This window comes from Lagopus leucura, unplaced genomic scaffold (genome assembly GCF_019238085.1).
Source record: "Lagopus leucura isolate 7727_CA_CO unplaced genomic scaffold, USGS_WTPT01 Super-Scaffold_100157, whole genome shotgun sequence".
NCBI lineage: Eukaryota > Metazoa > Chordata > Aves > Galliformes > Phasianidae > Lagopus > Lagopus leucura.
In genome coordinates this window covers 31,779,435-31,841,375 of record NW_024962334.1, presented here as the reverse complement: position 1 = coordinate 31,841,375, position 61,941 = coordinate 31,779,435, and the positions used below count along the sequence as shown (strand labels likewise).

The window sequence follows — 61,941 nt, the reverse complement described above, 5'->3', positions numbered from 1 at the left end:
CTTCCCTTCCCTTCCCTTCCCTTCCCTTCCCTTCCCTTCCCTTTTTATCTTGGAGCAGATTAATTATGGAAGAAGTATCTGCACCAGCATATCTGTTACCAGAAAGCCATAACAGAAGGCAGTCAGAACCACACTGTTAAACTTATTGTAAGGATATTATAAGATCACATTAAATTCAACAAATTGAGTTTGCTTCTATTTTGTAAAAATCAGCTCCAGAATAGATTAGCTAAAGAAATGTCATTGTATTGACTGAAGGATGTAAACCAGATATAGGTTTGTTGAGTGTGTTCATAGGAGAGATGTTTATATCTTACATTTTAAGCAGACATAAGAGATAAATGAACATGCAATGTGTTTTTCATCAAGCATACTGCATAGAAACATCGGTACTTGAGAAACCATGCTGGCTGTCAGCTATATTTCAGATGATCTCCTTATCATGTAGATCACAGCAATAGAGGCCCTGTGCAGACTTATGGGATTTTTATGTTGTTATAAAGGCATGAAAAAGCTTGTATTTGTTTTATTTTTAATACAGTATGAATCAGAAATTATCCCTTTGAATAACATTTTATCAGAAAAAACTCTCCCAAGAATTCAGAAGTGGTTTACGTACTATAATTAGTAATTTTAACTGATTAAAAGAATTAGAGAGCAAAGACTGAATCTGAGGCTAATTTATAAACACATACACAGTGAACACGAATATCTCTTCTGCCAATACTTCCTTCTTCTTAGCATGTGAGCCACTAATTCAGACTGCTGGGGAACAGGCTTAAAAATTCTCTGACAAATCTGGTCTTTAGTGACATAATCAGGGCATAGATAAGTGCAGAAGATGGAGAAGGGACTTTTCCCTATCCAAATAGCCATCTTAAATGCACATAAAAGTAAATCTTAAGTAAGATAGAGACCTGTAGGTTTGTTCTTACTCTCTTGTATCCGGCATATGTTTCATGTTGTGAATTCTGGAGAAAGAGGGAGAGATGAAATATTTTGAATATGAGACTCTCAAAACACTCATGTTAAAGCTACGGTTTACATTCATACTTGAACTGTAAGCTTCAAGAGTGTATTTTTGGTTCATTAGTATTTAGTTGAGATCATCAACAACTTGCAGTTTATATTCCCCAAATCAGATGACTATCCATTATTAGTAACTGTTTTTCTCTGTCTTCATATGTAGTACTAGTATAGTGAAAAAGTGAAAGTGGTTAGCAATTGTTATGCTGAAGAATAACCAAAGATTAGGCACATGCCCAGTGTTAGCTAAAATGTGCTAGCTGGGAAGCAATGGCTTTAAAAAAGTGTGATTAAAGAAGTGCAGGAGATCTGATCACTTACATTCTGTTGTAGACTGAGTGCTGAATATCAGTGCTGTTATTTGCGAAGTCATTTACATCTTTTTTATTTTTCTTCTGTGTTTTCATATGCTTTCTATGCACAGAAAGCTTGAGTATGTTTTCTGATACAAAAAAAAAAATGGTTATGAACTGCTCTTGCTCTAGTTTTTCTTCTCCATAATGAAGCTCATGGTCTTACATACACTATAATTATGAAATATCTTGAAAAAGATCTTCTAAAAAATTAGGTTTTGTCCACAAATACTGAGATTCAGCACATAGTAGAGCTTATGTTTTGGAATGGGAGGCAAGGAGAGAAAAGGAAAAAAACAAAAAAACACCGCTCTTCAGCGAAGTACATTGGAATTATTTCTTTAAAAAAAGTGTCTCCATAAAGGAGAATCAATGTTGAAGATGGAGGGTTAATTGTCATCCAACCTAAGAACTTTTATGGCATATTAAAATATTATGTGCTAGAAAAGACTGCAACAGTCTTGTTTTCTTAGTACTCCACAGTAATGCCACAATACAATATGCCAGACAGTCAGCTGTTCTGTTGTCTAGAAAAATGGCATATTCTTGCTAATTGCAAGTGCTTCAAGCCAAATTAAAAAGTAGGTTTTCTGGTAGTGGGAAATGTTAGAATATGGTCTCATAAGCTTTGTTTCTTTCTTATTACTTGAGTTGGAATTGAAATTCTGCAGATAAAATTATACTGGTTTCATCAACTATGAATATGTATTTTCCAAAATATATGGCTATGAACATATGGATCATATTTTTAATGCATATCTCAAATTTAAGAGTTATTAAAAGTCATCTGTTTTGTAATATTTAAAATATTTCCAGTGTTGAAACTCTACTTCTTAGACATGACATTTTCCACTAACATGCAAAATGAATTGCGTGGGTCTTATGGTTGCCAAAGAGAATGGTCTACAATGAGGACGAGCTGATTGGCTTTGCACATTTATTGTTTCTACTGGCATTTGCCCTGTCACCTATAAGAACTTCTTCCTTGGACATTTCCTTGTTCTGACTTTCCTGGTATGTATCTATTTTGCCATGTTTGTCTCCAAGTGGAAAAGGAGATGCTTTGCATTTGTGCAGGATGATGAATCATTATGCAGTTTAAAGTGTATCACCACTTGTATTCATTTCTTAACTAAATAAAAGAAGCCTTATTTTCCACTGCATCTTTCCTTCTAAAGCCTTGTCTAAGTTCCATTAGAAATGGTCACAAATGTGCTCCAAGAAAATGACAAAGTTGTTCTAATACTCACTGGACTCATGTGTACAGGACCTGAGGAATAAATTGCATTGCATGGCTTTAGCTCATCTGTGGATGTCAAGTTTTCTAAGTGCCGCTATACTGACCTGGGTACATTAGATGACCAGATGCATACTGTCCAGTTCTGCTTTTCTAAATGTTCTGGTCATTACAACTATTTACTGCTGAACTGCTGTACCATATATATAGATTATTTCTGAGTGCATATTTAACAAATGAAATTCTCATCACTTTTTGGATCGAAGCAGCAGCTGGAAAGTAGGTTTGCTCTTGTTCCAGAGCTAAGACTAAACATTTACACAGAAATATGTAGATGACTTTTGAAGTACTGAAAGCAGAACAGAGTACCAGATGGTAGGAATAAAACCACCCAAGACCACCAGATCTATACCAAAACAATTCAATGTGGATAAGAAATGACTTGTGTTTGTGCCTGGTACTCATAGCAGTGTCTCTCAAATGAGAAGAATCAAATTGCTGATACTATGGTGTAGGTAATAATCTCTACTTCCGTAGTTCTTAGTGAAATTGCCAATGCTGTGTTGCCTTTTCTGAACTTCAGAAGTCACAATAGTTGCAATATATTGCTCCAGTGTTGAACAAACATTCATCAGTGTGGATGATGAAGAATAAGTCCTTTTATAGGACTGATTTATGGGTTATGATATTTGGACAGCGCAAACAAGCAGGTGATAGGGCAAATACTAGAAAGCCCTTTCCTGACAAACCAACAAGTTTTTGTGACAGTGGATGCCATGTCTGACATGCAAGGGCAGAGACACTGAAACCATTGCTAGGCCTGGGATATGGGCATTACTCACACATCATGTACCCAGCAGAGCAGCACAGACTTTGCCCTGGTGCCTTCATCACAACATTAGCAGACACGGAAGGAGTGCAGAAATTGTTGTGGCCTTAAATTAAGACTGGAATATACTACAGTAAGTGATTAGTCCAACTCCTTATACCTACCTTTCTCTGTCATGTGATAGTCCAGGCAAGATTCTGCTCAACTTTAGGAGAAGGATGAGGGAGATTTGCCAAGTCAGCTTCAATAGGACAAAAATTTTTGACACGTGTCTTACAGAATGACTGCTGGTCAGTGCTATATTGGCCCAACATGTAGATGATTGCTAGGCAGATTTGTTTTGCTAGGTAGTCCCATGTTTAGCACTCTATGCATCAGCCCTGAGACTCTGGCAAGGAGGGACTGCCACACCATTCCTCATTTGTGTGCTATAAAGGTGGGGCAAGATGTGCACACCAGCTCTGACTTGAGGCCTTCTCTTTTGTTAATGAAAGCATCATTGGAGATTCCTCTGCAGAGAAGTGATGTTCCTGTGGGTCATTCTATCTGCTGGGATGCTGCGGGATGCACAGCAGGAGCTTGCACTCATGGAGTTATCAGCCAGATTACTTTTATGATATCTCCAAAACCAAGACAACACAAAATATCTGGGAATTTGCACTGAAAGAAGTTTATACAGGACGTTGCAGCTATAAAACCTTTCATCCTTGCACTGCAGCCATTAAAGTCTGCTGGTCTGAAGTACGTGGGAGCAGGACACAGGCCTCTCAGGGAGAGCTCCTTAGCAACCTGGCCCTCACTGCGTCCTGTAATCTATTTCCAACAGGAAGCAGCCAGCCCTCTGTGTCCTATCCCCAGACTAGGGTGTTTTGTACAGCCCTCTGTGCTCCTACCCCCACACTAGGGAGCTTATCACTGACTTTGGGCTGCTATGCCATGACTTTGCAGGCCCTCTTATCAAAGACATAAAAGGATGAAGGCTCGTACTGCATGACTCTCAGCAGTGGCTCTGCACATGGGTTTTTTGCTCCTTTGAGGGAAGGAAACGAAGGTGGCTCTAGTAAAACACATTCCATGACTTTCTGCTTTGGTTAAAGCCATTGTGTAACTGCTTGTACTTTCTGTAGTCACATTCCTAAGGCTGCAAACAAAATAGAAGGCAAATAATTTTTAAGATGAAAGGAAGACTTGACAACAGGTTACAGTAAAGCAAGAGAAGTTAAAAACACTGACAAATAACTCTTCTGTTACAAATTATCAGTGTTAATCTTGGCTTGACATAAACCTGTTTTTGGTTTTTAAATGCAGGCTAATAAAGTGTTACAATAATAATACGCTTTCTTCAGTGCAAGGTGAAAGAAAAACAAGTATGTTTTCTAAGGATATATTGTTATACCAAACTAACCATGTTTTCTTTTATTAAAAAAGACCTTTTTTTCTTCACTGGCGAGTTGCCACCTTCATGTTTAAAGCATAAAATACAGGGATGGAATAGATGGCAGTATTTAAAACATGCAGATGAGCTCCAGAAACTTTCTAAGGGCATTAGGATAGCTGGCTGCAAAGAAGGTACTATTTATCTTAAAAGTCACTGGGTAATGTGTAACATATACAAAACAAAAGGTACAAAGTCAACACTTTTACCCTTGTAGTTTGGAATTAGAATTATTTTTTATGAGGTTTTCTACTACTTAACTTCCTGGAAAAAACGCTGTAACAAACAAATTCTTTAAACCTTCTCTTTTATCTCCCATTTTCTGTCTATGTAAAAAAGCAAGTTACGTAGAAAAGCAAGATATTTTCTTGTTTGTTTGTTTTAATCATAAGAGTGCAAGAAAACTAAGAGTAGATGAATGACAGAAATGCTAACCCTCTTCTTTCAGAAAAAAATCCTGTTTCTACAGATTGATATATTTTAGGGTTTTATAGGAACACTATGATTATCTAGTCAGAACTGCCCAACAGGCTGTAAAACTTCACCAAGTAATCTCTCCATCAAACACATAACAACTGTTTGAGCAATCACATACATCTTAGAAAGATACCCAGCCATGATTTAGCGGCTGCAAGCGATGAAGTTCTGCAGCCCTTACTCAGGATTTGACTCAATGAAAACATTGGCATAATATGTTCTGGCTGTTAGGTTTGGAGGAACAGAAAGAAATATCTGGCTTTAAATAGAGCCTTGTTTGAAATCTCTATGAATAAACTCTACAGAATTTAAAACAAACAAAAGAGAATGCATCGTAGGAATACTTTTGCACCACCTTCTCTCTTGTGAGGACATAAACCTATGTTCTTCAATTGCTTTTCTTGGGCTTTGGCAAAAAGGTGAATCCTGCAGGAGGATCTCTTTGATTTGAACTGATTTAGTTTTCCAGTTCAGTGATATATAGAAATAGTTTCCAGTACCCTGTAAGAAATATAGCTCAGACTTGCTTTACATCTGATATTTCTCCATCCTCAGTATCCAATTGTAGAGCTGCTGAATTAGAGCAGAGGCATCAGTTCTGGTCTCTTGTAGGTGCCACAAGAATTCAAACTTCTGTATTCTAGTGAGCTGTCAGGTATTCAGAGTTAATAGCACCACAAAATGTAACTGAATGGTTCTCATACAGATGCACACTGTCTCTGTGGCAGAAACAAGGTACAGGCATTCTGTTCAGTGTGTTTGCACACACAGTGGAAGTTGTACGAATATACTTGTTAAATGTGATCAAGAAATCTGACATCTATCCATAGTTAAAAGATGGTATGTTCCAAAGAGACGTTAACACTGTGTCCACAGATTTTTTCAGTGTGAACCTCTGCTTGTATGCAGCTTCAAAGAACACACTGCCAGAAATTAAGTGCCCTTTTTCAGACACGTTAATGATAGAAAACAATTCCAGAATATCATAATATTGCCAAAACATGTTTATGTTTGTAACTTTTTTTCCTGTTGTAGTAAACATTAACCATGTGTAAGCATTCAAATTACAGTAGCTCTGCATTTTGAAATAACAAGTTTCCAATGATCATTTACACCAACTGATACAGGAATAGATTTTGCTTACGTCCAGTGGTGTCCTGCTATTGCTTGAATTGACTGTCACAGCTGAAGGTCATTGAATCAGTGCCAATACAATCAGATGAAATACTGGAAAACTGCTTTTAAAAAAATCTTACCTTCATAAAAACAAGCACAAACTCCTGAAAAATGTAAACTTTGAAAAGAGAAGCTAAGGCTTGTCAGCTGACTAGGCAGCCTTCAAAGTTAAACCAACAGAAAAAGCAGTCATAACATTTGCACACCTACATAAAACAGGTTAGTATTTTACTTTGAGACTTTAAACAAATTGGTTCATTTCCTCAGTCAGTTAGAAACTTCCTGTGTGACTTTGGATAAATTGTTTAGGACAAGGTTTTTAAGGTATGTAAATATACACTTAGATGTGCATTGGAGTATTTGCTACAGATTCTCTTAACTAACAGGCACAGAAAATGGGTGCATAACAACCTTCATAATTATCTTCAGTATTTTTCCAAAGGTAGCCTGTTGATGAGTAGGGATCCACAGCTGTATGAATCAAGGCTATTGCATAACATTTACAATATTTTTCATTTTAGATTTTGATGATAAAGTAGCATATCTCTCTGAGAACTGACCGTGCTCCATAATAACACATGATCTTCTCTGTAATATAGAAATAATTGTACCTCCAGTAGGAGCTGTCAAGTAAACATATTGTAAGACAGACATACAGTATCACAATGGAGCCTTTTTTCAAGGCAGATTAAGACAAGGAAGAAAAAGATGCATTTACTCGCATAAAGAAAATATGTTTGTTCTGTAACTTGCTGTCCCTATTTTCACAGTTCATCAGAGCAGGAAGAAGGAATTCGTTTCAATTCTCACATAAAAACAAATTAGATAGGGGAGGGCTTCTTATGCCAGTAATTCATAGTGTGTAAGTAACAGACATCACAATGATGAATGTTGCTCAGTACTTCCTGGAAGCTGCTCAGCACCTCAGAATTAGAACAGAATTTTTATATTAGTTTCAGGGTTGATTCTGCAATGTGAAATTAAATGAGTCATCTGTAACTTAGGCAGAATTCCCTTGAAACCAAGAGGTCTAATTACACCAAAAAAAAACCCTCAGGTTAGAAGGAGTTGAAGTCAGTCTCTAAGAGGGCACAGCTGGAAGGCACTACTGGTTTTTATTAATGATGGCTTAAAAGCAACATCTGGCTTGAAGATTCTCCTGATTTGAGAAAGCTGGAAGGGATGTTGAGGGAAAGAAGCCATATTTCTAGATCAAGAACTTTTCATTTTTACCTGCTACACTGGACCAGCAACACAACCAAGGTTCATTATGCTGGCAAAGTGAACAAGACAGATACTATAAACAGATTGCTGCATGCAATTTAACAGTTTAGTTTTGTTATACTTTTTAGTTTTGTATGAATACATTTATTTCTTACACTAAGAGACAATAAAGTTTCCTGCTTCAAATTATTCAACTATGGTTAGTCCACTTTATTGCATTTAAATGTGCTTTATTCTTTTCTTCTATCAGACTGGCAGTGATCACTGAGAGCATTCAACCAGAACAGTCTCAATAAAAACTAATCAGAAGCTCCTGTGAGTTTGAGCATGGGAATCTGGGAAACTCAGTAACAAATAAAACATATTTCTAAACATTTACGTTTACAAGAAAAAATCCAAGGTCTGAACAGTAAGTTAATAAATTGGCATAGTTATCTACTGTTCAGATATAAAAATCCTGAAAACTTAATTTATATATTGCTATGGCAGACATTACAAAACTGAACAACTATCCACTGTCATAAGTGGTACTTCAAGATTTCCAAAAGAAAACTTATATTTTAATTTTCTGTTCATATATAGCCAAGAGTAAGAGGCAAAGCCAGCCTAATAGTAATCCAAGGTTCTGTAGAAGAAACATCAACCAGGGTCGCCGTGTCTGAATATGAGTCATTTCAGGAAGCTAAAAAAAGAATAAGACACCAGAATGAGAGCCAGATATATTCATCTCTGGGAAAAAGTCTTATGGGAAAACAAGACAAACTTCATTTAAAAAGGCTTTCATAACACTGGGTTTCTGGATGCAACTACTAATCTGTAGCAAGTTCTGTACGTTGTAGCTACACGGATCTTGACAGTGAAAAGATTAACAAAATTCTGTCCGTTTTTGTTCTTCCACTAGCACCAGCAAGAACGGATGAGATTCCAAAATTTGTCAATAGTAATTTTGTGCAGCTGTTTGTAAGGAAATTCTTATTTAGTAAAATTAGTTATTCCCTTTTGTGGGAATAAACTAGTTTGAGTTATTTTGTTTTTGTACTATATATAGGGTCAATCCTGCTCCTACTGAAATAACTGGCAACTCTCCTACTTACTTGGGGTCTAGTAAGCACATAAGTGGAAAACAATCTATTTAATATTCTTGGGGGGGGGGGGGGGGGGGGGGAACCTTTAATAATTATCTCTGAAAGTTTTAAATCAAGTAAAGCAGCAGCAGCTGTTTATAATCATATTAAAAGTTACTTACACACTGACCTTCCACCCTACATGATCTCTTTTATCAAAGTTTTAAACAAAATATTCATCTTGATAGATTCTGTGGAAATAATGCCTCAGGCTCAGGATCTCAATTTTGTTTTACTGACACCAGGAGTGATACTAATGACTGCCAATATTTTCATGTCCACCTCTGGAAATAGAGGCATGGCCTGGTACAACACTTTTTAATATTTTGTCTATTTCATGTGAACTTCAAAACAAAATAAAATCTGAAGGAAAAAAAAAAAAAAGTAGTGATCTGTCCAGACACCTTCCCATCGTATTGCTTTCCTTCCCCACTCATAGCCTGTGTTGGAATGAATTCATTCATTTCCCTTGCGCCCTCTCAGACTCCTCCCATGGGCAGCATCTCCTCTGGAAGCTGATATGGGCCCAAATGAAGCCTTTATAGTGAAAAGTCTGCCTCTGCTTTAAAGGTTTGCATTAAAGTAACAGGCAAACTCAGAAGTCCTAAATCGTTGCAACAGCCAGGAAAATGGTTTAGATTACAATACAAACTCACATCTTAAAAACTCGTATTATTATATTTAATATATATCTAACAATCATCATAGATATTTAAGCTGGAGGAAATGCAAACACTTCTGATGTAAATCGAAATCTGAACTGACAGCACATCAGTGTTCAGAATATGCTTTTTGTTTGGTATATAAATAAAAACCAGGCAGAGGTCAGGCACAAAAAAATCTCTCTATATTGCTCATAAAAAGCTGCTTTTCAGGGGATTTAATTTTGGTTAAACAACATCTAAAGCCATGATGTTACAGGTTTTGACTTACATGTATATCTTGAAGCCATCAATTTACAATGTAATATTTCACTGGAGCATACAGTCACAAGACAAAATGCTCCTCCCTTCTGCCCTCCCTGATGTCTACGAAGATAAAATTTTGCAAAATTCCTTGGGTAAAATGATGAAAGCTATAAATCATTTTATCCCTTGCCCTACACCCCAGGTTTTTAATTAATTCGTTTACCATGCTTGTAAATGGGCCAGAATACCATTTTTAGATATAGAAGAACAGAAATAATTTTGCACATTCTACTGGTGCAGCAGTCTCACAGGGCTGTCCTGTCAGTGAGCCTCCATCTCCTATCCCTCAGTGTTCCCCCAAAGCAAAAATCAGTGACTGTTCCATCATGTCCCATATTTAACCAATACGATGTGTATGTGAAAGCTCAGAAAACAGATTCTTAAAATTATAGCTTTGCACACTATTAGGTACTTGTACACCTTTGTCAGGAACACTGATAATTGCTGTTTTTTAATGAGAAACACAACAGTGAATAGAAGTTACTCCTGTGAAGAAAACTGAAAAACTTGAAATTGAAATTGAAAATTGAAAAAATATAAATCACTGCAGATTTTCTTTTGAGATGGCCTATGCAAACACCTGAAACTTTTCAGATCTATAGATTCCCTGTGATATTCAGTGCTTGCACTTCCAGAAAACCCAATGTCAGTTCTTTTGGCAAAAGCGGAGAAAAGCTGGCTGGAATACCTCGTTCATAAGAGGGAGATGAGAAAAATATAAGATTCTTCTCTTTCTCTCTTCTTCAACTCACATCGTGGTTATGGAGTCAAGAACAAGTAAAAAACATGGTGTTGCTAGAGGAGTTTGATCACTGATCGATTCTGATCCTGCGCTATAGGAAAAATACGACTAAGCCCTTAGCCACGTTACTGAAACCATGCCTACTGAATAGGAAGGCAGCATAACTTCCAAATTTCTCTGTCAGAACAAGACGCAACTATGCAGCTTGGTACACAGTGTTCTTGTCTGCTATTCACCACCTCGATCCAGACAGCTGATACATCCACAGTCCTTCGTTAGCTCCCTCATAAGCTCTTGGGAGCATTTTATGTTCATATTACTTCTATTATAGTAGGAAAAAAATGGACTGAAATACACCCAAGGTCTAAGGCCAAGGACTACAAGCAGATTTTTAAATAGGTAATAATAACGACATGGCATATCAGGTTTCGGATATTACTCTTGAACCTGGCAAATTATATCATAGGCACCAGGTGGGGAGTGGTAGTTAACAGAACAGAGACAGTCAAGCTTAAGAAAAGCACAGTAAAAATTCATAATAATAGAGAGAAAACTCCTTTTTTCCCCCTCTGGATCTAATGACATAGTAAGGTCAGTCTTTGCTCAGAAGCTTGCAAACAACTTTATATTAATATACATTATCTAAAAAGCATGACACTGTGAATTATAGTAAGCTGGAAAGGTAATTAAGTTCTGTGTTGTTATGAGTGTACATTTAGCCACCTCTTCAATAAATGATGCATCTTGAGGCACCTTCATGAGTTATGACTCCATAACATTCTTCCGCAGTCCTTAGACCTCTCTCTCCCTCTCTAATGTGTTTTCACATTTTTTTCCTATAGTTAGGTCATTGCTATTGAAATAAGAGTATGAAAACTGATGGGAATTATGAGACAATCTAATGGGTTTTGAATTGCTTAGGAACTCATGCAAACCTCTCTGAGATAGAAAGGCAGGCCAGAGAGGGCAGAGGATAAACATCTCACATTTTAGCTCAGAAACTGCAAATTCATGTTGAAATAATGGATTAAGAATATACAGAGAAAAAGGAGCAAAAAGAAAAATGTTATCAAGTTACTCAAGATTTTTTAAAAGTCATTCATTTTCAAATGTTTCTTTATGTTATTTTCAGTTATCTCTAATTCTTCTATTGATAATGTTAACCTGTCTAAAAGTCCTCTGTGTCCTATTTGTATGTTACCCTCTTTACAGCTTTATTTCACCCTTTCATTACTATTACACCTATAGTGACAGTGACACCAAACAAAACCAGACCATTCTTCTAAGCTCCGTTCACATACAGGGCAGAAGACATGCTCTTCCTAAGATGCCTACAAAATTCCTTTCCCTTCAAGATCATCCTCCTGCATTCATTTGACACTCATCTATGATGTGGCTGTTAGAAGGAACGTATAATAATAGGCAGAATTTCTCACCATTTCTGCTAAAGATAAATACAAGAACATTCCAGCTGTAACAGTAAAAATCCAGTTTTGAATGCATGGATCTGTTGACACAGAAAGGCCAATATAGAGCCCTAAGAACGCCGTTAGTGCACTTATAAAATTCATCAAAATTGCAATCTTCATGGGGAGGCCCGTACTCAGTAGCACTGCAAAATCTCCTGCATAGAGAAAATACAACAAAAAATGGTTAATGGCTAAACGTGTTTGTAAGATTCTTCATAATAAATGTACAAAGGAAACAGTGAAGGATGGAAGATTGCCCTTAGATTTCTATAAAACTGGTTGTGTATTCATCTTGTGCGGAAAAACAACCACCCCAAACAGCTTGTATTTGTTTAGCTGTTCCTAAAGATAGCACAGAGTATACAGGAGTAACTGCTGTTAATTCTCAATTTTCTGTGACATTTACAGCTTGGATAAATGCAAAAAGGAAGTCACATGTTTTCCCCAAGTTTATAGATCTTCCTTGATTGGGAATTTGTCAGTTAAAAATCACGGGTGTATCTACAACCAGGTCTTTCAGTATTGTACAGAAAAACCTATGCGCATCCAATTCCATTTTAGTTTAATTCAACTGATTTCAAACCTAATTGACTTTAGTAAATTGTACATGAGAAAACAAACAATCATGGATTTTTTCTTCTAAAATATAAATGATTTCCTAACAGGCCCACAGCAAATGTTTTTAAAAATTCCTCTCTACACATTTGGAAATACCACTTTGACACCACACCACTGCATCAGAATTAAGAAAGTCTCTTTGGAGTTAGATGTTCACTACTTTCATAGTTTCTGTGCTATACAAACATGAGTTAACAGTTCTACAAGAATTCCCCGTCCACTTTTTGAGGGGAAGTTTTCTACAGATACAGCACTTGAAACCTCCAGTCATTTAAAAATAAAATGAAACCAGAATCCAAAAGTTCCCATTTTGAACTTGCCAGCATACGTATGTTCATCAGCACAATGCCAGGAACAGCTTCAGCCATACTGAAAGATTTACAAGAAGGAGATAATCGGGAAAATTTTTCAATAGAGCTGTCTTGCAGCCCTGTCTGCTAGTAAAATGGGTCATATATCTTTCTTTATTATCTTGTTAGTCTTGATTAGTAGCAGGAATTAGAGTACCCTGAAGAATACATTGTTAAATGGCTCTGCTGCATATTAAAACTCTTTCATAGCCCATTGTGTCAGATATGCCATTTGACACACACGGCTCTTGCTCACAGTTTACAGTTTTCTTCCGTTTATAAACATGAGAATAAAGAGCTACTCTGACCTGATAGAATTTACAACCAAAGAAGTGAGATGAGATGGCAGCCAGTCATACAGGGAAGACATCTCCACTTCTCTTTTTATAGGGAACAGAGAAGTACACACCCTTTTCATATATTCATCCCGCATGTATCCATTTAACAGGTTTTAATCATAGAATCAAGGAATCATTTGAGTTGGAAGGGAATCTAAAGATCATCAGGTCCAACCCTCCTGCATGAACAGGGTCACCTACACTTGATCAGGTGCTCAGAGCCCCCTCCCCTCAGAGCTGACCTTGAGCATCTCCAGGGATGGGACATTCATCACATCACTGGGAAACCTGTTCTATTTCCTCACCAGGTACCTTTTTCCTTATACCTGATCTAAATCTCCCCTTCTTCAGTTTGAAACCATTTCTCCTCGCCCTATCAATGATGGTGTTATAAGCAGTTCCCACTAATATAGTACAGGAAAGTATTCTTTGGAAAATCTGTAACTACAAAGCCAGTCAGGAATATACATATATTTCTTACCCATTTCATGAGGAATTTCATGGCATAAAATAGCAATAGTCGTTGTCACACCTGTTTCTGTTGAGGATGAGAATGCTGCTCCAATTACCAAGCCATCAGCAAAATTATGAAGACTGTCACCCACCAAAACCATGATTGCTAACAAGCTAATTCTGTTATCTAGGAAAAAAAGAAAAAAAAAAAAAGAAAAAGAAAAAAGTAACAAAAATGCCCAGAAGTTGAAACACAAACAGATATTATCATTTTTGCTACTTTACAAATGTTTGTTTTTGTAGAATTGACATATAACAGAAAGTCAAAGAAATCAGAGGACAATTGTGTTAAACTCTTCTGTCCCCATTATTGCACTTCTTTCAAAATACTTGAAATGAAAAAGCAGGTTGTAGAATCACTCAGAGATTAAAATATCAGAAAGTACCTTCCTGGCTTTGGTTGGTGAAATTTTTGCAGTTTTCATTTTCCTGCACCCTATATTCTTTTCCTTAAAAGGAAGGAATTTTTACATCATTATGCTCAGAATTGTACAGCTACAATGAAGTCAAATATGTAGTGTAATGGAGCTGATCATTTTAATGCTGTAAAGCATCACAATAATAATGAGTTACATTTTCAGGGTATGCTCTTTATGAGATTGCATTAAGCAGAGAGAAAGAGCTAAAAGCCAATAAGCCCCAGAGTACCACAATTAGTGCAGTGCTATAGCATCATTTCCAGCTTTTGTTCCAATCAATTAATAGCAGTTATGCTCATAGTACTCCTGTCTACTCATGGATGCAGGCAGCTCTTTTTTCATCCCATTCCACTCAGTGAACTTAGTGTGAGCAGCACATTTGATGCTTGGGACATTTAGCAAGGCTTTTTGACATGAGAAGAGAAGCACTGGATGCGATACAAGTGTTGATATCAAGGCAGAAAATTGGACATAATCTAGCCTGTAGCCCAGATGAGTGGACTCATGGGAGGGATTTACTCTCTTTGAGTAGCAGTGAGCCCAGTATTTAGGCTCAATGTCTAGGCTTTGAAACAAATTTTGTAGGCTCTCTGAAGTTAATCCACAATCCATTTTATCCAAAATCTTGCCAGCAGAACCTTCCAAGTCCTCCCAGGATATCATCCACCTTCCCTCTATGCCAAATGGACAGTTCGCTTTGCAAGGAGTTGTATTTATGCCTGGAGAAGTGAGGTCATGATTTGGGCCCTGAGCAATATATGTTTTCCCCAAGTGTTTCTGACCCCACACAAACATAACGTGACAGTCTGGGGCTGTGCAGAACTTCCTGAATATTGTTATCACAAGGTTTTACCTTCGTAATGCTGTTCCAGAGGTGACCATTTTATAGTAATGGGGGAGATGTTTTCCTTATAAAAGCTGTCTAGAACTGAAGCTTTCAGGCTATTATTAAAAAAAGCCAACACATTACACATAAAAGCCTAACAACTGTATTCAGAAAATCCTCTCCAGTTGCCTGGAAGCTTTGCGGGTTCAGAACAATTGGCAGACCTGTTAGATTTCTCTGCCAGCTTCCAGAGCCAGACATGGATGCCCCCAGTTTGCACAGTCCTTTCTAAACACTGTGCAGTTTATAATCAATAGTGCAGAGCATGAGTTACATAGAAATAATAGATTGCTGCACTACATTAAGGTTGTGACTGGTAAAAAGGAGTGGTGAGGATGAAATGAGGGACTGCCCTGAGACATTATTAGTCTGTTTTATGCAAGGAGCTGACTGTTGAAAAAGACTTAGTATAATTGCTGGAACTCATTTCAGTGTGTTCTTAATAATATAACATAGGAGTCAGGTTAACATAATGGAGAAATTGCAAATGTAAACATCATGAACTTACTCGACTGAAAGCTAAGAAGATGCATATATAAACAAATCAGAATGATTTCTTTGCTTTTAGCCAGTTTTAGAGCACCTTAGTTACAAGCAATTGTCTCGCTGCAGTACACTGCTGCAACTGTAACTTAACTATCAAACTGACACAACAATTTCTAAAGAGCCTCCTGTTCTTCAACAAAATCATCAAAATAAAGGGGGGGATTATCTGCTGAAATAAGGAGATTGATACTCATAGCAAATATTATTCCATAAATTTCCTTATAAAGATAACAGGTGCAAGACTCTCACCAGAGATCAAGTTTTTTGAGCTTTGAATACAAGTTTAAAGGAAAAAATTATCTACAAAAGAAAAAACGCTACTGTTTTATCTTTTAAGATGTTGGTAGAATGAGAGTGGATATATGAGAAGGAGATGGCCAGTGGAGAGGTCTTTTTTCTTCCAGTAGCACCTTGCTTCTGAGTTACTCACTGGCTGTCTAAGGGGCTGCCTCCTCTCACAGTATTACCCGAAATGCTTTTCTGGAGGTGTTAAGCTTCTGTCTTATGGTGTCAGATTCCATTCCGTTTGAGGATGGAATTAATATTGAGCTCAGCATGTTTATGCTTTGAGCTCCTTGAAAAAAAAAAGCTATTATGAGAGAAGCTTTGAAAATAGGTATTCTCATGAAAAAAAAGCCAAACCAAACTGCCACCACCACCAAGAAGCCCACAGAGCAACTTCCCTTCCCTACAGTAGTTTCACATACTGGTTCCTAATATAAAAGTAAAACTGAACTGCGAGGAAGAAATGGAAGCAAAGAATATTAATCAGAAAGTACACCAAATTTTGTTTTAAGCCGTTGGCAACTAATAACACTGAGATCACCAGGAATCTGTTTCTGCCTAGCAGGGAGTTATGCCTGAACAGAATGGAAACATCTAGAGATAGACTAGACAGTTTCACTAAAACTGGCACTGGATTGTGTACTGTTGGATAGGCGACATTGAAAAAAATGGAAATCCAGTTTTCAAATGGAAATGAAGTCCACAGGAACAGAGAAGAATACTAAAAACCTAGAAGATAATGCAATTGTTTAACAAAGCAACTCATGACATGAGATTTGAGATAATAAAAAAGAAGGTTGAGTATAGTAAATAAATTGATTTAAATTTTTTCTCTCAGTCAAATGACTTCAACACCACTAAATTCAAAAAGGTTACACAAGTACAGTCAGAGCTTTATGGAGTAAACAGCATTGAAACAGAGAAGACAAGAATTACTTCAGTGCTTTCTGAAGAAAACAGTTTATCCTAAAACTGAGAGCCATCCTGAGTGCAGAATTCCATACATGTAATAAATCATTTCTAGTTCAAAGGAGCTATTGCTTTACCATGTAAGAGAAGAAGGAAGCAGAATTACACTAACGTAATGAGCCAAAAAAAGAACAAAATACAGTTATTTCACTACCTTCAGAATAAAGGCCCCAGCGAAGTTTACAATTATAAAAATCTGTTTCATATTAAATTTTGAATGTTTCTTTTGAAGCAAGGGATTCAGAAAAAAATAGCTTGCAACAGTGAATAAACAAACACTAAAGCGTAGACACCATAAGATTAATGAACTTCACAATTACAGGGTTGGCAGTTGTAAAGGTCTTTAAGCAGTGATTTAATTATGTATCCAAGCACCATCAGATGTGGTGCTGTAGCACACAGCAAACACAGAGCTAAGCCAGCTTCACACTTTCTATTCCATCTTAGGTCTTAAAACTTTTCCTATTGCTTGTCTGGACTTTTTATTGATACTAACTTTTTGTGCTGATCACTTTGTTGCCTGGAGGAACTTCAGACGACTCAGAATCTTCTGGGCTTCTCTAATTGAAAGGAAAGATAAGAGAGCAATGTTAAAGGAAAGATAATAGAGCAATGTTAAACAGCTTTTCCCGCTGTTGCTATAAATATAGGAATATATATAGGAATTATATATATAATATATAGGAATAAATATAGTTTGAAATAAAGATTGCTGCTATTTCCATAGATATCATTCAGATTATATATTGAGTGCTGGCAGTGTGATGGATACTGTAGAAGAAATTAAGTATAAACTACACCAAAATTTTTGTAGTTCTGTAATCCCCCCAAAAAATCATGCTTCTGCTTGAATGCACAAACATCTGAGCCAAATGTAGAACTACTACAAAGGACATCATAATTCAAATTTTATCTTTCAAGTTTGTAATAGAAATACAATTGTAGTTTCCTGCTGGATAGAGAATTTCCAAGGAAAATGCGCATATACCAGGCTCCTCGGTGTTCCAAGACTGAAAAATAGGATCACAGGTCTCACAAGCACTGTAGCGGAGTTCTCCCTTACTCTCCCTGTTGTTTGTAAAGCTGCTTGCTTAAAAGAAAAAATGCAGTATGTGCAATTATTAAAATGTAACCCATTGGATGTATTTCACTTACACTCGGAACAAAAACTGTTCCATCAGAGCTACTGAAACAGTCTTCAGGAAATAGGAAAAAAGTTTTTTTGTTCTTCAGGATGAACAGACCCCAGTGCCCTGCCTCTTGGCCTTTCACTGGGGCTTTATCATCATGAGGCATCTCTGGCCAGCCATAATAGCTCATGAGCATGCTCTACTGTGAACTTTACCCTTAGTGAAGAAGTAAAGAAAGATACAGCAGCTTTGTCCTTTCCCCAGACAGTTAATCTGGTGCATCAGTCCCAGCCTTTAATTACAGAAACTGCAATTGTGGGAAGAGAAGGGAGAAGGTGAGGAATGTCTCTGTCTGACCCTCATGCTTCCTGGGACTCTTCTTTCTGACTAGAGAAATCAGGGATTTATGAAAGAATGAAATATGCCAAAACCCATATTTGTTTGAAACTAGAAAAGTTGAATTACTAATCACTATTTTTTTTTTGTTTTGTTGTCCAAACAAAGCATAAAACACATGTTAAAGCTATTATGGCAGCCAGTGAAGAGTCAACAGCAGCCCAGAAGAGTGCTTTGTTAGAGGCAGCATCCACCTCTGAAAAACTATAGCAGAGAGATGTATTGGCTGCAAAACAGGATATGTTTCTTGGCTGGTATTAGCTTGGTTGTAGTGTGGGATTTGTGCTGTGGAGGCAAGAGGAGCAAAAGGAAAGGATTTGGTTTTTAAATTCTACATTTTAAAGGAAAAATAAAACTCCTTAATTCCCATGATTGAAGCCAGCCATATGAATTCCAGTAATTGTTTCACTTCTCTTATTATATTTATTCACATGCCACTTCTTTGAACTCTGAGTCAAAACTGCAGGACTAATCATTGACCTGAAGGATTTATAAGCTTTTCTTAGTCAACCAGTGTTTTTCTTACTATTACTCACATGACTCTGAAAAATTGGCTGCTCTTGTACAAACTAGCTAAGTCAGGGTAGTTTGTGTGATATACATAACTTTATTGTGATCTTGCAGCTGAAAGGAAGGACTAGATTGTTCATAACCATAAACAGGAAGCTATGGTATGACTCACAAATTAGTAAACATTCTTCAGCAGGCTGCTTGCTTTGCATTCAAGTGACAGTTTCTCAACTGTGCTTCAGAGAAAAGCAGTGGCTCATGAGACTCTTATCTATCACAGCTGCTTGTTAAAATGGAATTCACGTTACGGAAGGTCTCTGATTTAAATTACCAGGAACACAGATATCTAAGTATTCCGTATAAGGTGAAGAAATTGCTTGGAAAAGGAGAAAATGGGTTAGAAGTAGTGAGTGAATTTACTTACAGATGGACAGGAAATTACATAATTTCTTACAGGTAAGCACTGCTCTCTGATACCCAACTTGGTTGTATTACTTTCCAAATTTGTGAAAAAATGCCCAAGAAAGGACCAAGATTTCCTCTGTTTAGTCTTTAACTCTCACTGTAGAACATCCTGAAGTCTTCCTATGGGAGAGTCTGCCCTCACATTTAATACAATTTTAAAAAGAAGAGAGGAAGGAAATCTTCAAAAGTTTTCTCATCAGTAGGTAAGTATGTGTAGTTATATCAGTCTGGTACATACTTAAGAGAAGTCATTAGAAAAATTTGTGTTTGAATTATCTCTGTAAAACCTTATTGTAAGCTTCAAAATCTATGGATTCCTGACAATCATGTCATATAATAAAGGAAAAAAATCAATGAAGTCTGAAAAATAGTACTGATTTATTATATTAATTTGGTTCATTTTTGAGGAACAAAGAAAGAAGAATATAAAAAAAAAAAATCAGGGAAGTAATTCGTATTGGTAACCTACCAACTGTATGGTTGAAGTAGATTTGTCTCTGCCTGAATGTTCATTTAATTCAGATTCCATTGGAAGATCATGGGAATGTTCCCAGTGCCCATTAACTAAAGAAAGGCCCTGCTGAATGAAGATGCTTTGCAATTAGTTCTTAAACCCAAGGAACACAGATGCAGTCTTTCTCAAACTTTTGAGAAAGTTCAGCATTTACAAAAATTGTATTTATTGGTTAACATCAACATCTCTTAATGTTTATCTGGTTAAAAAAACCTCGAAAATTGAATCAAATACATCATGAGTGATCATATTTGCTTGTGGAAATATACATTGTTTTGAAGCTGAAGATGAAAAATTGTTTAAACATTTTAAAACTTTTTTTTTTTTTTTAATTGTGAGATGATGGTAATGCTCTTCTCTCTGAGGATGCAACATTAGTGACAACTTTTTTTTTTTTTTTTTTTAACCAAACTAAATATCATTATAATCAAAATAGTCTCATTCCATTAATTTCACATAATATTCTTATGGCTGACTCAAAGATAGGAAACAGGGACCTAGTACTAACTATCTAAATCAGGCCAGTCATTAAATACTCTCTGCAAAAAACAAAAAGCTAAGCTTACTGTGTCTTAAGGGACATTAAAATAGCCTCTCATGCTGAGAAACTTAACGAGCTTTCACACTGTTACATTATATCCTCATACGTAGTCATATTTTCAGGCATCAAGTGCACTGAGATAAGACAGCAGAATTACCATAAGCATGGAACTGAGAAGGGAGATATTATTAATTTTGGGTACTACTGACCACAAAATTTATATTAGATTCTCAAAAACTTTGGGATAGGAGTCATTTGGGAATTTTAAGATACCATCCTTCAAAATATATTGTGCTTTCATCTGTGTCTTCCATCTCTTCAAACTGTGCCTGGAGTAAATGACTATAATTATTATATCATATGGACAAAAGCCTTTCACCTGCACCACTCCTAATATACTTAGAAAATAAATTCAATTAACTGTTTTTTTTTCCTTTTCTGAGCTACAAATATAGGGAGCACAGTCATGGCACATATAAATCTATGAAGCAAAGAGAAATAGAAATCAAAAGTCAGTCTGATAGGAGCAGTTTAGAAAGCAACTGTCCAAGTTTCAGTCACACAAGCGATAACTACTTCCATAGTTATTTTAAAAACTTGTGCACTGCAACACCTCTAAATGGAAGAGATTCTTTAGAAGGATAAAACATACAAAACTTTACCTGTTCGTGTGGTGTTACCAAAAGAAAGAAACATTTTTCAATCAGAAAAAATCCATGAATCCCTCCAATTATTCCCAAAAGTTTCCAAATGTATTCTTTTCCTTCATAGAAATGTTCTACCTCTTGTGCTTCATGTTTATGTAAACCAAGAGTCTAAAAAGAGATGAAGTAAAAAATTTAAGTGCCAATATTTTAATCGTGGCTGGAGCAATTTATCATATTTTCATTTGATTTGTTTTCAAGATTTTCTTTTGCCACCTCTTTCAATTTAAATTGTATTTTGAGCTAGTCAACAGAGTAGATGGATGACATCTCTCACTGTTCAAAGCTGCATTGTTTCAAGAGAGTTACATGAAATTGTCCTTTATGCATTTTCAGAGGATATATTTTTGAAATATATAGATTTTTATAGTCTAAGAAGTTGCTTCTGTCATCTTCTGATTTAAACTTCAAACTGAAAATAACATGGAAGGCTTTCTGCTGTCAAATGCTTCCCGTTTTCCCCAGGAGAGGAGAACAGCAGCCTTACTTTGCTTCCCTTCAGAAAAAAGGAACTGAAGAACTTTCTGGATGCATCGCTTAAAAATAGTGAAGAATATTTTAAATACGTTCATTAAAGGAAGGTATTTGTCTGATACTCACTGAGAGCGGTCTTTAACTACTTTTCCAGTTCCAATTCCAGCAAATGCATTCAGTACAAAAAACATTCCAACTAGAATCATTCATAAAGGTATGAAACTCTTTTAACGAGTAGTAGAAATCTCCTTGTAACACTTGCTCCATATGAGAGGAAACTCAGTCAAAAATAAGTGGTAACATTATGGAAAATTTGTTTGTGTTTTACATGCTGCATGTTCTTAAAATTGATTTTGCGAATTTTGGAAGAAATAGTACCACTCATGCTGTTCAGGGCAGTAGTACTAATTTGGTTGAGAGCTTCAGGATCTACAAGATATACTTATGAAGGGAATTATTGATGTCTTATAGATCGTTTGAACAAATTTTCCTACAATCTGTTATAGAATCTGCCTCATGAAAGCATCTGAAGAATCTGCCTTGCAGGTTCTTGTGGGTTGGACTAGTGGATTTTCTGAAAAGTTTTTATTGACATGGGTACACATTTTTTTCTGAATTAATCATTCATTCAATTCTGCTTCCTAGTCCTTGGAATCTCTCTCTGGACTTCAAAGCATAGATGTATTTGGAATGGTAAGTAGTTGATACACAGATTCATGGGAAGCTTTATTTGTTAAAATATTAATATTAGCCAGGTTTGAATGAAACTTTCCTGTGTGTCAGTGCATGTGCAAGTGCTAAGATCTTTGCAACATTGAAATGTGTATTACCCACCTGAGGAATAAGGTGTAGCAATGCGTCGCCAGAAAGGGTCCCGACTGCCAAACCAACAAACAGCTGTAAAATGAGCGTATAGATTTCTTGACAGGAGTTAAATAAAATTAGGGATGTACCAAACATAGATCCAACAGTAATAAGTAAAACTGCAACAGTGCTGTAACCATATTCTGTAGGGGAAAAGAAACAAAGTAAAACAACAGTACTTTTAACCATTCAAGTATCTCCATTTGTTTGCATTTGAGTCTTTGTTTCATATTTGTTTTTGAGGCTATGACAGAGTTGAAAGCCTAAATAATCATTTTTTTTCAGGCTCTACAGTTAATACAGTCTAATACCTTCAAGTTTCAGGCCTTAAAGTGCTGAGTAGAACATAACTGTGCCGATTAAAGATGCTCAGAGCAGCACAGTGAATGCTGGTCTGCATTTGTTCCCTGTCTTAACAGGTTTGCGCTTGTTTCTTTATGTCATCACCTGTGTATTTTTACAGTCAACACCACATAATTAACCAAACCAGTAAAGAGAGCAAGGCTTAAAGCTTCAAATGAATGCAGGCATTTAGTTTAGGATCTAGACATAAGTCTATTAGTTCAAATGCTGTTTACAAGTGTAGTGCGGGCATACGTTCCTTCAGTCATCACACCAGGTCCAGTGACTTATTTTTCCCAAGTTATTGGGATTTTTGGAAGGTTACTCTTATGATTCTTCTCTAATACACTACTTTTGTTTCAAGCCTCTTGCACAGCATGAATCCTGATTAACCTGTATGAAAGTCTTATGATGGAGGTAAAACACTGATGAAAAACAGACGTAAAGGAACTAATGCCAAAATATTCAAAAGTATCACTTAATGTTTCACACTTTAATAGCTCAGCACCTCATAAAATTAAACAGTAAATCCCACAGACTGCACATCCAATAGGTTATAGTAGATACTCAAGGAAGGTCAGACCCTGATGGCTTATCCAAAACAGCACAGTCTGTCAGTAAAATAGAACTAAGAATAAAATTAATGAGCCTGTGCTCAGGTCAGATGTAGGTCAAACATGAAGTCCATTGCTTGTCTGTGTCAAGCCAGCAAAAGTGTCCCTCTGCTCATGGAAACCTTTCCCAAACAAGTATGGGGAAGAAGCTGCACAGAGGGCTCTGGCTCCTTCCCCTTTGTGTTTGAATAGATCAGTTTTTCCTCATTTACACAGATGTAAACATTTCTGCGATCATTAAAATGTCAGCAATCAGTCTGACAGTATTGGAGTTGGAAAATTCTAGAACATAGAAACTACCATGAACTTTGTACATGACCTGGGTAAGTTCCTTTTTCTTGGTCCCTCAATTTCCTACCTGAAAAAATGAGCATATCACCATAACATAGAAAAGATAAAAGAATTAAAGATAAAAGAATTAAATATTCAGATAACGAAAAGAAACATAAGAAAGGACTGTTACCTCTTTGGGAGCTTTAATAATTCCCCATACTCTGTACATTTCTTCATCCTGTAACTATTATTGCGATAACCGTGAAGGTCCTCTAACGTGTTTCAATTCTTTGAATTTCTTTTCTCATGTATTTTAATTTATGCTCATAGTTCAATTAATCTGCACACTGTGGAATCATATTTCTGCTTATTCCCACAAACTGACTAACGTATCTAGCTCAAAGAACAGACATAGTTTAGAGACTGAAAGATCTATTCCAGAAAGAATGTCGGCCAGCTAGGATGTAAGAAAAACTTACAAGTTCCTAATGGATCTAAACAACTAGAGCTAGCAATGGAGATGTTAGGATAAAGGCTTTGAAGGTGCTGATTTTCAGCCTGCCAAGTTTTTCCAAGAGCACCAAAAGAGATGCTCTAGGTGCAAGTGATTATTGTCAGATGCTTATTCTGTGTTGCCCATTCCTTGCTCCCAAACCCCCTGCCAGAAATTAACACTTCCTGTCATATACCAGCACATCTATGGTTCTAAACATTTCCCAGAAAGGTGATTATTTATAGAAAAAAAAAAAAAAAAAAAAAAAAAAAAACCCAAAAAAACAAAAACCAAACACCAGAAACATATTAAGAAGCCCTTAGCTCAATTTTTTTTTTTTTATTTCTGATGGTGGACTAGGGAGTGGTGAGAGAAGAAGCTGCATCAGCAAAAGTGGTTGCGCAGATATGCCTGGAAGTAGTAGCATGTGAAGACTATAACTGCAAATGGAAGTAAGCTGTCTAATTATACTCTGACTCAGCCCTTGTTCCCGCTCCATCACACAACTTCTGCTTCCCATACAATTGGTTTTGTTAGTTTTTCTTTTCACAATAATATGCCCAAAGTTCCTCTGCTGTAAAATAACACAGCACGAAAAATCAGCAACGTTCACAGAATTTATCTGTATTAAACATTTGCCACATCACAGTATAAAAAAAATTGACAGCTAACATAGTGTTGAGGCTATATATAAAACCTGTGTAATGACTTCAGTATAAACCTTGCAGAAATTTTGTAAAATTTTTGCCCAGCAATCCCCTATTGAGGGCCCACTGCAGCTCACCTGCTGGCTACAGTAGGCACTTCTCTAAGAAATGGGGAAAAAAACATATATTGAACAAGAATTCTTTCTAATGTAACATCAAAACCATTGAATTCCCTCCACTGCCCAATACAATGCTATTATCTGACATGCATGCTACAAAGTCACGCAGCACAGAAAATTACAGAGAGCACAAGTCTCATCCTGATTGGTTTAAGGTTACTTGCGAATGAAATTTCTCCAGAAGCCCCGCACCTCCTCACCTGATTTGAAGCAATACTACACTGATAACAACAACATAACTCACTTTCCAAAGTTGTTGGTGGAAGTTTTGTCTGCTTGGATTCAGGAAGCTGACATGAACAACTTAATAGTTGCTGAACAATTGCTGGACTCATTTGCTTGAAGTGCTCCTTGGAAATGGATGAAGAACTATTTTTTAAAAATATGTTCACAAGTTCATCAGCAGAGAAACAAACCTATGTAGAAATATATACAAAATTACTGAGTACATTGCATGCATCCACATTTTATGCCAGGATGTAATCTGTAATCTTAGGAGAACAGATGGTTATGCAAAGTAGAGAAACTTGTTTCCCATATACACTGTTTTGGTTATATTATTTCAATTACTTCAATTAATCGTATTTTTTTTTTTTTTCACTGAAACTTAATATTAGTAAATATTTCAGAAATATTAGATCTCTGTTAATACCATCTGAGGGTCTGACATGACAGTACCTCTTGATGCTTTATTATCTTATGTGCTAACAAGTCTTGCTTGTTATGTATGTATGTGCTTGCTGTTAATCTAATACAGCTTTGTATCAAGGCAGTACTGAAGGTTGTCCTTGTGCTTCATGGTTATATCTTCAGAGTTTGTGTTCAAATTCTTTTAACAATGCCATCACTTCAAGGTCAGCATGCCAGCTGTTACGTAGTCTAGATTTGGTTTAAAGACTACTTAGTAGTTGTATTTCTAGAGGTACATGAGAGTTTCAAATACTTTCTGTTATAAAGTCTCCTTTTCAAAAGAGGAAAATATGTTTTGAAAAATTTCATGAAGAACTTTCTTTCATCTCCAAGGTGGAACTTCTGGTTAAGATATAATCATTCAGCACCAAGACTGCTCCAGTGGGAATTTCTGCAAAACCTTTTAAAAAGACAAAATTTGTACCAAAAACTTCCCTTTCAGGAATAACCTTAATTTCCTAATCCCATCTAATTTTCTGGATTTCAATTTAAAGTTAAATATTTTGTTTCTGTCATTTAAAATAGTCTGCAACTGAAAATTGAGGAACTCCTGAATATTGCTTTTCTATTCACTGAAATTGTAAATTGGTTGGGTTTCTTTCAAGGGAAAAGCAGTATTTAAATAATTTTTTAAAAGTTGTTATTGACCTCACTTTTAAATAACCTAATTAAAAAGAGAAGTCTTCCTGCATCCATTCATTCATTAGTAAAGTGAAATATGCCTTGTATCCCTCTGAGAAATGGGATGAATTGAGCACCAATACACTGAATCTGAATATCACGCTCAGGTGTTCAGAGTAATGGGTGATCTTACTGTCTGAATCTCATCAGTTCCACCTTCAAGTGGAAGGACAGCAGCAAGAAAATTCAAAGTAGAGAAGACCTTATGTTTGTGCTCTGGAGTTATTTAGCAAAAATTGTGCAAAACCAATGAGTTGTATCAACAGCAGGAAGTCCAGGTCATAGCTGGTTCTGAGTAGCACTCCTCAGTGGTCAGTACTCAGTGGTATTATTTAATGCCTCATCAGTGGCCTCAGTGCTGGAACAGAGTGCATCAATCAGTTGCGAAATCCAGCTGAGACAAAAATGATAGATACACTGACAGTATTGGGTGCCGTTCAGAGGGATCCTCACAAGCCAGTGGAATAGGCTGACAAATCATTCTTGAAGATTAGTGAAGATAACTTATTGCACCTCAAACAGAATAACCCCATACAACAATTAAGGTCGAGGGAAAGCAACTGGGAGGTATCTTAACAGAAAAGCCCTCGGGGTCCTGACAGGCAATGTGAACGAGCCACCAGTGGGCCCTGCTGGCAGTGAAGGCTCACTGCACACTGGGCTCTATCAGCAAGAGCAGAACCAGTGGCCGTAATGGAGAATGATTACTGCCATCTGCTCAGCATACTGTATCCAGATTAAAAACCAGCAATACGAGAAATACACGGCATGTACGAGAAGTTTGAAGGTGACCAAGATAGCTAGGAGCAGAAGCAAGGAGTGGCTGAGGAACCTGCATTGCTTTGTTTGGAGAAGACAAGGCATGTAAGGTACTACATCATCTTCCCCTCACTCCATTAGGTAGGTGGAGACTGAGCCTTTTCAGAGATGTACAGCAAAAGGGTAAGTGAAGATAGGAAGTAGTTGCAGCAGGTGATAATCCAATTATTTATAATAAAACAGTCACCAAATAAGGCAATAGAGTAGTGGTACAAGTTTCCCAGAAAGACAGCATCATCTCCATCCTTGGAGAAATTTAGAATTCAGATTGACATGGCCCTGTGGAACCTGATCTAACTGGGATGTTTTGAGAAGGAATTTAGAGGGCGCCCATGAACCTACCTTTTCCTGAGATTTAACAAGGAATTTTGAAAGAAAAAGCAAGATCTTACCTAGAAAATAAATACTCCACACACAAATAATTTGTAACACTCACTTACTAAAATGTTCTTGAGGGTATGAAGACCTGCACCTTGTCCAGTGACAAGACCTTGCCTTTTAAGTTGTTTAATTAGGGAGCCAGACTACTAAACTTCCACACTAATGATGTAATTACGTATGTACTCCTATAGAATGATAAAAATAAAATTTGCATATTATCATATGAAAAACTGGATGTTTGGATGAATTGATCATGTTAGTACGCAAATACATATTTCTTTAATGAGGAATCATAAAAGAATCTGCAGATATAGTAATAAAATTAAATTGAAGTTAATATTATTCTTATTAGATCTTCCACTGCTTGTTTTATATGCATTTTTAAGATCATAGATACAATGACTTAGAAAGCAGTGACCTTTTTTTCTGCAATGATGTTTCAAAAAAAAAAAAAAAAAAAAAATCAAATTACAGGTTTAAATCTAGTTAGCAAACAAGCTGTAAACCAGTCAGTGCTTCATCTGTGGCAGTATCTGTTACTCATGAAGCACAGATTTGTGCAGAAAGCGGGAGACAAAATTAGCAACAACACTGAAACACAAAGCCTTCCAATGGAAAAATATGACAAAGAAAATAGATGCAAGTAGAAGAGGAATGGAACAAATAAGAGAGGTTAAGAATCAAAGAAGATAAATTCTCTTCTCTCCAGATTTTTCTTCATGATTTTTCAGCATCCATACAAAATATTTGGCCCTCAGTTTGACCCACTAAAACACTTCAGAAAACACTCCTGTGCACTCTTCATTTGATTTACAGTCAGGCTCACAAGTTCAAGGAATCTGAACTTGAGTGTTATCTATTGTTTGTATTGCTGGAGAATGCTTTTGCATCTTGTATGCCTACTATCACTGCCGATTTCTGATATTCATAATTTAAAGTTAATATGGAATACACTTAAAGTGACTTTCATTTAAAGTTATTTTGAGATTCCATTAAATGCCTCGCGTCAGCTCATCAGCATGATTCTGTTTTGTGGACACTTGGAATGAGATAACCATATTGAAAGGATTTGCATACCAGATACAAATAAAATTATGCAAATCTATCAGAATGGCATTTAAACAAATGCCGTTCATCTCAGTTTCGCATCACTCAGCAAAAGTCAGTTGCACAACTACAGGAAAAAGAACCACTGTCTTTGTACTAAGTTGAAGTATAAAGTACTAAAAACAATAGAAACAGTAATTGAAGCATGTATTTTAAATAGATACATTAAAAATTAAAAGAAATTCGCCCTTTAGTCTGAGGAATGTCCTTCAGTCTAAAGGAAGAAGCTCAGTTACCATTTTAATCACTGTGATAAACAACAATTCCTTAGTGTTTAATACTTAGGACTAAGATAACACCACCCATAATGAAACCCTGTCCAATAAGCTTTATTTAATAACACTTAATACTGTGACTAATACTATATAATAATATAAAAACAAAAATAGATTTACCTGATCCCAATCTGTGTTACTCCCACGATCTTTATAATAATCTTTCAGATAGTCTTCTGTATAGCTTGCTTTGACTGGACTGCTCCTGGCTCCAGTACCCATGCTTGTCATACCATAATATCTTCTTTTGTAACTTTGGAATTGTCTATTTACAGTGCAGGACTTTCTGGCTGTAAGCACGTTGAGGAGTTGTTCCAATTCTGGTTATTTATCAAAAAACAGAAATTTTACCATGGGAAAATACACATTTAGACAAAACTCAAAGTATTTTTTAATAATTTTGTCAATTTTAATATTAATTCCTCTTTTTAATATTTTTCTCTCCACTGTTCAGTACTGCAGGTAGTTTCAGCATAGCAGCTCCGGTATTTTAAGTCATCAACATACTCAGCATTTCCTCCTTTACAGCACCACACTGGCAGTGACAATTTCAGGGAAAAAGAGATGTGACTGAAAAGCATTTCATGTTCCATTCAAACATGGGTCTCTATCAAAATTATCTACGAATTACTGCCAAATATTTTCATAATTTCTTGAACTGTCCTGCCGGGGACAGGCATTAAGATACTCCAGAGAGAAAGGTGTTTTATTGGGTGCCCTGAAAACACCCCTGAGGACGCCATACTGCCCCTTGTACTTCTGAAATGGAAAACAGGGCAGCAGATTTTCTGTCTCGTTTGGTCAAGTTGCTAATCTGGAAGCATGCCCAATCACAGCACTGAAGTAGACAGCAGGGAGCCAGGAGCCCCAGCCCAAGTCCTAGACAAGGCAGGGCATGCATACCCCATGGCATAACTGAGTGCAATGGTTGTACTTGCTAAAGAAATGCTGAATTTTACAAGGGGGCATGTTCTATCACACTTTCATTTCCCTTCCATTTTTTTTCCAGCCTGGTCATCTCCCTTCACTCCTGTGCTTTTCAAGATAAAGTCATACTGATTGTTTAGGTAAACCTGAGTTTGTACATTAAGAACATACATACTGATTTCAGTGAAATTTGGACTGATGAGATTAACAACGTTTCCATCTGATGATCCTTTGTTTTTTAGTACTGTTATTTAGAAAAAGCTAATAGTATAGTCTTAACAATAAATCTTTGAGAAAGTCTTATGCTAAGGTGTTTTTTTTTTTTCTTAAACAGCTCTGAACACAGCTGAAGACAGCTTTATTTGCTAACTGTAGGCAACTCTAATTTCTCATTTTTTCCGCAATTCACATTCTTGCTTTTTTTCTTCCTGTTCCTTTTAGGAATTTAAATTTATTTAAAGAGACAATTTAATTAAATTAAGTTTCAAATACATTTACACTGTAACAAAATAGTTAAGAATATTTTTCATTTTCTCTAAATGATGTCCTATCTCCACTAACCATAAAGAAAGACCTTCTACTGTCTTCACTAGGGTCTGGATTTTAACATGCAAAGCTATTGAGTAGCATTGTGCCCATCTCCATCTTTCTTGTGAGTCAACTGACAAGATCTCCACTGGCACTTCTAAAGGAACGGTTTTGCTGCAAAGACAGTTTATGCAAGTGCAATCTAAGACATTTTATAATTTGCTTCTGTGATTTAATATATCTCTCCGTATCCTAACAGTCATAATAATGTGTTTACCTATGCTTAGTTTTACGTTTTAAGTTGTTTTAACCTGGACTTAGTGTAACTTTTTAGAAGTGCTTTGAATATACTGTAGAAGTGTTGATTTCAGCAGTACCCACAAAGGAGTAGATGTCTTAGCCAAACTTTCTAAATCCACAGTAGGCCCTGAGTAGATGGTTTAGAACTCTGCATCTAATTCCTCTCCTACAGGGGTATGTCTGCACTGCAGCCTGAGGCACCAGAGTACCTAATGTGCCCAGTGCATATGAATGATCCCCTCTACCCCTAAGTTAGTCTTGTGATGTGGTTGCAGCAGCACAACAGCAGAGAAGGCCCTGGCAAACTCAGTGCCCTCACAGCGAGACTTCCACTCTCAGACTCCAGACTACACTGAGAAGCTGTCATAAATTATGACAACACTATGTATGTAATAACTATAGTAACAACGTTTTATATTTCCTAGAGAATTAGAAAAAAAAAAGTTTATTTTCCAGCACCTACAGGTGAAGAAATACCTTACCTGCCACTTGAAGCTCTGTGGTACTATTCAAAGAATTGAAAATATATTTTATAAAGAATTCTGGGGAGGGCAAGCTTGCTTTTCCCATGCAGACTCCTTGTAGAGCCAAAGTAATAATCAAAGCAGCCAAGCGTGGAAGAGTGTTTTCATCAGCACCATTTCTGTCCATTATATCAGCAGTTTTCTCCAGAGTACTCACATCAACACACTGAAATCAGGAGAAAACAGCATGAAGACAGCCCCGATCACCTCGATTTAAATAATAAGAGTGACAGGAGGAGAAAGTGGAGAGAATGCATTCACAGCCAGCCAGAAAAAAAAAACAGAGGTTAAAGCTGTAATTGACAGCAGGACAGCAAATAAGAAAGAGAGGACAGTTCCAGGAGAACAGGGATAGAATAAAATAAGCTGAAATTTTACCCAGATTCTAAGGGGAAGAAGTACAGAACTTCATTCACATTATTCCTGTTCAGTGCTATTTCTGCTTCCCCTATGCCATGCTCAGTTACCTTCACATTCCAGGAAGTGGCAGAAAAGTGAGGAATTTTTGTTAAGGCACAAGATGTTGGCCCAAATAATATGGATTTTAAACTCTTATTAATCTCAGACTTCAGGAAGAGTTCTCTTAATGTTTTCCCTTATTTATGAAATCGATACATTGTTATAGGACAATTACATGGAACAAGATGGAAAGCCACCATTATGCAGATAAAGGGTGACTTCCCTTCCAGGTGGCCAAAGAGATGCTGTAGACAGTAATGTACATCCAGAAATGTGTATGCAGGCAGGTCTGAAATGAGGGGCAGTCTACAGCTGTTTGTTGCACAAAAATATATCCCTTTATTTCCACCAATTCTGGCTTTCTTGTTCATTTTCACTGCAAAAATTTGGAGTTTGGGGAAAAAAAAAAAAAAAAAGATTAAATTTATAAAAGCTCATTTATTATTTCTAATATTAATGAAACTGAAAAGTCAGATGAGCCAGTACAGTAATTGCTTGTTTTACACAATCATCTCTTTCTATGTGTGCCTTAAACACTGTGGGGCAGAAGCTAACATCTTCTTTTCCTGTCCATGCAATACAGTTTCATTCCCAGAACCCAAAATTTCCTCCCTCATTTCAAATAACTTACTAGTGCTATAATCATATAATCAGAAGATACTTTCTGTAAGTCATAAACATAGAAGAAGACACAAACTGCCTTTCCTCTATCATTGTGCAGAATTGGTCCTTTTCCATAATTTAAGCGTTGTGAAACTAAGCATTAGAAAGTCTATAATATTTTGAGTATTTTTCACTTAAACAAACAAACCAACCTTCTTCTCCCTCATGTCAGTGGTAAACTCTCAGTTACAGAAGTGATTTGACAATTGAATGTACTGCCAGTGCAAACAAACGGACTGCACAGCAAAGCACTTTATGGATTGCTAATCTATCTGGACATGCCAAATATCCACTGCTGTCCCTTTATATTTGCCCAGATACCGTTGGATTTTTTTGGAAATCAGCACATTCACCAAGGCTTAGAAGCAAATATACTGGTCAATGAATAATTTATGATAGGGAAATGATCACACAAAGAACACAGAAAGAACTGGAGGTCCTCAGTGCTCTCTGCTTAGCTGGGACTCCTTGCCTGTTTGCACAGAAAACTCCTACTACAGCATGGTGCAAATTAAAATTCAATGAAATAAAAAAGAAAGGGGGAAATTCAAAGTTTGCAATAGACCAAATTTAACTTTAATATTATGAACAGACGTAAAGGGCTTCTTACAGCAGTTCAACTTGTACTTCAGTAGTTATCTAATCTAATAAAACCTTATTTTATTGTTTTTTTTTGTTTGTTTGTTTGTTGTTAAATAAGGAAAAGAGTAGGATTTTTTTAGATTGTTAACTCAAACATATTATTCTATAATTTTATCATACTTGAGATCAGGAATTGTAAACAGTGGTGAAAAAAACTTGTTGCATGACTTTAAGAGATGAATATACTCAATACACTCTTTATTATTAAGTTTGAAATTTAAGCTTATCCATGTCAGTCTTTCTGCAAGGCATATCCATGCTCAAGGATAATTAGATACGTGACAAAAATGAATGAGCCCTTCAGATCTTAGGCCATAATCTTACTCCTACCATACTTCGCATGGAGATAGAATCTCATAGGTTCTCATGACAGCACATTTACTGTTTTCATTCTATAGCCAGACCAGTTTTAGAACTGCTTTGCTTTATACCATTTAGATACAATCACCAGTAGCATATCTATATTAATTAGTAAATACAGTAGATGAGAAAGTATTTTCTGTCCTTGAGGCTGAGTGCAAGATCTTGTACCTAAGCAGCTACAGTTTTCCACATACCTTAAGCAGAGCAACTGTATCTATGCCAGCTATTTCCCCAACTATGTCTCAACAGAGACTATGAAAAGGTTAGGCAGTGCATGCCAAAATGCCAGTCAAGGAGAAAGCTAGCATTGGACAGGAGGTACACTAAAAAATCAGCCCATGCTCTGTTACTGGCCAGTTGTCTGCAATATTGACATAATGCTTGAACTAGCTTAAAGGCACTGTATCATTTGCTTAAAGGCATATCAGCAGCAACTATAAAAGTATTTTTACTTATCCTTTCTTTACCTGGGTTTCAGGAGTTTTAAAATGTTTCTTTACTGCAGCCAAAATGTCTTCTGTTTCATTCCGTGAAAAATAATAACAGTCTTCATCATGTCTCAAATTGAGCATACTCTTTAGGTAAAATTTATAATCCTTATTACTCAAGTTGAGTTTTGAAGAACACACATCTCTATGATGAAGAATGTAGTAAAGGAGAACAAGAGAAATTCTCTCAAATACTTCTTCACTGAGATGATCTTCTAAACCTCCACCAGCTATTAGTAACATAGCATCTGGTTCAAGACACTGCAAAGAAATTGAAATAAATGGAAATTCAAATCAAGAAACACATTGCTAGTCACTTGTAATTCAATATGATAGTGTAATAGGAGAATTCCACTCTTAAATATAAGGCATCAAACCTAAGACTACACAGACGGGAGCTGATGGAAATAGAAGAGGAAGGTGCTTATCATTTATTTCAGTTCTACAGCAGCTAGATCACACCTTGCATCTTTTTTTTTCCAGAGCCTCTTCTTTTTTACAGAAATGTCAAGCCTCCAAGGGATTTAAAATTTACTATAAAACAGGAAGAACTGTTGCCAAAACTTCACTGCAGAGAAATGAGTCTTCCACTGGTTTCAACAGATTTTATCTAATATATCTACAACTAGGAATAAGACCTACTGCTTAATCATTCTGTATGGGTTTCTGTTATACGACAAAGACCATAACTGACCACAGTTAATCCACAGTATGTGAACAAAAGTTACATCATTTTTAATACAGTGTTAAGAGTCTTAATTGACCCAGCAATCATGTGGCTATCTTTTTTTTTTTCTCAATCCATCCTGTTAAACAGAACAGCTCCCTTCAGCGCAGAAAGGCAGTACAAGTTCTCAACATTATCTGGTCCTCTAAATGAATTTCAAGAGGGACTGAAAATAAATACCCTATATGTGGTTTATATTTGAGCAGGCAAAGGTTTATATATGTAAAACTACAATTATTATTGATGAAAAAAAAATTTTCCAGAAACTTTTGCCAGCTCAAACTAAAGTGAGCCTTTAAAACTAAGCCATAAAAATCAATAGAGCTCTGTATCAGGCTATGGGAAATGAGACAGTGAATTCCAGAATATAGAGTCTTTCTTGAAGTAACTCTGTAACTATTCATCGTGTAGTCATTTCTTTTCTCAGGTTGGCTCTCTCCAAGCACTAAGAAGACATGTCAGCTAATCTCAACCATTATGATAGACTAGCCAGAATGCACATTTGTGAGACGAAAACTACAGCATGAGAGGACCATAAATTACACTCCAGTTCATGACTAAATTGAACCCATGCTGTCAAACTGAACTGCTTATGGCTACAAGCATGAGGTGTTTGTTGGTGTAGCTCTCCCTGTACATTAGTTCATTTTCCTACACAGAGGCAGAGTAGAATCAAACACACATTGTTGCGTTCAGAAACCAATGTTCCCTAGAGGAATTGAGAGAGCTGCCATATTTTAATATAAGTAATTCCCGCAAAAACTAACACAAATACTCAATATAATCAAAGAGAACTGTGGATGGCAATGACCAATTAAATATTTATACTCATAAGCAAGCTCCGTTTCAATATGAAAAGAAGTATGGTCCACTGTGCCCTGCCCAATTGCCTACAAGGTCTGGAAAACATTAGACTTTCAGTGTATGACTCCAAACATTAATATTTGGGCTAAGATCACATAGGTACTCTATTCTCTGTCCCAAAGGCCTCAAGTTAGCCAGCTAGTATTTTTGAAAACACATTCAATTTTTGTAGTAATATAAAAACAAAACAAAAAACAGAACAAACAACAACAACAAAATTCTGTATGTACTGAAATAATTTCAAAGGCTTCTGTAACATTTCAAAACTCAGTAGGGATAAACTATAATCACCCAGTTTTTTGTTTATTTTTACAAGTAAGATGACGGAAAAGTAAGCAGTTTTTTTTTGTTTTTTTTTTTTTTTTAAGGAATAAGGTACATTGTAAAAAGATGCTTCTACTGTATAAGGTCAGCCCATTAAAAGTGACTTTTAAGGAGATATCGTAAGAACATGAGTGGGCTCACCACTTGTAATTTTTGCCATTAGGAATATTTCATAGGCATAACAACATGCATGATCTTGGTTTAGGAAACTTATTTGCTTTTAAAACACAGAGCCCAGATTTGAAACTAGGAACAGCACCCTGATTTTCTTTGTTCAAGAGATCAGAAGTTTAAAACAAAATAAAGCATCTCTTACTTTGCAAGAAATATATACCTTTGTGTGTTTGAGAAATAAAGGAGTGACAGATGCTGTTCAAGAGCTACCAGACCCTGCCCAAGGAGTCTGGAAGCCAATATGTAACAGCGAACCAAAAAGGAAACTAAAAAAACTGTTAAACTTTGTTGCTTTTAAATATCCATTGGAGGCATCATTAAAAAGAAGAAAAAAAATGAAACCAGAGTCTTTTGGTATGACTGGAATCCTGGATTTATAAGGGAAAGTTCAGTCTGAAATCAATTAGTTATTCCCAACAAGCATGAGAGAGAAAATGCCAAGCAAAGATGGGGCGTTCTGTTTCAATTTTGGAGATCTTGAAAGGCAGCAAAGACTGTGAGCAGCACTATCTTGTGTTACCAAATCCCGTTAAATCATCTCGACAGACCTCAGCACAGCACTATGAGGGCTGCACATCACTGAAGATGTTACTCTCAGCCTCTGGATTTTCTGTAGAGAGCTGTGTCCCAGTGTAGGATGCATGCAGTATTACAGCCAGCACTGAAATGTACTGCAAATGGTGAATGCCCTTACATTTTTCCCACAGAAAATTTCAAAGATGAAGCTTAAAGAGATAAAGTAAGGCCCAGCAGGGTTTCATTTAGATTTCTTCTGTTAAGGGACACAGTGGTTACGCTCTCCAAGTAAAGATTGCAAACAGAAGATAAATGATGGCAATTCAGAGAAGCTAAACAAAGAAGGAAAACAAAGCCTAGGCCCATTTTGAGATGATTAGGAGGCATCTATAGCCATTTCTATTTAATATTTTCTTGCTTTGATCTGGGTCCATACTTAAAAACACTGAGAAAAATCTCCTGTGCTATCTCCTTTTATTAAACAAACAAAATGATTTAGGGAAAAACAGACAACTACATTATCTACGTATGAAATTTCACATTGGGGCTCACGAGAAAAATGGGAGCATTTGAAAGAAGAGACAATTAAGCATCCTCTGCACAGGAGGAAAATTTCTCCACCTCATTGGCTTGGTTTATTGCCAGGAATGGTATATTCTCAAAACAGTCACCATTATGAATGTCCTCATAATTCTAATCCAAAGAGATAGTCGGACGTATGTTTTCACAGAACCAAGCCAAAGCTGGAGGAGCATTAACCAAGGCCAAGACTGACCAAGCTCTTACTAGCTCCTTTCAGGTGAGTCGCTCACTTGCCACCATCTCTCTCCTCCCACAGTTTATGATCTTATTATTCTTGTTCCTTTCCTTGTCAAACCAGGAATCAGCTCTGAAAAATAATCTCAACTCGGCAGCTGAGACTTCTGTGGAGCCATACCCTGGACTGTTTCCAGTTTTAGTCTGGATATGCAGATTCATTGCTCTGCCTTTAATTTTCTTGCTCTGCCTTTAATTTTCTTTGACTCAAACTGCTTACCAAAAACTTTCCTGAATCTTCAATACTTCAGCAAAGCTGCAGATGAATCTGTGCTAATTCTCTCAGTTGTATTTTTTATGAACCAAAACCAACAACAAAAGTGACTGATCTTACCCCAGATTTTACCTGTCTTCCACAGTGAAAACCTTCTGGGAGCCAAATTCAAGCTTACGCTTTTTCAGTTAGATCAGAGTGAAACTGGAAAATCCTTGTTGGAAAATAAGCACTTAAACTTCAATGGAAAACTATTACTGTCATGAGACTGAAATATGGGGCTTTTAAGGCATACTTGTCTCATCTGGAACACCTCTTCTTTACAAGATCAAACAATTAGCATTAGTAATTTGCGGAGCAACGATTCAATCAGGGACTATCAATTTTTGCCTGTGATGAGTCTTATTTGTGTTTAGGCTATGTATTTAGGATGACTTTACTATAACAAACAACTTTAGAACTCACTGAAGATTCCATAAAAATATTGCTCATTAATTGAAGCACTGACCAGATTACAATCCTCTTGCATGCCATAAATCCGCTGTGGGCATTCAACTCTCTCCAGCACCATTCTGACCAGTTCTCGTGGGTGGTTTGTGTGGAGCTCAGGGTTGTCAGCTGAAAGAAGGCGTAAAACTTCCATCAGATAGCTTCGGCTGGGAGCAGAGCTGCCATCCTGCCCGTGCTCTTCCCCAAGCTGTCCTTCAGCAATGAGCACGCTGAGCAGGAAAGCGGAACATACCACCCCAATAGCCGGGTGCTTGCTCAGAAAGCACATCTCCTCTTCCTGCAGCGCCTGAGCTGCACTGAGTGTTGGAGTGTTGTTTGCACTTCACAGCTTAAACTCGAAACCTGAGGAATCTGAATAGTAAAGGGGAAAAAAAACCCAACCCCTTAATTAGTGTGAATGCAATATGTTTGCAAGGATTTATTAATTGGTTGGCTAAGCCGCTTTGCAGTGACAAGCTGTTTTTGAACAACAGGGAGCCTGTAAGGGCTTTACAGCCCAGAACAGCAAGAAACTAAGACAACCACAGCCTTAAAATTTCTGTAGAATTACCAATAAGTGATTGATTGAAACTGCTTTTCCCTCCTCATAAAAATAAAGTGTATGATTTTCGTTTCACTCTTATGGCATTGCACTCACTAATAATCCTCTTCAGTAAGAACAGGAAAATGTTGTAGCTTTCACTTTTATTCCATTATGAAACAGGTTTTTAGCAGCAAAAAATATCTGTAAATAAAGATTACTGTTCTAATTCTGATACAGAGTACAGTAATTATGTTAGAAAGGAATGATATAGAGCAAGTTTCATTTCCAAAACACTTTATCAACATTACCAAGCTCCAGCTATAAAACATGAAACAGTATGAACAGGATATCCTTAAAAATTAATGACATTTTATGATCAGGGGAAAGAGTTACAAGACTGAGGTCATAATTTCATTCGTAGAACTCAGGGAACAAACAAGATAAACATCAGAAAGAACAAGTTTGACTTCTTAAACTCTAGATGCAAAACACATTTTGTATTGTAAATCTGTCTTGACACTATCCTTCCCAGTGTCAGGCTATACCATCACCTTTGCTTTAACAACATCCATTCCAGTACAGAAGAAACAAAAGAGTTTCTCTTCTGTTTTCCACAAAGACTTTTTCATTTTATTGGTAGGCATATGCTGGCAGCAACAGATATTTTCAGATGACAACATACATGCATTAAACAGCCGCACACAAGATCAGCATTTTTTTGAAGTGCAATACGATTTGTGTGTGTTCGATTTCAAAACAAACCCAGCAAATGGAGTATTTAAAAAGGAAAAAAAAACAGCAAAACACTGCTGAATTCAAGCTGACATTCACTCCCTAACTAAAGTTACTAAGTTTTAGACACTAGGAAATCTTTTGCTATATAAATAAACGTTACTGTTAGCACTCTTGTTGGGAAACACTGACATCTAAACGTTATTTTCTTACCTTCTGAAGGGAGAAAGAAAGCCTGTGTATCTAGCTTCGTGGCCTTTTGAATCCACAGAAGTATTTAGCTGCTGGAAGTCCAATGTTTTTAAAATTCTTGATGGTGCTCTGGAAGCTGGAGAGGATTAGTTTATAGCTGCCTTGAAAAGTTTTCAGTTGCTATGGAGAGAGCTGGCTCTTAAGGTAACAATGGAGGTGGACAGGAATTAGTACATGTTCTTCTTGGCAAGTTCTAAGCATCACATTATTGTACGTATTTCACATATTCTGGTAGTTATCATTTTATGCAAATGGTGCCTGCTCTACTCTATCAAAACACAAGATGTGTAAAATCTACTGAAGAATGTATTTCATTACAATGGGTAATACAAATTAGCACCCTAACTGTTCTCTGCTATGTTACAATAATGGAGCGATTTTATGATATATTGAATTTCTTTCTAAATCAAAACTTAATTTCCTTTTGCAAACACTAGAACAGAAAAATACATTTTTAAAGCACTTCCATTAAAAAAAAAAAAAAAAAAAAAAAAAAAAAAAAAGTTGTTTTTCTTTAGGAAGCACTGTCCTCAGAGAACAGGCTCTTTCTTTCTTTCTTTCTCATTCTGTACTACACTCACACCATTTATAAAACCAGGGACAGCCCAAACCACAATGAAAAAAATTCTTCCTCCCACTCTAACTTTCCTGAGGGGTTCTGTTGCAAAGTTGACATTTATGTCCCCATGTTGCTACTGTATTATTGCACTAGAATATAGTGAAAACTGATGACTGACAGATTTCCATAGTGATAAATACACCAGTCATATCATTCTTCCACCTTGCAAACCTTCAGTGCGGTAATGAATAATTAGCATCTCACTTTGTTCTTCAAACCCTGAGAAGCAGTAAGACTGCTTACCTTACTGGTAACAGAAACATCGTGTTTCTCTTCAGAGCTCTAGGGACACAGTCCTGGGTTCTAAAATGCCAGCAGTGCTTCCTCCAAAGCTGCCAGCTCAAAGGGAATAATCTGGTGTTAGTAAAGCTGAGAGTTGGCAACTGAGACTGGTGGGGAAAAAAAAAAAAAAAAAAAAAAAAAAAAAGAAAAAAAGAAAAGAGAACAACAAGAGCTCAAGTGAAGTGCAAAATGTAAAGAAATGATGTTCTCAAAAACACAATTACAGGTATATGGTACAGTGTAAACTCTTGTGTGATTAAAGCTGAACATTTAAAAAATTAGTCCTACTATTATTTACTCAATGATACCAAAGACCCTCAACATTTGTATTGAAATATGTTTTATTTTACTTTCTCAATCTATTTTTTTTTTTTTTTTTCCTGTTCTGGCTTTTATGTAATTTGCTCTATGAAACAATGCTATGTCCACATTTGTTCCACTAATAAAAACAGTCCCTCAGATGATGTGGGAATAGCTTCCAACACTTAGTTCCATAGATTGCTTAATCACCAAACAAACACAGAGTACGTTTATCTGTATATAATTTGGCATTTTGTGTATAACTAGTAATTGAAATGAAAAATTTATTCCATCCAGTTAATGTGTATAAACAGAGATGAATTGTTTCAATTTGCTGAGAGAAGCTAATGTTTAAAAGCACACATTTTATGTTTTACTACTATCGAAAGCTTCTGAGAGAAGATTTGCATAATAATACTGGCAATATCTCATATTAGTGTTCATATTACAGTGATGGTAACAAAATGAAACATTTAGTGTATTAGAAAGCCACAGATGACAGTTAGTACTGGGCACTACGGTTTCAAAGAAATTTCCCTTTTTTTTCAGGTTAAGTGTTGCAAACTTCCTTCTCTGGCTTGCAAATATGTTTCCCATTGGTGGCAAAGTTACTGATGAGAAATCAAGCTTCCATTTCCGCTTTAACCCTTAGCATCACAGCATTGCCTCTGCTTTCTGTCATGAGCTAGGAATATTTCTGTCTGCACAACAACTGGAGGACTACTTTTTACATGATTTCTGAAACCAATTGCTTACTCCTTTTTTCAAACTCTTCTGTAATAGCATTATTCCCCTGCTACCTACCCATGCTGATATTATGTCAACCAACAAAATGGGACAACGATAACAACTGAGCCATGTAGTTAGATGCCTAATACAAGTTTGCTGACAGATACAGAGAAATGACTCAGAACCTCAAGAAACAAGCATCACTAATATAATTCTCTCATTTCTTATATCAGTCTCTCCCAGTTTGGCTTAAATTGAAGTGATTTTTCAATAGACAGGAAAAAAAAGGTAGAATGACAATGTTTATGGAGAAAGAGCCCTCAGAAGTATTGCAGAACCAGGTATCTCAAAGCAAAGCAACTTGTCCTTCTAACATGAAAAAAGACCAAAACCAGAGGCATGGCAAACTTAAATAAGTGAATGACACTTTTTGAACTTGATTCTATGCTTAGTTCAGGACTGTCTCATGCTCAAGCAAGGATCTGACATCAAGAATTTGCAGAGATAAATCACCATTTTTAATCAGTTTGAACTTACGTCATGGAGGGATACTTGAAGAGTAACAGATTGCTGACAGGCACTGCTAAGCATCCTAGTAAAATGTTACCAAAAAAGATAAGAATGTGATCAAGATAGGAACTTCCCGAAATTCATATTTTATTTCATGTTTCTGTTCATGATCTCAAACAAAGCACATCTTCATGCACAAGTGCTCCCTTTTATGACTAAGCAAGCTCATATTATTATGTCCCCAAACTTCCATGACTAGGAGTGAAGGCAATTTCCAAATAGCATAATCAGGCACAGAATATGAGAAGCATGTGCAGCAAGCCCTCTTTGGTTACAGGATTTTCAGCTGTTTAAATTTTAAGTGAGCCAGTGAGACTCACTGCAGCTTGTCTTGTTTCTCCCACCTACACACCTGCTGCAAGAACAAAAGCAAGTTGCCCATTCACAAATGCCATGAATAACTGCACTCTGCAATTTACTATTTTTCAAAGGATCAGTGAATAAATTATATGTGAATAGGAAAACTCTCTAGAGGACTCACTGAGAGATGACAAGGATGTGCCCATGAGCTCTATCAACCTGGCAAGCCACTTAATTTTATTTGTACAGCAGAATAGGGAGAGGATGTAGGCATCATCTTAGCAAGACCCCTGCTGGACTTCACATCTTAACTGAGAAATGCAGCTATATAACTCTTATTCCTTAAATACTGTAAATCTTGTTTTGATGGACAAAGCAAATGTGGTTTTTGCCCTTTTATTAATCACAGTAATTTTGGCAAACAGAGAATTCTGAACTACTGCAGATTTCCCCCGTGTTATTAATGCGATGCATGCACATTACTATAATTACAGCCATAGGCACCATACTGACATATGAAAGGATTATATTTTGCAAGAAATTTAAGTCTAACTTCTATATATAGAGCATTCTTGCCAATGAATTAATGCCAGAGAACTTTAAAAAACAAAATCAGTGCTTTAAAATTACTACAGTCTATTCAGCCTCATTGGCCTCACACGTCAATCCCAATAATATCATATATTTAGAGCGCCAATTAATTAAAACGACTGAATTCTATTGAAATGATCTGAGATATACATTAATATAGTTTCACATATTAATTTGTATCTCTGGAACAAGCCTTATATTAGTTCCGGACTGATTGACTCACGTGTTAACAGCAAGTTTCCTTAAGGAGACTTGGAAATCTATTTATAATAGAAGAAAGGAATTCATGGATTATTTCCACTCTAGACCAGCAAAGCCTCTTAAGTTTTGAGAAGTGTACCTTCAGAAGTATTTTTTCCTCATACTGCACAAGTAATTCTTGACATCTATTGTCTTCAGACGACTGGCATAAAAACTTAGATGGGTTAACAAAACATTATTTTATATGAAATGTGTTACCTACTTAGGTCTCACTAATTGCCCTTATCTTACTACAAACTTTAACCTCATACAACTTCTCCATTGCTGATCTTCTGGTCAGTGTTTTTGGACTAAACAGTCCAAAAAATGGATACAAACGTAACTGTGACTGTTGGCAACTGTGGGTTGCCAACCACTAGATCAGGCTGTCCAGAGCCACATCCAGACTGGCCTTGAATGCCTCCAGGGATGGGGCATCCACAACCTCCTTGGGTAACTTGTTCCAGTGTGTCACCACCCTCTGTGTGTAAAACTTCCTCCAAGGTCCTTGCTAACTCAGGCCATTCTATGATTCAACATCACTTTCAGCTATTTTACCTCCTTTTATGCTATAAAGATGCAGAAAGTGAGTTATTAAGCTTTCCACCTGTTCAGTTATGTCCTGGAATGCTACCAGAATCTACCACGTGCATTCTTCATTTCTGTTTATGTTTCTAAAGATAAAAACATGAGTTGGCCTTACTAAGGACATATCATCTAATCCAAAGCACTTACAATTTCATTAAACATACGATTACACATGAATAACTACATAACACTGCAACACAGAGCACCAATTAGTAATAAAATGAAGAAATTGTTTTAACAGTTATGCTATTTACCACATAGGAAACAGACTTAGGTATCACATAATTTCCAACATTGTTCTGATCATGAGTAATGCTGTAACTCAATGGAAAATGCAACAATGATAGCAGAGTAGCAAAGTCCTAGGCTACAGCAAGTGAGGATTTGCTTAAATGCAACAGCTGAGGACACAGGAACAAAGGAAAAAATGCTGCTTACTCCAGGAAGACCTAAGGTAAGCCAGGATCTCCAGCAAGATACCCTTACCTCCACTACAAACCCTTAAATGAAATCAGGAAAGGGGTGGATCCTGGCTGCACCCCTTGCGGCCACTCAGATGCATACACCTGATCTCCCCTGGGTTGGCCCAGCCTTCCCACCAATTGCTCAATCACTGGTTCAAGCCATGACTTAACATTTCCACTATACATATCATATTGGAATGGCCCTTTCCCGTTGAATAGCCATCCTTTTGGGTTTGACAAACACTCAAAAGTCTCTTAGTGCTAGGTATTATACTTGATACAATATTTCTAAAACATTTTTATTCTTACAGTGATTGAGATAAGCGTGTTCTCAGACTGTTTTTGTGGTACTGTATTTCACTCCATGTCCAAAATTCCAAGCCTCTAGTTCTTTTTGCATGAAAGCCCAATTATGCTCTGTTGCTTTCCAACTCAATGTCCTCAGCAAATGATGTCATTGCTATCTACTTATTAGATAACAATAGTCTAAATAGTTGAATCATGGAAGATCTCAGTGGTAACCTCTAAGTCAATCAATCCATTTTCAAAGCAACTCATAACATTCTAGATTTTTTACTTATCCTCAATTTTTTAATCTCCTTCAATTTAGTAAGTAGTTTCCTGTTGGTACCATAGCGAATAGTTATATGTAATTGTTACAGTGAAGTTCTGACAGATATCATCTACTGCATCTCCTTTATTCAGAAGATCAACAAATTAATAACATGTAAAAACATGTTAAAAAAAAAAAAAAGTACTTTCATATGGCTTATTAATTAGTTCATTTTCACAGCTAAATGGAAACTAAAAGAAATATTTACCTATAATTTTTTATATTTTATAAAAACAGAAACTAAAAAAATACAGAATTAGTCCTTTCTAGTTGCATCAAATAAGTTACATTACTGAAAACATAAAAATACTTAAAACCATTAGAAGTATATAGTATAAGATGATTTAAATTTAACATGCAGTGTTACTAGATTGAAAAACCTGAGACTTCTGGCTTCTACTGCCAGATCTTTCAATCTCTTTTATTGTACTCAATTACTAGGTGAGTAAACATATGTACTCATTCTAGCAAATTCATCTGGAAGTTACTAAAAATACATATATGCTCATCTAGGTCTGAAATTGAAGTTCGCTCCAATACAAAAACAAAAGCATTGTATAGATAGGCCAGTTAGATTCATTTTCCTCAAATTGCTGTTAATTATAAAATAAAAAACTGAATTTAATGTCATCCAGCTTTTGAAGGCAACAGCACTGACAACAGCACATCCCATTCTTAGACATTTTTGTTCTAGTTTTTACTTGTTTTATCCAAGTTATTTGTAGTTTTATACATGCATATTATTATTCCATATCAATGCAAAAACTAACTGCAATGAATAAAGTACGGGTTTTGAAAGAATCATAGATTGTTTGGGGTTGGAAAGGACTTTGAAGATCATGTGGTTCCAACACCAATACCACAGGCAGGGACAACTGCCACTAGACCAAGCTGGGCAAAGCTCCATTCAACCTGGCCTTGAACAACTCCAGGGCATCTCAACTTCTCTGTACAACTTGTTCTAGTGCATCACCCTCACAGCAAAGAAACTTTGGAGAATTTAAACTCCTCCTTTTTTAACCATCTCAAAAACATCAGCTCATTGCTTGAAAACAGTCTTCTGCATCCAGGAAATAAACAAAGATAAATTAAAAAAAAATAAGAGACTAATTTTTTTTTTTTTAAATTAAGGTTATTCTTAGACCACAAATAATAACATAGAACTCACATTACTTATTAATGAATACACATTAATGAATTCATATATCATTCCTAGAATGATAACAACAAATAGGAATAAGCAAATAAATAATAATAATAAAAATACATTAAGGAAACAATACAGGATGGTAGTTTTCAAGGAGACTAAAGCCAGTCTCTGTCAAGTACCAGAAGACAACCTGTTATAAAGAAACTGGTGGTAGGAAAGCTATCACACTTGTGGTCCTGGATCCCGGGTTTGGAAAACCTAATACTCAGCTGAAAATAATCAAGTACAATTATTTGCAACACTATCACTTAATGTGATTTCAGTTGTTATTTTAAGCTCTAATTACTGATTTAGAGATTTCACCACCCAGACAATCTACTCTTAATCAGTACCTGCAGTCTCCCACATACTGTTCCAAGAATTGCTTGTCTGAATTTTCTATTAAGTTCTAATTATAACCTATTGTGGAAAAAACAGTAACAGAATGTATTAAGCTTGTCCTTTCATCAAGGCAGCAATGGGAAATTTAGAAGAAATAACCCTTTCAATTTTTAAAAACCTGTGCCCACAAACCTTGCAGATGCTGCGTATCATGTAACTTTCATATTTCCTTTGTGAAAAATATCCCTAACTCTAATATTTAATAACTTTTTTCTTTCTCACTTGTGCTTTTCTTTTGTATCTTTTTTACATAATCTCTGTGTTTATTCATTTGTTTTCATTGCCAATGTTTTTTCTGTTTTCCTTGTTTTCTTATATGTTATTTGATGGCATTATATTTATATTACTATATACAGAAGTACAATTGCAAAAAGAGAATACAGTATTAAATACCTTATGATGCTTGGACAGATGATAAAGGGAAATAAAGGATTGTTTTGTCAAAAATTTTTATTACAATTTCTACTGTCCCCTCCCTTCAATATTACTTTTTAACACAAATGTAATAATTCCTGAATTTGCCCTATCTCTATTTAACACAACTATCGTTCCTATCAATAATCACTCTCACTTTAATTTTTAAAAACTCCCGCTCCCAGTTTTGCTCAGTGTTGTTTCCAGCTTCACAGAAAGAGTCTTTTTAAAGTATCGCATGCACGAATTCACACATAAACAAGTCTGGAAAACCATAAATGTGAAGTTTAATCTCACTTTACACAACTTCATTGAGCTTAAAGTGTGTATTTATTAATGACTAGATCTAACAACATACAATCTGCAGCTCACTGTAAAGTTCAGAAGTAGCCAAGTAGAACAAGTCAATGCCTGGCAGTTGTTAGCTAGGAAAAGAAAGCATGAAGTGGATTAGTATGCAGAGCATGGTGTGTTGAGAGGAATTTTTAATTAACTCTCTCTTAAGAAGTTTGGTTTTGGTCTTATCTAGAATTTCATTTTATTTTATTTTCCAGAAACTCTGATAAGAACCGAAGATGAAGCCGGGGCAAAAATTTATTTAAGAAGAAAACTAAGGTTATTCATAAATCAGTGCCGAGGATAATAAAAGGGAGGTGGGAGTGCTGGCTTTAAGAACTCATTCTTTGTGTATACCTTCAGATAAAAGTCTGGAGAATGGATGCGTCCAACGTACTGGATTTCCTCCCCATTCTGAATGACGAGTCCCTCGTATTGTTTTGCTGCAATATTTTGAGTGACTCAGAGCTATCTGACTAGAAAATTCTGTCTATTAAAGAGAATAAGTATAAACTCTGAGACCACCTGTCTGTATCTTAGGATAACTGGCTATGTATTAACTTCAGTTTGCTCTCCTACTTCTGAAACAAAAACATGACAAATAAACTTGCCAAACACCATCTTCACTGTCATTTTGAAAGAGGAAAGTATGTGCGTATGAGAGAGAAACAAACCACAGCATTTCCTCTTGGCATGCTCCTTAATACTACATCTTCTTTAAGAAACCCACAAATTGGAATTAAATCTACCAGAATGCAAATACACAGGTCTGCATCTATTATCCACATTTTTAATACAAAACTTCAGACTTTACAGTAAAGCTGTCATACTTCTGTATTTAGTCACTCGCAACTCCCTGTTAGTATCAGTAGAAAAAAAGAGACTGTCTAACAGGCAGTTTATCTGGCCTATTCTAGAAGACTGCTTTTGGAGGAGAGGAATTGTGGTCTAGACTTAGTGATTGTATGTATAACTTGTATAACAGTTGAGAGCCTGCAGCGATCATCCCTGATGCAGATGCCTGCACTATTGTACAATTAACAAATGCACAGTTAGAAGAGTAGCAGTTAGGATAGCATTTTAGAGGTTTTTAGTTAGAAAGATTACCAAAGTGGAAAGAGACAATAAAAAATGAAATGCTCACTTATGTCCTAGGCCTGCAGTAGAAAATTCCAAAAGGAACACTTTCCAGAAAGGAATTCTTCCCCTGTGGCAGTCAGCCCTTAAATGGGGTCTAGGAGAGGTGCAGCCAGGCTCCATCCCTTCTGGTCACTCAGCTGAATTGCCCTCACCTGTGCTCCCATGGCTGACTCAGTGCTTGTCTCAGGTGATCAGTCAGTGGTTCAGGCCATGACTTAACAGTTCCCATACAACCATCAGCTACAGTTGAAAAACAGACTTTCAGTGTGAATGAAAGCTATTATCAAAGTAAATATTAGTTTTAATATTTAGAAGAAACTTATTCTCAAACTTGTTTTGTAATGAATTTGATCTATTTCAGCAGATAATTTTGATTCAGTTAAATGTGCTGCAATACCCATTAACAGCAATGTCTTGGTAAGTATTATCTCTGAATAAGTATTGTAAGTTATAATAATAACCAGTAAAAACAGACAAAATCAAACATGAATAGTAGATTAATTCCTTACTTTTCTAATTCTCTGAGTACAGTTTATCTCCAGTAACTCTATCCTTCTCTGTTTTTTTTTTTTTTTAATTTCCATTTTTTAATGCATACATGCATCCGTTTATCTCAGGAGGATTGTTATCCTTACATTCAGATTGTTTCTCTGTTCCAAAATCATTCTGCTTCTCTTTGTACGTCTTTCAAAAACATGGAGACCACAACTTCAAAAATACCAAGTTGGGGGTACTCAGAGTCATGAGCAGCAGAAAGTGAATATTCTTGATTAGTTTCTAGAAGAACTAGCAGAATGCTTTCATTTGCACATGTTTTTTTTTAGCGAGTACTGGTCGTACGCATTTGATTCCAGCTCCTGGAATCAATATGTTGTTCTTAAAGCAATCATAACTTTAGTACTGATACATAAAAGCAATAATCTGCAATACTTTTTCTCATCTCTCACACATTCCATAAGGTACTTGGTTCTAAAAATCAACACGAGGAAAATATTTTTGAGATAGGTGGGTTGATACATATAGTATGATATACACTAAAGTTTATGATTAGTGAAATCAATGCCTGGAAAAAACATACATTTATTTCCAAGAATCCAGTCCTACAGCTTGCTCACAGCAATAGAAAGCTACAGGGAGTTGCCTCTTGTTGGTGACGTGAGAGTAAGCTTCAAATACAGATTCAAATAGTGACTAGTTCAGCATTTTAAAGGAGTTAAATGATGAATTCTTACCCAAATTTCAACTACAAATAAACGTCGTTTGGATTCACCACAAATGAGATGAACCCGCATTCCTGCAGATAATCTTGATTCACACTATTTTGTTGAAGTCTTAGGGCACACTATCTGCAAACTATTATTCATCCCACACAACACTCAGTTATCTGAGAAAAATCAAAGCTTCTACTACCTCCTACTGCAAGTACCTCTGGAAAATTACCGGAGCACTTTTGTAAAAATATTATTTATGATCCAGATATTTTCTACAGGACTTCATATAATGTAAACAATGTATCACCCTAGTCTAAGTGCAAATGTTCCTTTCTATGGGATAACATTTAGAGTTGATAACTGATAAGTTTGATTTGACAGTATTCTCTCTCTCACCAGTTTTTCTCAGGAACTGATGCTGGTTTGAACTATTTCTCTGCGTCTCTCTTGACAGAACTAAAGCACTTAATCCTCCCCCAATCCTGAACTTGATATTTTCCAAATGCTCACTGTTAATATATACCTCACTTGCTAAATACAATCCTTGGTGCACTTTGTAAATGCCATGTCCCCAGACTGGAACTGTCAAATTAAATTGTTTATTTTCAAGCTGTTTACAGAGAAGAAATTTTCTTCCTAAGCTGTTGTATTTCAGGTTTCAGCTAGCTTCAGATCAACACAGTCTGTTTTGTTTTCTTCTGGCTTTTTAAGCAATGTATTGCATTTTTAACATACAAGTCATTTGGAAACACCATTATTCTAAAAGTAAAAGGAATTAAAAGTGTTTGTGGAAACTCATGCTAAACATGAGTATATTGTCTTAAATTGCAGTGATTTCTTCCAGTTGTTAGTGGACCAATAATAACATAAGAATAATTTAGTTAGATTTTTTATATATAAGACAATGACACAGCACATCATTCTGAAAAAGGGTTGAGAAATGCTCCACAGATAAGGAAGTCATTGCCTGGTGAAGTTAAAAGATGTTACTCACTGCCTCAAGAGATTACAAAGCTGCTTTAGGTATATGACTAGTCTTATACTTTCCACAACCCTTGAGTTTATACCTGAACAGGAAGAGCCAAGCTAGGAAATACTGAACAGGCATAGACATCATCCTACCATCTACCTTAATCATCCTAGCTGACTCCATTGACTAATGGTGCTAGGATAATATACCCAATATATTACTTACATTATTAACATAACTCAGGAAAGAGCCATTCTGGGGTGAGCCAACATAAAAACAGACCAGCTGTGTTCAAGTACCCCGCTCATGGACTTGAGTTACATTTTCATATTTAGCAGCATGAATTCCAGACGCTGTTTACTAGCAGATCCGACAGGCACTGTACATTCAGTTCAAGGATGCAGGGTGAGCAGGGCCATGCATAAGATGGCACGTGCCTTAATATGGGTATTTGCAGAAGAGTTAGAGTAAATGCTACATGCTAGAACAGGTGGAAATGCTGGCAGTATTAGGTAAAACCTATCTGCTTTAGCATGGTGAATCTGAGCAATGAATCTGATCTACAATGATGTAGCCAATCTCTGTCCACCTCCCTAAAATCATAACCTTTGCCCATGTAAAGAGATCAGTTTCCTTAATGGTATTTGTGTCCATCATATAAAAATAATCTGTTGTTTGACAGGGGAGCACTGGAGTAATCACTGATATAATTTTTAAAGGTTCATAAAAAAAAAATGTCATTTGTGCTTTTAATTCTGGCGGTCCTCTTAGGGTGGCTATAACCTTCAAAGGTCTGCAGAAGCTCAATGTGGAATCCTGGCCTCATCCACAGGCAGGAGGTTGGAGAGGACAGTAACACGCTCTCATCACATTTATTTGAAATATTTGCATGAAATATGCATTTTTGAGTTATGTATTTCTGGCCTTGGCTGTAACTCAAACTGGGAACTCATCCATGATTGTATAACCCAGGACTAAGAATCTTAAACTAAATGTAAAACATCTTCACAAGCAGTCAGTTTAATTAAGAATCCAGTCAGTGGAGAATGGAGCTCTTAAAAGATGTTTCAGAAAAGATGATAAGTGAAATATTAAGGATGAGAACAGCATAATAAAAAGTTATCACCCAGACAAAAAATTCATTTAGAGTTTGACTGTACAAATATGGAAGACAGCTGCAACAATATTACTAAAACGCACCAAGATTTCATTTTTAAATTGCTAATTGAGCCAATGATTATTCACAATTGAAAATTCGTTGCAGTTCTGCAGTTCATTTCTCTGCAACATTTCACTACTGTCATAAAAATCCAGACTAGCAGAAAATGAAAACTAGCAGACTGTTAAAATTTCCCTTCTTTGCAATTTTCCTTGTATTCCCTGTGCGTTAACAAAACACTGCTCTGATGACCCTGCTCAGACTTGAATGTGTCTTTTTCAACAGCAAAAAATACTGATCATGACAGAAACTTATTCTTTAGAGATCTATATTAACTATATCTTCCACAAATTCACCACAGCTGAGAGAACTGACTTTGCTGTTTTTTTTTTTTTTTGCTTGAAAAAGTGACACTTGACACTTTCAGTTGCTCACTGTTTTTCTACTCTAAACATAAAGAGAAGACAAAAGAGCAAAGTTACTGAACACGGAAAATACTGCAATGATAATTTTGTGTAGTGATTGCTTAAGGCTGGCAGTAATTCTAAATTACTTTCTTAATGGGTTCAATGCAAAGCATTGGACTAATATTTACTATCAAAACAACTAAGGAAAATAAAAATGTGTGATGCTTCAAACAGTGTAATTTGAAAATATTTCTTAGTCTGCAAGTTACTCATCTGTCAAATATAACATTATAGGTATTTGTTGCCATAGCTATTTAACCACAAGTTTGTTTTGTTTAATAAAATGTTGTGGGACATGCCCAGATGATAGAATTACTGAAATCTCTGCTGAATTTATAAGACTGCAATGAATTTCACTGACAAAAGGGCTTGTTTAAGTACAATTTATGCCTTTCTAAAACCAATTTAAACATAGAAAATAACTCACTGGTTGAGATTGACATTTGCCATACAAAATCCATCACAACAGATGTCTCAATTCCCTGAGACATTTTCTCCAGGAAAGACAGATAAAGTACACGGGCTAGATACTCACAAATTATTGAACTTGAATTCATTCAGTACACCTCATCCATCATATTTACATAAGAACCCATTCCTGCCAGTCACTGCATAAAGTGCAGCACGGAGCATTTGACTAAAGCAGAGCCTAAATGGGAGCGCAAAGAAACACAGCTTACTCTAGGCAAGTCTCTATTTTTAGCAGAAGTGAATTTCATATAAACTTCTTAGGGAGCAGCTGTATGTGGTCACAGGCTTGTTTATATTGCTGTGTCTCATTTCACTTTTGAACACGATTTTTAAACTGTTTTTGCTAAACTGGAAAAATAAAAAGTGATGTAAAGAAATTTTTCATTTCTTGCTTTAAACGGACTTAAAGCCAAGCTATATTACAAGACATAAGGGCATGTTTATACAGTAGAAGAAACCAATGTAATGATTAATTCAATCTTGTGTACAAACAAAGGTAAAACCTGAAAGTAATTATGTCAGCTACAGTCAGCATTCCTTTACTTTTTTAGCTCTCAAGCAGCAAAACTATAGCAACCAAAGAGCAAGGAAAGGTATCACAAAGATTTTTATTTATTTATTTATTTATTTGAAAGCATGAAGAACAAGAGCACTCCATTCCCCGGAATAAGATATCGGGCAGATGAGGCAGTAAAGCAGCATGGTTGAACATGGACCTGCTGACCAGGCTGATGGAAAAGAGGAAAAGTATAAGCAGGGGCATGGGATGAGTGGCTTCTACTCTGCCCTTATAAGGCTCCATCTGGAGTACTGCATTCAGGCCTGAGGGTCTCAGTACTGGAGGGATGTGGAGCTGTTGAAGAGGATCCAGAGGAGGGCTGTGAAGATGATCAAAGGGCTGGAGAACCTCTCCTGTGAGAAAAGGTTGAAGGAGCTAGGCTTGTTTAGCTTGGAGAAGAGAAGGCTCTGGGGAGACCTCATGGTGGCCTTCCACAGTATCTGAGGGGAGCTTCTTATACTTGAGGATTTTTTTACACAGTCTAGTAGTGATAAGGGGCAATGGCTTTAAACTAAAAGAGGGGAGATTGAGGTTAGACTTTAGGAAGAAATTTTTTACTCAGAGGGTGGTGAGGTACTGGAACAGGGTATTCTGAGAAGTTATGGATGCCCCATCTCTGGAAGCATTCAAGGCCATGTTGGGTGGGATCCTGCACAGCCTGGTGTAGTGTTAGGTAACCCTGCCCATGGCAGGAGGGTTGGAAAAAAAATGATCTTTAAGATCCTCTTCAACCTAAGCCATTCTGGATTCCATACAATTCAGTAAGAGTAAGAAACCACTTCTTCAGGTCCTCACTGCTCTGTAACTGCAGATATTGGGAAAAAAGGAAACAAACAGTAGCAATCAGCTGACAATATTTATGATGATACAGACAAATTTTTCATATTTCTCATCCCCACATCAGTACGAGAGCATCTGTAGTCATGAAGGCAGATACTGAGTACAGTTGTGGGTTTGTTTTTTTTTTTATTTTATTTCAGGCAGTGTAGGTTTATCTATCAGTTAAAAGAAAGCTGAGGTTGACTTCCTCTTGAAGACTGGTAATTTAACAGGACAGCTGGCTTTCTCCTGCAAAGCCTGACAAACAGCAGAGCTGGCAGAACAGCAGAAAACTGGAAAGAAAAAAAAAATCAGCAGATCAACTAATCAAAAAACACATATCTGAATAACTGGTGAGATATCTAAATGGCTGCCATAAAGGCTGCTACGCAGAAACACATTATTTGTTGCTCTATACTTAGTCTTTACAGCTTAAGCATTGAGAATTCTAAGTATCATTAGATTTGAAGGAGAAATAAACTATGCTGCTCTGCATTTCAAGCATCATTTAAAAGTAAAGATGGTGTTGAACATTCATTATTTAGTCCCAAAGGCAAAGATTAAAGGATGTTATTAAAGCAACTGAGAAGCAATAAAGGGCACAGAAAGGAAATTCTGCAGGAAACAAGACAGCATATTTCTGAAACAAAGCTGACGCTACAAAGGCAATGTTAGGAAAGTATTAAATATTTGTTTCTATTGCTTGGTAGTTGTTGGAAAATATGTAAACTCTTCATAAAATAAGTAAGAGATATGGTACAAGAATAGCTTGACAAAAGTTAAACTTTACTACATCTGGGCTCTGATTAAAGCAGGCAGTTACCACAATGTTTTCTGGCCTTGCAATGCATGCATTGCTAGTGCTGTACAAACACTTCTTCGAATACAATAGTGTGTCATGGCCCTACATACTTGCTAATCTCCTGAATCAATAACAAAGCAACATCTTTGGAGTATAATAAAATCAAAAGCCCAGCATCTTTCAGAACACCTGTCTGTTGACTTTCTACTTGTGTTCTGAGCTCCATGAATGTTTCATACAAATAAAGAGATCGCATTTTATGTTTGTGTTTCAAATACAGGAAAACCATTAAATAAGCAAACATGCAAGTTCTTGTAAAAAGATATATTTTCATTTCCAAGGCAAAATTAAATGTTGCTACAAGCTTTCATAATACCTCAGTGGCAGACATATGAAAGTTGATTATTTTAGGCAGTAAAAAAAAAGCCTTTGAAGGAATCCAATCAGCAGACATGGAAGAGGGAAAAGCATATCTGATAGCCCTCCAGAGCCAGAGGTCACACTTGGATAATTATATTCAACAGATCATTGCAGACTTATACTCCAGAGATATGGTAAATCCATTTTTATCACTGTGCTATCCCATGGCAATTAAAATGCTTATGATTTTCTATACTTCCATAATATTTGTCCCTTAATCACTATGTCTTATTACTGAAAACTCCTAGTGTATTTAACCTCATTGTGCACTGTGACCCAATCAATCACAGAACTGATTACTTTGATAACCTTTTCCTGTACTCTTTTAGACTCTATGTATCTTTTTCAGTCACAGGTCTACACATCATAGCCACATTTTTCCTAATATTCTTACATGTTTTTTGAATGTTACAGGGGACTGACCAAATGCTTTTCAGAAGGCTGTCAGAAATGTTTTCTCAGTTAAAAACTGTTGCAGCACATGCTTTTTTATATTTTTATTTTTCCCACATAAATAGCAGTGTTTGTAGTTCCCATTTTGTCACCTTAGCAGTATACAAATCTTTAAATCTTCACTGTCAAGTTCTAATTTTGACAAACATGCATAACTTTGGGTTATTGCTAAACATCATAATTAGCTTTATTCTAGGTGATCTGCAATAGCATATGAACTATGCTAGCCACATGTATACTAGACCCTTACAATTCTAGCCGAGTGTGAGGCATGGTTTGTAATACAAAAAATCCCACATTTAATCTTCTACAAACTATCATATGTATTTCCTAATTCCTTTTGCTGTATTTACCTCAGAGAATTTCAGTTTACCTCTGAGAAAGTTAGATCTGTTTTTAGAGCTCAGGAAACACAGAGATTGTTTCACAGACTGAAATGGTATTTGTCACTTTATATTCCTTTGGCACTGAAGGTCTATTCAGGAATGGATTATGCACTAGAGCAAACAGGAACTTCAAGGTTCCTTTTTCCTGACACTGTCACTATGACAGTGATGTTTCTCCAGCATTTTCTGACAAGGTCTCATGTTCTTGGGATTAATCTGAGTTTTCATTTAGAAAAGCAGATTTTTTCTGAAATCTTATACATGTCTTGTAATAGTTCATAGGACAAATCTGTTCACAGGCATCCGAAGTCTTCCATTTCTTCCTTCTGTGTTTAAAGGAAAAACAGGAAAAAATTGAGAGAAATACTGTAAGCAACCATACTGATGACATCTGATGTGTCAGTGTTGTATGGTCTCTAAGTGCAATTCCATTTCATCTTTTTGGAAAATTAGCAAACAAATGCACCTAATGAAAGTCTGGAAAAATGTGAAAGCAACAAAATGAGCACTTACTGAAAGAGACTAAATGGACAATTACTGGAAGAATGGTGATAAAGAGAGATAATTTCATCCTGACAGTAACAAGAAAGTAAAGTTGGAAATAAAAGTGGCTATTAAATATTCTCAAGAGGAACAAATTTGGAGTGTAAACAAGTTTCTGAAATTGAGCCATGAGAATTCCTGTCAGTTCTATGCCACTAATAAGTTAATATACTTGGCATTTTTGGGGCCTTTCCAGTTTTAAGATTGAAAAGCAATTAACTGAACTCTAACATGCTTCTGTGAGATAAGCACACATTATTATCCCTTTATCACTGAGGGAGAAGCAGAGCAAATGGTTTTTGATTCGTCACATAGTGCACAGATGCCTACCTGGGATACCAAAGTGGTGATCTCACAGGGCCTGCAAGGGAAGAAAAAAGAAAAGCAGAAGAAAACAATTAACATTTTACTACATTTGCTTTATTTGAAAGTCAAACGTAACAGCTATGAGAAAAAACAAAAACAAAAACCACAAAACCCTATGACCCTTATTAGATCAGTAAAAGAGCATTCCATCTGGAGAAATAATGTTATATCATTCACCAGCTAAAAAGTTAATTATGAAATCGGAATCAGTTCTCCTTTCATCTGGTCTCCCTGCAGCTCATTTATGTGCCTCAAGGCTCTGCAGCGATGCTCAAGCCCCACGCAGCCCGTGCTGAGCGCACCGCGCGCCCGCCCCGCCGCAGCCCTTCGCAGCGCAGCCCGACTGGGCAGCGAGTCCTGGTACAGCTCAGACCGGTCCCTGGCAGAGAAGGAAGTCGGCTGTCACGTCACAGGTGTCCTCGACGCTTCTGTCAGCGTTTACTGCAGCGAACACGAAGTTGAGAGCCCAAGTTGGGCTCGCTCCGAGGCCGCAGCCTGTCGCTCTCTCGCTAGGTGTCGCCGCCGGCTGCCGCGGAACATCACGAGTCGGGCCGCTGTCCGGGACCTGCGCTTGGTCGGGCATTCTGCCTCTTGCTCTGCTAGCATGGCCGCCATCTCCCCACCCCTGGTGCCAAGCAGGCTTCTGATATCGTGGAACTGTATCACCAAATGGCGTGGGTTGTAAGGACCTTAACGCCCACCCAGCTCCCATCCCGTGCCGCGAGCAGGGCTGCCCCCCACCAGCTCAGGCTGCCCAGGGCCCCATCGAAACTTGCCATGAGTGCATCCAGAGATGGGGCATCCGCAGCTCCGGGCAGCAGTACCAGTGCCTCACCGACCTCTTCCTCCTGACATCTACAGAATCGTGGCCTGGACTTGCATCCACATGAGCTTTGAGTATCTCCCAGCCTGGAAACTTCACAGCCTCTATGGGCAGCCAGAGGAAGTCTTCAAGGCACAAACAAATCGGGCTGCTTTCTGTGTGCTGAAAACACACTCCCTGATGGTCATTTTTTATGATTTATCTATAGCTAGAGCTATGATACTGTACAGACAATGCTACATAAACTAAAAATAATTTCTGTCCAGATTTAGCAGAAGTAAAAATTGAAAATTTCTTAGAAGAGTTTATGTACTTGTTCACCAAAAATAGTGATCTTCTAACCTGGCATTAAGATAATGAAGACTGTTTAAAATGTGCAAAAGGATGATTTTTTTATTTTTTTTTAAGAATTGTAATAAATGAACTTGCATTTTACGAATTGATTTCATTGATTCAGCCTGTTATATACAGCAGTTTATACAGATCAGCAAAAATTATTGTTCCACTGATGCTTCCTGACAATAACTGACAATAACTGTAAACAAACAGGTAGCAGAATAAAAAAAGAATTAATTAAAATTACTGCATGCATAATTGATAACAAGGAAAAAAAATAACAAGATGAATTGTTTGATCACTCATTTTATGGTCTTCTGTTTGAAAGATACCAAGTAGGAGAGAGCTAAATTTCATCATCCTGGTATCCTTGGTACTGTATTTACAATCTCCAAAGACTTGTGATTCACTGTTATGCTATTGTGTGTCTACCTCTTGGAAGGTATGAGTGCATCTGTCTCTACTGCTCTGAGCTCAAAGTAACTGGGAAAGTGAAATTCCTTTATACCATCTTCTTCCTCTTGTGCCTTTTTTTCTTCCTTGTCATGTTTCTTCTCTTTCCTAATATTGAAACAATCAACTTGTTTAAAAAGGAATCTGCTTGAATGAATATACAACATATGCATATACGTATATACTGCATATACAACATCTCTACAGCATTGCTGTAAGGAAAGCAGAAGCAGATTTAAATTGCTGGATGGTATAACTGCAATAGCTGCAGTAATTACGTGCAGTAATATTTGTATACTCCATCTTCTGTATTCTTCTTTTGTGGGCATGTCTTTGTCTTATGTTAAAGCAGTCAAGAATGCAGCAGCTGCAGCATGTCTCAACTTCCTGTTTTCCAGAAAGGAACATTATGATCGTCTTTAATACCATATAAAAGTCTTCAATCGCTAAATTTTTTCCTCTCTATAAAAATTTATTCTGGGTGGAGAAGTAGGGAACAAGGAGAAGCTTATTTAAAATGCATAGTAACAACTGTTTGTGAAGGAATATCAGTTCTTAAAAATCCTAAATATTTTCATGTGTTGTACAGTGAGAAAAAAAAATGTTTCTGCAATTCCTGTTTATTCTGTGAGCATAAGCTACTGGGATCAGAGTTGCCTATGATTCGTTTCACTGACGTCATTACAGCAGTTGTATGTTCACTTGGTTCTAACTTCAAAACTTACAAGCAGTGTAATTAATAAGTCCCAAGCAGACTACATGCTGCTGTTTTTGAGTCACCATTCCTTCTCCCATATTTACAATACCACGTCATCCTTTCTTCTTCAGTGTTCACTGTTTGGCACAGCTCCTCCCTTCACATTATATACAGATAAAACCAACTGCGTCCTGCAATGCTACTCTATTTCCATTGCTGAGTGATATTTTCCTGCCACAAATTGATCACAGTGTACTTCCAGAGAAGGTATCCTTCAAAAACTGGTAAGGAAAACCAAGAAATATCTATAAAAGCAAGGGGAGCAGTTATGCACGCACACACACACATGCTCCAGTATAAATGCTTATGTTTAACAGCAGGGGCAGTATGTCTTCTCTCCCCCATGACAAAGCTAATTTTAACTGAGACATTCATAGTAAGCAGTATTTTTTCATGTCCCAGGCACAGAACTGCATATACAGGCCTTTTTGAAGAGAAACAGGCAGACCATCTGTTTTGGACAGTGAGATAATGCACAGGAAGGAGTGACTCTGTCCTATGTAGTTTAACCAAGTGCGCAATAATCTTATGCAATAATCTTTTGTGTCTGAACTATGGATGAGGTGTTCAGTAAGGTGTCAGTTCAAACAGTAAATAGTTCAAAAAAGAGGTGTAGGGGAATTGGAGTATTCCTGACACACAGATCCCTGTCCCAGTGTCTGTTCTTGCTTGAATGAACAGGCCGTCCTTACTACGGCAATGCCATTCCATGCTGCCAGTAAATGATGACTACCTATTTAACATGAGCAGCTCTGGGCAGAGCTTTGGCCTTTTTCGCAATCCCTTGGGTGGACACAGACCTGCTGCACTAGTTCATTCTGCCCACACCCATTTTCATTGCTTTTCTCACCAGGATGCTTTTCTCTTTCCCTTTTCTGAGTCAGGAGCAAGACTTTGCAGCTTCTCTGTTTCTTGCAGGGGATCAACAACATAATCTATACCTAGCCCATGATTATACCCATGTCTTGTTGAGATGTGATGTTCAATTCAACTACAAAATAGTTGTAAAGATCTATACCAAATAATTTTCTAAAGATAATCCTGGTGCTTGGCATGCAAAGCAGCCTGATCATTGAGCTCTTCTTACTTCTAGCACAGATGCAGTACCAGCCATGGTTCTTCCTAGGAGCTCACAGGTGGTGCTGAGTTTGACTAGAATGCTTGCGCTATGAGCTCAGTTTTTATGGGTACAGACCATAAAACTTGCAAATAACTTTAACAGAAAAAAATAAGTCTTTTCTATCATGCATTTCCTAAAAAAGCATTATTCCTTTTGGGAAAATAATTTCAATTTATAGGGCTGTCTGACATGGACATATATACTGTAAGACTCTGCAGCCTGAATTGCTTTTAAGAATAAAACAGGAAAAGCACTTTCATTCTTTGCTCATCCAAAAAGACAAGTGTAACTGTTTATTCCCAGATTCCTGTAGCACGTATCCGGAAACAATTTAATCTTTAGTCGTCTCAGTGGGAAACAGGTGGTGTTTTTCTCCTTCCATTTTTATCCAAAGTCCTCAGTTATTTCCTATTTCCTCTTGAGAATAACTGTGACTCCTTTTTCATCACAGGAGTGATGGGATTATAGGATTCACTATATCAAATCAGGAATTTTTTCTTATGTGTTTTTATTTCAGGGCTTTCTCCTGTATTTAAAGAGCATTAATTATAGAATTTACTTTTGATTTACTGCATTTTTAATCTCTCTAAATAATCTGTAATTTTTGGTGGTGGGTGTTTTTACCACTTCTCTTCATTAAATACAGTCACACAGACATACTAGAAAGGGAAAAGTCTTATAATCTAGATATGTCCTTCGATATCTGTGATTGGAGAGCCTTCCCTACAAACTCAGCCAAAGCTGTAGAATAAGGCATCCATCCAACAAAGGAGTGTAAGAGAAGAAATGAAAGCTCAGGCAAAAACATCTGATACCAAATATGCGATGCCTTGATAAAACAGCTGAAGCAAGGAGCTACTTCCATTCTAAGTCGCTAACAATAGTATTTTTACTTTATTGTTTACTAGCTACCTAGAGAAGAGGCCAATTATAAGGATAATACAAGGCCAATTATAAGGATAATACAAATGTGTTCTCAAGCCAGTCAGACAAAAAAACGTATATTCTGATGCATAAACCTATTCCACATGTACAACTTACTCCATTTAAATAAGAATTTTAACATTTTTGTCAGTCATCTTAAACACAGGAAATCCTGACTACAGCTCTTACAGACAGTTCTGAGAGAGCATCTGTTTCTCCTTACAGATACTTGGTAGAAGCTCCTTTGCTCTAGCTTCTTCATACACTTCTTTTCTTGAGTCCTTCTGTTTGCCAGGTGCCCTACAGAAGCTTGGAGCAAGATGTCTCCATAACTCAGTGGGCATGAGAAACATGCAGAATGATTGACTGCCTGGAAGAAAACACTGCTACTGCATGCAGTTGAAAAAAATCTCTGAAAAGGAATCTAATGGAGTATGTTAACAAATGAAATTACAATAGGGGTGGAAGAATTTTGTTTCAAAAGCATAGAAGTGAT

General features: G+C 36.6%; 2 protein-coding genes across 2 annotated transcripts in view; both read right to left on the bottom strand.

Annotated features, from left to right (window-relative positions):
- Positions 1–8,310: 8,310 nt before the first annotated feature.
- Positions 8,311–48,492, bottom strand: SLC39A12 (solute carrier family 39 member 12). The gene is made up of 15 exons (XM_042888564.1): positions 48,411–48,492; positions 40,492–40,587; positions 39,591–39,767; positions 38,121–38,473; positions 33,957–34,238; positions 31,321–31,528; positions 29,204–29,403; positions 25,375–25,546; positions 22,553–22,725; positions 21,203–21,355; positions 19,955–20,065; positions 17,481–17,544; positions 13,848–14,006; positions 12,028–12,215; positions 8,311–8,439 (listed from the first exon to the last, which is right to left on the bottom strand). The coding sequence occupies exons 4-15, from the start codon at positions 38,388–38,390 to the stop codon at positions 8,311–8,313; spliced, it is 2,109 nt and encodes a 702-aa protein (XP_042744498.1). The 5' UTR covers positions 38,391–38,473; positions 39,591–39,767; positions 40,492–40,587; positions 48,411–48,492.
- A 9,844-nt stretch (positions 48,493–58,336) lies between these two features.
- The window catches only part of LOC122189258 (macrophage mannose receptor 1-like), a 38,133-nt gene continuing 34,528 nt past the window's right edge, over positions 58,337–61,941 (bottom strand). Inside the window, exon 31 of the mRNA XM_042888235.1 lies at positions 58,337–61,941. This exon is cut by the window's right edge and continues 1,009 nt beyond it. The gene's annotated coding sequence lies outside the window, so the exon portion shown is untranslated.

Coding starts and splice junctions, on each gene's coding strand:
- SLC39A12 (XM_042888564.1), bottom strand. CDS start 38,390: ATGTGCTTTCTGAGCAAGCACCCGGCTATTGGGGTGGTATGTTCCGCT. Junction 25,547..29,203: donor GTAACACAGATTGGGATCAG/GTAAATCTATTT, acceptor ATTTCTACATAG/GTTTGTTTCTCTGCTGATGA. Junction 8,440..12,027: donor ATTTATCTTTAGCAGAAATG/GTGAGAAATTCT, acceptor TTCTTTTTTTAG/CTTCCTGAAATGACTCATAT.